The sequence below is a fragment of the Schistocerca serialis genome, chromosome 6 (genome assembly GCF_023864345.2).
Source record: "Schistocerca serialis cubense isolate TAMUIC-IGC-003099 chromosome 6, iqSchSeri2.2, whole genome shotgun sequence".
NCBI lineage: Eukaryota > Metazoa > Arthropoda > Insecta > Orthoptera > Acrididae > Schistocerca > Schistocerca serialis.
Window position 1 is genome coordinate 124,720,289 of NC_064643.1, and position 72,089 is coordinate 124,792,377.

A 72,089-nucleotide genomic window follows, 5' to 3' on the forward strand; every position below is an offset into this window, starting at 1 on the left:
TCCTCCATTGGCCCCCTTCTAACCAGCACGCGGTCATCTCTGGCACCGAGACAGAACCAGCTTTTCTCAGAAAACACAACAGACCTCCACCCTGTTCTCCAATGAGCTCTCGCTTGGCACCGCTGAAGTCGCAAATTGCGGTGGTCTGGGGTCAGTGCAATCCACGCTACGGGGCGTCTGATTGCGAGCTGTCCTCGAAGTAACTGATTTGTAACACTTGGTTGTGTCACTGTGGTTCCAGTTGCTGCTCAGATTGCTGCTGCAGATGCAGTACGATGCGCCAGAGCCATACGCTCCTCTCTCGCCAGTGCCACGTGCCCGGTCTTCTTGCGATCGTACATTCTCGTGCCGACAGCTGCCAGCAATCAGTCTTTCTGCAGTATCGCAGAAGGAACATCTTGCTTCTTGTAGCCCTATTACACGACCTCATTCAAATTCAGTGAGTTGTTGATAATGGCATATTTGTCGCCTTAAAAGCAATCCTGACTAACATCAACTTACCACGTTCAATCTCAAACTTAATTAACACTCACGCCCGTTACAGCGTGAATTTAAAGAAAACGGATTTGCATCTTCATAGTGGCGCTAACAGTGCCACTCTTACGCGACTGACACGAAATACGAATAGCCGGCCGGAGTGGCCGACCGGTTCTAGGCGCTACAGTCTGGAACCGCGTGACCGCTACGGTCGCAGGTTCGAATCATGCCTCGGGCATGGATGTGTCTGATGTCCGTAGGTTAGTTAGGTTTAATTAGTTCTAAGTTCTAGGGGACTGATGACCTCAGAAGTTGAGTGCCATAGTGCTCAGAGCCATTTCACCCATTTGAAATATGAATAGACATAACCTTCAGATGTAGAAACACACCTACCAGCTTCCTTTTAGCACAAGTCCTTCTTGGTGTTGCTGTTTCTTCCGCCACTGTAAAATACTTCAGTGTAATTTGGTAGGAAAACGTATTCTTCAGCAATATCTGCTTACATGAAGAACTCACATCACTTCGCAAATGCCGCTATTGTAGACTAAAGCGTTTTGTCTTTCTCTGCTCTGTGAAGTGGGTTTGCATCTCATACACCGTTTAATTGAAGGATCAGAAATGGCCTTTTCAAGAAAGCCGTTATGACGTTCTACGTATTACCATATCATGCCGTGCACTTCCCGATTCTTGCTGAAGCCGTCCCAGATGTAATCTTGCCTCGCTGGGGCTGTGTGTGTGTGTGTCGTGCTACACCGTCCTTCAGGCTAAAGTAATCATATTACGGTGCCAGCGCGAGATGCCTCCTTTCACTTGCGTCTAATGGGCTCCATAAACGAGGAATATTCAAACAAGCCTGTATTACGTAAATAGTCCACCACATATAAAAGGTAAGCAAGCTCAGATTAGACCTTCGAAAACTCCCAGTTATAAATTTACGTAAAACAAGCTACCAACCTAGCGGTGTGCAGTACCGCACGTATATTTCACGAAGATTTAATAGTTTTCTTGAGTGTGTCATTTATCTTGTTTTTTTATGTGGGAGCCTATAAACCTGCAAACCTGTTGTATGACACATCGTGCAAAATAATTTCTTCTTGTTGTGTTGCAGTGAAAGCTAAATTGACTTCTTGTGGTTTTTGCATGTTCATTCCATAATTCTCCCGAATGATATGCACAAGAAAGGTCGTCGAACAGACGAATGATTTCAAAAAAGAGCTTTATAGGTAATTTTTACGAATCGTACCACTCTTATTTACGAGTAATATTTCAGTTCTACTGTTCTGCAGTTACATTACACGAAACGCCAATGAATTTCTATTCATTGAATAAGAAAGACGTGTAGAAAGAAGCATCAAATTCTTTGAAAATCGTCCATGACGGTTAAGACCTATCCCTGACGAGAATGTGTTCTCTATCACTGGCACTAGTTTCCCACTTGTGCTAGCCATTCTACGAGACTGAACTAGCGCTTCATGCTCTTTTTCCCCTCCTAAACCCAACATACAGAAGTTGGCGAAAAGTATGGAAGAATCAAGAACACATTTCCATGCCTAATACCGCGTAGGAAAACTGTTAGTTTCCAGTCGTCTCGGAATGGATAAATATAGGTCGTGTATGGTTTTCGAGGGAACCTTATACCATTTACCCTGCAAATTACTGACAAGTTCAGCTACCGACGATAGCGGATACGCAACCGCGTCTCCGAAGTAGACCACAAGGACTCAGTAATATTGAGATGGTGACCGTGGCGGCCAGGGCAGATGTGAAAATTCATCCTCGTGCTCACAAAACCAGTCCGGACGATGCGGGCGGTGTAGACAGGGGAACTGTAGTATTGTAACACAGCGTCACCATTGGGGAACAAACACTGTATCATGGGATGGACCTGATCAGGCACAGTAGTCACATAATCTTTGGTAGTAATGTGAGCCTGCAGAACAACCATGAGGCCCGCGGAATACCATGATATGGTTGCCCAAATCATCACGGAACCCGCACCATGTTTCACCCCACGGACGTAAACTCGGCCAGAAGTTGGGAACAGCGTGAAACAGGACTCATCCCGCCAAATGACTCTCTTCCACTGCTCTACACTCCAGGTTTTATGGCTTCGTCACCATTAACATAAATTAATCATCATCAGTATATCCTGTAACATTATGTAAAACTGTATGACAATGCTCAGGTATCCAGAATGAGACTTTCACTCTGCAGCAGAGTGTGCGCTCATATGAAACTTGCTGGAGGATTAAAAATGTGTGCCGGACCGAGGCTCGAACCCGGGCCTTTGTCTTTCGCGGACAAGTGCTCTACCAACTTCCTTTTTCCATTTTGTTCGTTATTGTTCGATGTATTTGGTCGTAGCTGACGTCAAATGACATCCGTTGAAGTTCGTTGTTGGTCCCTTCACTCAGTTCTTTTATTACAGAAATTAACCATTTCTCTGACCGAACACACTGAGCTACCGTGCCGGCGACAAACTGAGCTACCCAAGCACGATTCACGCCCCGTCCTCACAGCTAAACTTCCGCCAGTACCTCGGCGTTTGCAAAGTAGGAGACTGAACCGTGATTTATTTTCAAAGAATATTCTTAAGAATTTATTTTATTTACTAGCGATTCATCAAGTACATGAACACTTTTACCACACTATATAAGCATGGAAGTAGTTGCCAGGGAGTAACTGATGAAATCATAACCAAATTCCTTTTAACAAATGGGAATTTTATTCACTTTAATAATGCCTAAAACCATTTTTTAAAAGCAACAGATTTAAAATTATAATCAGAAAACACCAACTAAATATCAAAGTTACAATTTATTCAGAGGCAGAAAGAAACAAGTTTTGTCTGTATGAGCTTTCGGGCAGAGAACCTTGCCGCTCCCTTTTGACACGGCCGTAGTTACGACCGCTCACAACAGCCTCTCAAAGAGTACACTGGTGCAAATCTGCAACACACCAGATAACTTTAAACTAAGAGTTTTAACAATTTACACAAGCACACAAACTATGCACCCCCCGTAGGAGGGATGGAAATGGTACAAAACACTAACAATTAAAATATTAACCTTGCCACCAAAGGTGCTACTTGATTTTAACTTCTAAGAAAGTCTTATGGTGAAAGGGTGCCAACTCTATATACTAAAATGATCATTTAAATAATAGCCCATGAAATGTATTCTTATATAAAATTCTACAAGGTTGGCCAAACAATAGTTAAGATGCTCTACAGTACACAGATACCGCCTCTCAAGAGCATAGGCAATAATATCAAAGTTTCCAAACATCAAAACATATTTCAGGTACTAGGCCGTTACACTCAAAGCAATAAATTCGTGAACACACCAAATCTGACAAACATGACAGAGGCAGCTTCTAACGTACGGTAGATTGATAGGGAGATTACCGAACAACCGAACCGTAGGTTGCTCTAACCCGCCCCTACTCAACAAGGGAAAAACGGACCACCCAATTTATAAACAACCTCCTTCCCGCAGGTGGGCAAACGGAGAAGAATGGTGGGACGACCCCAAAGCAAAACGTCTGGTGACCTGACCAAGAAAACAAGTAGAATTTAACAAGAGTAAATGAAACAACATATCTCCAATCACATAACTTCTAATAAACAGCGATTTCGCGAGAAGACCTGGCGCAGCACCCCCAAATCGCTCTCCCGAACCGTCCGCTGCCAGCCGCTTCAACGGACGCAGGAAGGCGCTCCGATCTCCCGTCTCACGATGTCGCAGCTCGCACCGGCCAGACCGATGTCGTGGGTTGACTCCTGTTGCTCTCGTGTCGACCGCGAAGTCACTAACCCTCGCTATATGCCGCGGCCTACTGGACTCACGTGGCGACCTCTCATGCGCCGACGCTCAAGACGGACAAGTCATCTTGTGTCTCAGTGCGCGACCGACCAACCGATCGATCCAACCGCCAATGACCATTGCCTGAGCAAATTGGCAGCCTAAAGCGCAGACTCAGATGCAGAAACTCAGCCCCGACCGGGCGACCACTTGCTGAGCTCTTACTGGCGGAGTGGAAAGACTCTCATTTCGCCGGCTTTAAAGGTTGATCCGAACGACAGACGTACTAGCACTCCGAACGACAGACAGACACTAACTGCCTAACAAGTGCGGACGAGAGACAGACTAGCAAGCTGGGGACGAGAGACTGACCCAGACTGACCGACTGGCGAGCTCATAGCGCCTCTTTCCCACCAGAGGGAGACACCAAAGCTGCGATTGCCACAGCTGCGCCACCGCCAGAAACGGAGGGCGACTGCTTCACACTACGCGCTGCGGCGCGCTCTTCAAAACAGCAATTTTTACCACGGCTCAGAGACGAAGTACTGAAGGAAGTAAAGCTGTGAAGACGGGGCGTGAGTCGTGCTTGGGGAGCTCAGCTGGTTGCCGGCGCTGTAGCTCAGTGTGTCCGGTCGGAAGGTTAGCTATCCTCTGTAACAAAAAACTGAGTGAATGTATCAACGAAAAACCCAAACGACTGTCATCGGACGTCCGCCCCGAACAAATTCAACTAACAATGTACAACAAAATCAGACCAACAAAAAGTAATAATAATAATTGGTAGAGCGATTGGCCACGACAGGCAAAGGTCCAGAGTTCGAGTCTCTGTCCATCACACAGTTTTAATCTGCCAGGAAGTTTTAACTCTCAAATAGTTTACCGATTCTATGCCTGTAGAAACCTACCAGTTTGGAGTTAAAGATGTTAAGAAAGCTTTAAAGTGCATTTTAGTCCGAAAAAGGAATTTTTTTGACGCTTGTTCCATAAGTAGCCGGAAGGATAGACATTTAACGGTCGCAGGTTCGAATCCTGCCCCGGGCATGGATGTGTGTGATGTCCTTAGGCTAGTTAGGTTTAACTAGTTCTAAGTTCTAGGGGATGACCTCAGAAGTTCAGTCCCATAGTGCTCAGAGCCATTTGAACCATTTTTTTTCTACGGAAACCTGTCAGTGAATAAAAGCACGCTGAGTAATTGGGCTAGGCGTCTGTCATCATCGCAACAAGGTCGGGCGAACATTTCCGATCTCCCGCGTGCTGGCCAGCCGCACACAGCTGTGACTGCTGCAGTCTTGGAATGTGCAGACATTCTAATTCGACATGATCGACGGATTACCATTAAACACCTCGCTGCACAACTGGATGTCTCTTTTGGTACAGATGACTCACTCGTCCACCAGTTCAGGTACTCAAAGGTGAGTAACCATTGGGTTGCTCACTGACTAACAGAAGACGATAAAGAGCATCGAAGGTCCATCAGTACAGAACTGCTTAGCGTTAGAAGGGTGATCCTAACAATTTTTTGTCGAACATCGTCACAGCTGATGAAACATGGGTTCATCACTTCGAACGGGAAACAGAACGGCAATCCGTGGAGCGGCGCCACACCATCCCTACCCCGAAGAATAAGTTGAAAGCCGCATCCTCAGCACGTGAAGTCATGGCGACCTTCTTGTGGGACTCTGAAGGCGTTACTCTGTTCCTCTATCATAGTGGAACGATCATCTCTGAGGTTTAAAGTGCTACCATCAAGAACTGGAAAAACGACTTCAGCATAATCATCGCCAAAAGAATCCAATCTGATATCTCCTTCTCTATGACTACGCTGGGTCTCATAGAAGTCTGTGCACAGAAGAAGAGCTCACAGAACTTCATTCGACTGTTCTTCCTCATCCACCATGCAACATGGACTTCGCACCTTCCAACTTCCATCTTCTGAGCCGAAAAAAAGGATGCGCTCAGCAGGAAGCAGTACGTGGATATTGGGGGTGTTATGGATGCAGCAAGAGGATGGCGCGGAAGCCGACCATTAGCGTGGTACCATGTAGGCGTACAGGCCCTCACAGTAAGGTGCGTAAAGCCGTCGCATTGAACTGAGATTATGTAGAAAAATAGGGTTTTGTAGCCAAAATATTGGAGAATGACATGCTGTCTTGCAATCCTAAATAAAACTAACCTGCTTTCAGGAAAGACATGAACTCCCCTCGTAATACGTAGGTCCCACAGAAATACAGGATCCATTACATAGTTACTGTTGCGCAGGCAATTTGGAAATTTGTGGTAAGGACTATGGGACCAAAGTGTTGAGGACATCGGTCCCTAGGCTTACGCACTACTTAATTTAACTTAAACTAACTTATGCTAAGGACACACCCATGCCCGAGGGAGGACTCGAACCCCCGACAGCGGGGAGAAGGGTGGGAGGGCGGGGGGGAGGAGGGGAGGCGCGACAAGACGCCTCTGACCTCACGGCTACCCCGCGCGGTTTATATGTGACATAGTGAGTAATGAAGCAATTTCTTACCCATCGTGCGATTTGCTTAAAATTCGGAGAAGGTATTTTCATGAGATATTTAAGCAAGTGTGACATATATGTTTCAATTCTATTCTTACAGATGCATCATAGAAAGTATGTGTGTAGTTAATAGATTATGGTAGGAAGCTGTTGTTCATCTATTCGTTTTACAACCTGTAGTCTTCACCACATAGTCACTCACATTTATGCTAAATGGCTATTAATGGTTGAATGGTTGTCTGGAGAGTGATTTGCAAACAGGAACTGGGGGGAAGTGGGCCAACGCGAAACTCTGCAGCCTACTGTAAGTTTCCAGTACTACAAAATTTTTCTGGATCGCCAATCAATTTAATTAAAATTGTAAACATTTAATATATGAACTGAATTAGTCACTGAATTCTTAACCACAACTAACGTGTTAATATTAATAAAAAGATTCGACTGAATACGTGTAAGAATCATATGGGAACAATTTAAACACAAATGATTAATCAGATAATTCAGAGCAAGCAGAAGGTAACCCTCAACAACGAAATAAGATAATCAGACAAAAGTCTACAGATATAAGGCCTGTCTTTTGTGCTTCAGAAACGCCAGGTGAGATGTATTAATAATAATTTTACAAAACGGAGGGGTTTTTCTGAGAAACAATTATGACCGCTTAACGTAGTTTATTAAAATAAAACACCATATCGAAAATTCAAAAAGTTGTCCTACACTATGATCTGTCGTTGCCTGTTCTTTAACTAATTAATTCACTTATATTATGATACTGATTGCTGTGATACATTGTGCTAATGAATTAAAAGCAAATTTTGGGTGCTTATGGGAAAAGTTCACACAAACAATCACAATTCATTCAACCAAGAATAGAGATACAAAGAATTTTGCCCATCACAGTAAGTCAAAGACTCAGTGGTTCCGCCCTATCGCTATGATTGGATTACTGTGCATAATAATACTGTGGAATGCTTTCCGAGTCGGCTGCTGCGGCCGAGCGGTTCTAGACACTTCAGTCCGGAATCACGCTGCTGCAACGGTCGCAGTTTCGAATCCTGCCTCGGGCATGGGCGTGTGTGATGTCCTTAGGTTAGTTAGGTTTAAGTAGTTCTAAGTCTAGGGGACTGATGACTTCAGATGTTAAGTCCCATAGTTCTCAGAGCCATCTGAACCATCTGAACGCTTTCCGACAAAGAAATTTATCTGCATCACCTTACAAATAGAAGTTAGGTATCCTGCCGTGAAACACTCGCAATTGACGTGAATATTCACGCACAAAGCAAAATTACTAAGACTCGTGAAAGCTTCAAGAACTCACATGTAAATCGTATAGACACAAATAGCGATGAAATATCACGTGGAGTTAAGAATAAAACTTATTCAAGACGGTATTGAAATTAACAAGGCGAAGACACCACGACGTGCTACGAAAATAGTATCACGATCTTAAAATTGAAACGAAATGAGAAGTAGAAGAAATAAAACACATAGACACGAGAAAAGATTACATATACCTTCCATTTAAAAGAGAAGTCTGGCAACTGAATTTTAAACCTGTTCTGGGGTAACCAGGTGTTCTGGTTACACAAAGCAAGGACCAGACAAACTAAATACAGAAAATTCACTCTTGACTGCACTCTGAAAAATATAAGGATTCGACTACCGAACTTTACAACTGACTAGCAAATCAAACGTGTACATCAGAATAGCTACACACGATCACGCATTAACACACTCATCAACGCAAAGTCGCTCTTAAGACTACCATCTTCGCTCAGCCAAGGTCCAGACCAGAGTACCGAGGGCACGCTCTTCCTGCAGCGAACGTCCCCCAGGTAGCCGGAAGAGAGAAAGGGTGCAAATCTCTCTGCCTCGACTGAGAAAGCTACGTTGGCTACACTGTCACTATACCACAGCAGGCAGCCAGATGCCTTATTGTTACCAAATATACCACAAATTGAACATACACACTGAGTCATTCATACAGAGGACAAAGAGAAAAAGGAAATTTGGGTGCACAAAATGTAGGTAATATACTAAGATTAGATGCTTACCGGAAAATTTATACTTTAATGTATCTGGGTACCATTGAATGGGAACAAACAGGACTACAAAACTAAGATACAAATAATTGAGCGTGGCAGCGCTAAATACAAGTTAAACAGTATGACACGAGTCTAACAGAGACGTTTCAATGCTAGTATTTGAAAGAAAAATGCATTAATGGTAACTACGTAATCAGGACTGTAGTCTTACGAAATGTTGACAATAGAACTGAGCTTTTAAAAATAATTTAGTTTCGTGACCAAAAAACAATTGAATACTTTTATGTTTTACTCCTCAGGGGGTAATTACACCAGCTTGGGAACCACTGGTCTACGAATCACTGGTCTACATCCTGCCGCCCTAACAAAGCCAGTCCACCGGATGCGAATCACCATCGTTCAGCAATTCTGCTTTTGGTGTGCATATTGTCGCAATAAATAGTAGATTAAGTTCCAGGACCGACTTTAACTTTTGTAGTCCTGTCTTCCTCAGTTGCGTGTAACATTACGTATATTGTTAATTTTTACTTGTTGACCGTCTAACTACAACTGAACGAAACACAATTTTCGTATCATACGAGTTTCGCCTTTATTCTCTGCAAGGCGTCTTCAGTGGCAGGTTCCGTGTTTTAGCTCCGTTTTTGGCACTGTTCTTCTTTGCTGCCGTTTCGGTTTTTGTTTTCCACAAAAACCAAAGTGGGCGCCTTTAAGTCAGCGCGGTAGAACGCACGTCTGCCCCATGGCGAGGCGCGAAGCGAGCGGTTGCGTAGGTGCAGGAAAAAAGGTTACATCGCGCTTTCGATTACATATCGAAAACACGCACGGGTCAGTTTTACAACAGTGTCAATATGGCCTCACTTCATGAGACGCTGCGGTGAGTTTTCAAGTTTAATACAAGACACTGGCGCAAAGACTGGTGATCGGGAACTTTCGGCCGCCACCTTTCTTCTCCTTACAGGCCAAATACCGATATCTAAAACTTCATCCACCACCAAGATATGATCGCATTCGGGAGGACGACGGTTCAATCCCGTCTCCGGCAATCCTGATTTAGGTTTTCCGTGATTTCCCTAAATCGTTTCAGGCAAATGCCGGGATGGTTACTTTGATAGGGCACGGCCGATTTCCTTCCCAGTCCTTCCCTAACCCGAGCTTGCGCTCCGTCTCTAATGACCTCGTTGTCGACGGGACGTTAAACACTAACCACCGCCACCACCAAGATATGAACCGGCGTACCTCCGAGTTAAGCGTTGTCCCACAGGCGTGCGTTAGCGACCTCGGCTACCTCTCTTCCCCATTCCCCACCTCAATCGCCAATCTGTTGCCGACCGGAGTGGCGGAGTGGTTCTAGGCGCGCCAGTCTGGAACCGCGCGACTGCTACGGTCGCAGGTTCGAATCCTGCCTCGGGCATGGATGTGTGTGATGTCCTTACGTTAGTTAGGTTTAAGTAGTTCTGAGTTCTAGGGGACTGATGACCTCAGATGTTAAGTCCCATAGTGCTCAGAGCCATTTGAACCATTTGAACCCAATCTGTTTCCTCGTCTTCTTTCTTCTTTAGGGAGATCGGTGCTGCGTGGACGTCTCTCAAAGACTATCGATGAAAACTTCACTCACGTTTTTAATACATTAGGTGTCCATCCCCCTTATCGAACGTGCTGATATGATGCACCGGAACATCTCTAAAAATACGTACTCCTAATGGAGGAACTGTAGCACAAAAGTCTTTCCATTTGCTTGGGAGATGTCCTCAAACTCCAGCAAACGCCCTTTTCTGCAAGCAATACAAATGTCACTACACAAATCGCACAAAAATGCTAAATCATAGTTTTATCTTTCAAAAATGACGTCGCAGTGTTACAAACTACCCGAAAACAGCTTAATTTGCTCCTTTGCAGCTGAGGTAGCGCACCGGTTAGCACACTGAACTCTCATTCGGGAGGACGACGGTTCAAACCCGGTTCCGGCCATTTAGATTTAGGTTTTTCGTGATTTCTCTAAATCACTTAGCGCAAATTACGGAGTGGTTGTTTTGAAAGGGCACGGCCGACTTCCTTCGGCATCCTTCCCTCGCCCGAACATGTTCTCTGTCTCTAAGGACGTCGTTGTCGACGGGACGTTAAACAAGAATCTCCTGTTCCACCTGCTCGCTTAGAACTAACTTAGAAACTCATTTTGCACACTTTACCGACAACGAATACTTAGGCGCATACTTTTTCGTTTTGACTTTATTCAAAAAATGTTCAAATGTGTGTGAAACCTTATGGGACTTAACTGCTAAGGTCATCAGTCCCTTAGCTTACACACTACTTAACCTAAATTATCCTAAGGAGAGACACACACACCCATGCCCGAGGGAGGACTCGAACCTCCGCCGGGACCATTGACTTTATTAGGCGATTATTCTAAACAGCTATGCGTAAGACTTTGATGGTTCAAATGGCTCTGAGCACTATGGGACTCAACTGCTGTGGTCATAAGTCCCCTAGAACTTAGAACTACTTAAACCTAACTAACCTAAGGACAGCACACAACACCCAGCCATCACGAGGCAGAGAAAATCCCTGACCCCGCCGGGAATCGAACCCGGGAACCCGGGCGTGGGAAGCGAGAACGCTACCGCACGACCACGAGATGCGGGCGAGACTTTGATCCCAGTCAACAACAACACAGCTAACACAACAGGTCATACCTTGGGTTGTTAGCAGTATTAAAATGAGTCGTCTGTCCAACATTCAAGATTTTACAATCATTTTAAGACTCACTATCTGGCGTTACTGGTCGAGCAATGGGCTGGTCACAAGTTTCGTAAGCAGCAGCTAAACAACATTCCGAAATGCCACGGTCGGTTCTTATGCGGAAATTTGTCAGATCGATGCATAATTCTTTGTTGCTGAAGACCTTGGCGTTATTTTTTTATCGTCCTCCATCTACTTACAGCATAATTGGCCACGTTTTTTAACGTTCGCGTGTACACGCCTCAGCAAAAAACCACCTTGTGGCTAACAGTTCATTAGACGGCCACTATATCCTCAATAATTCGATCTTCTGCATATGTTGTACAGTATAACGAGGTCGTTCGAGAATTGGGGCACCTAAAAAATGAAAGAAAAAGCAATTTATGTGTTGCCTTGAGTTCCAAAACACTGCTTGCAGCGACACAGTCATTCCTTATACGTTATTTTAGCCACTTTTTAAGGTTGATTACCACTCTTACCTACAACCAATTTAAATAATTAATACAAATGAATGTTTCTTTGTTTCGAATTAAATAATTTGTAATCAAAGTGTAGCAATGTTGGAATAGGGTAAAAATTTGTGCGTTTTTATATAAAAAAGGCATTCGTCCACAAAACGAACTCTGACCTTCACTTAAACCATAACTAGATTTAAACACCAGAATCGCTTACTTAAGCTTCCATGAGAGGCTTTACGACTTTGATTTTCTCTGCCATGAGAACCAGGTCGCCTACATTGGACAATGCAGAATGTTGAACAATGGTGCCACTGTTTCCACTTACGTAAAGTACTGCGAACGTTAAAAGTCACGGTACAAGACATGGAAAATCTAAAGTTCAATCGTTGGTCGACTGAAGAACATTTAGAATACTACTCCAACATTTAACAAATATTTTCTGTCTTTTCTGGTAAGTGTGTTCTTTCCCTTCCAGTTTTGCTCATCACTAACTACTTTTACGACTTTGCTTATACGTCGATTTTCTTACTGCTTGTTGCTATTCATTCGAAAGATAATATATAGAAAGAAAATAGCATGGGCCTAAATAATTTTTAAAAAAGCAGTAAATCTGCGTGTTCTCTCCTCTGGTCATTTAAACTTTTTGGCAAATACGGCGGCGTGCTGAAAAGTAATGACTTCGAATTTTTCTTTTTTTTTCTCAATATTGGTTCAGGTATTATATGTTCCTGACTTTCGTGCTTCGCTGACGCAAGTTGGAACCCTCTTCCGTTAGAGGGCTCCGAATTTTAAAGTGTAACATGGCGGCGTGTAACGTAACTGTCGGCGTAACACAAGACCCTCAGAAAACTGAAAGCAGAAATTTGAAAAAAAATCATCTATACATGGAACAGCCTCTCCATCAGCATGACCAAGGCGGACCACACAGCGCTGCCACATCTGCTACAATCCGACCCCTTAGCTTCGCCATCATAGGTCATCCTCCATACCGTCCCAACTTGGCACCATCCTATTTTCATTTGTTCCACAACTTACAGAACACCTTCCAGGACTTCACTTTGACAGTGATAAAGCGGTGCACACAGAGCTGACGTTATGGCTCCGTCAACAACGTCAAACATTCTGCAAAAGATGAAATGATCGTATGGCACTGACAGCCGGGAGGCCCCATCCAGGGGAGTTCGGCCGCCGAGCTGCAAGTCTTACTGCAGCTGACGCCACATTGGGCGACTTGCGTGCCGGTGATGATGATGGTGATGATGACAGCACAACACCCAGTCCCCCAGCCGAGAAATTCTCCAAACCCGCCGAGAATCGGACCCGGGTCCGCTGCATGCTAGGCAAACACGTTACCACTCAGCTAAGCAGGCAGACAACATTCTGCAGCGACGGTATCAGTGAAACTTGTGTCTCGTTTGGAAAAGTTTTATCGTTGCTACGGTGACTACGTTGGGAATAAATAGGTGCGCATGAAGAATAAAAACGTAGAATGTTAATAAAGTTTGCACTGTTTCAAGTTTTCGAGAGTTACCAAATTTAAAAAAATCTGAGGCATTACTGTTCACGATGCTCTCGTAGCAAGCTTAAATGTAGACTCACAGTCTCTCGTCAAATGTTCAGAGTTCCGGGGATTGACAATTTTCTGATAAAAGTTCAACTGAAATCACCGAAACTACGTGGTCCAGTCACATTGAAGCGGCCGCTGCGTATTTTCGGCGTCAACGTGCAATGACCATTCACAGATGACGGGCGACATCACTAGCAGTGTACAGTGTATAGAGAGTATAGAGGGGGGGCGGGGGGGGGGGGACGAGGACAAAGAGAGCATTCGTTGTCGTAAAGCGGAAACGGAGCGGTTTATCTCATGTCCAAAAGGGCACGATCATTGGCTTTCGCGCCAAGGGTGCCACCCTGTTCGCATTCCGCCGTGGTAAAAATATACCATGCATGGCAAAGTGGCGCTGTCCACAAATAGTGCCGAGGTAACTCTGGTGCATCATGGATCACATATGACAGGGGTCTACCATGGGTACAGAGATGTGTCCGCGTGAATAGGCGTGCAACTACTGCGCAACTCACCGCCCAGGTGAACCAAGACGCTACGGCAGCATCCACTCCTGTATGCATTTTGTTTCCTAGGCACGATGGCATCTACGAACAGCACAGTACAGCGTGTCACACAGTACGCAATGTGCGCGTGTGGTTCCAGGTCAATCAGTATGAGTTTCCTGTACTTCCTTGGCCACTGTTCCGCGACTGTCGCACAGATGACAAAATGGTAGATACCGAAATAGATGACACAGAGATAGAGAAACAATTAAAATCGCTCAAAAGAGGAAAGGTCGCTGGACTTGATGGGATACCAGTTCGATTTTACACAGAGTACGCGAAGGAACCTGCCCCCCTTCTTGCAGCGGTGTACCGTAGGTCTCTAGAAGAGTGTAGCGTTCCAAAGGATCGGAAAAGGGCACAGGTCATCCCCGTTTTCAAGAAGGGACGTCGAACAGATGTGCAGAACTATAGACCTATATCTCTAACGTCGATCAGTTGTAGAATTTTGGAACACGTATTATGTTCGAGTATAATGACTTTTCTGGAGAATAGAAATCTACTCTGTAGGAATCAGCATGGGTTTCGAAAAAGACGATCGTGTGAAACCCAGCTCGCGCTATTCGTCCACGAGACTCAGAGAGCCATAGACACGGGTTCACAGGTAGATGCCGTGTTTCTTGACTTCCGCAAGGCATTCATACAGTTCCCCACAGTCGTTTAATGAACAAAGTAAGAGCATATGGACTATCAGACCAATTGTGTGATTGGATTGAAGAGTTCCTAGATAACAGAACGCAGCATGTCATTCTCAATGGAGAGAAGTCTTCCGAAGTAAGAGTGATTTCAGGTGTGCCGCCGCAGAGGAGTGTCGTAGGACCGTTGCTATTCACAGTATACATAAATGACCTTGTGGATGACATCGGAAGTTCACTGAAGCTTTTTGCGGATGATGCTGTGGTATATCGAGAGGTTGTAACAATGGAAAATTGTACTGAAATGCAGGAGGATCTGCAGCGAACTGACGCATGGTGCAGGGAATGGCAATTGAATCTCAATGTAGACAAGTGTAATGTGCTGCGAATACATAGAAAGATATATCCCTTATCATTTAGCTACAAAATAGCAGGTAAGCAACTGGAAGCAGTTAATTCCATAAATTATCTGAGAGTACGCATTAGGAGTGATTTAAAATGGAATGATCATATAAAGTTGATCGTCGGTAAGGCAGATGCCAGACTGAGATTCATTGGAAGAATCCTAAGGAAACGCAATCCGAAAACAAAGGAAGTAGGTTACAGTACGCTTGTTCGCCCACTGCTTGAATACTGCTCAGCAGTGTGGGATCCGTACCAGATAGGGTTGATAGAAGAGATAGAGAAGATCCAACGGAGAGCAGCGCGCTTCGGTACAGGATCATTTAGTAATCGCGAAAGCGTTACGGAGATGATAGATAAACTCCAGTGGAAGACTCTGCAGGAGAGACGCTCAGTAGCTCGGTACGGGCTTTTGTTCAAGTTTCGAGAACATACCTTCACCGAAGAGTCAAGCAGTATATTGCTCCCTCCTACGTATATCTCGCGAAGAGACCATGAGGATAAAATCAGAGAGATTAGAGCCCACACAGAAGCATACCGACAATCCTTCTTTCCACGAACAATACGAGACTGGATTAGAAGGGAGAACCGATAGAGGTACTCATGGTGCCCTCCGCCACACACCGTCAGGTGGGTTGCGGAGTATGGATGTAGATGTAGATATAGATGTATAGGCGTCCATAGCAGATTCCTGGTTCATGCACCCATGCTAGCTGCTGTTCATGGACGACGAAGGCTGGAATCTGCAGGCCAGTACCGCAGCTGGATGTCCACTGAGTGGCGACAGGTGGCCTTTTCAGAGGATCTCGTTTCGTGCTCCGTCGGACATATGGTCGGTGCCGTATACGGCGTGAAACGCCTGAAAGCAAACACCCTGGCGTGAGGTCAGTCGCTTGACGGCGCGTTTCGGCCCGGGCCCGCCCGTGTCGGCGCGCCGTAAGGCACGGAGGCTCGCACTGGGGCGTATCGCTTCTCAGTCGGGTGTGCCGCGGCAGTCCTCACAGGGGAAGTGAAGCGTCTCTTATAGCCTCTCCTTCCCAAGTGGCTCTTTCCGCCTTCCCGTGGTGCCGGACGTTAAGCTTGGCATTCTGCCTTGCGACGAAAGGGAGAGCTGCGACCCAACCCGATGCGAAAGCGAAGGGTGCGTGGCACAAGGGGAGCTGTGTCAAGGGACCGAACACCAGTCCCTTTCTGTTCGCAGGGCACAGACCAGCAGGTGCTCTGCATGCCGGCGACCTCGTTTGTCGGCGTGGGATCGCGGCGCGAGTCGGCAAGGGTGCTTCGCCGCGCCCCTGGGTAACCGGGGCGTGTTCTGCCAAACCCAGGAGGTGGTGACATCGCCTGGGCTAGGTTAGATGGGCCCAGACCGCCGAACGACTGGGAGACCGACCCACCACCTGAGTAGGAGTGGGTCCCTGGCCTCCTGGTGGAAACTCGGGCTAGTAGGCGGCGAAGGGCGAGGGGTGCATCCGCCTCTCCGGAGTGCGGGGTGCACTTGCCGAGGAGCGTCGAGTGAAATCGTCGACGACGAGGCCTTCGACGGGGACCAGTGCGCTGGCAACGGCGCGCTGAACCCTGCAGCTCTGGAGTGCCCTTGACCTAGGGGCGAGGTCGGTGGGCGAGCTGCAAGAGTCCCCCCCCCCCCCCCCCCCCCCCATGCCAGAGGAGCCGGTCCGGGGCAAGAGACGGGCTCCCATCCTTTTATCACTCGTCTACAAACATGGCTGAAACAGAGACGAGTGACTCTAGTGCGACCTCGAGGGCGTCGATCGCTACTGTTCCTGCCTCACAGGAGGAAGCGGAACAGAACGAGCAAAACACACTCGAAAGACATACTAAAATTAATCAAATCCTTGACTCGAGTGGGGAAAACGGCAAAATCAGCCAGGCTGCAGTCCTGGCAATCAAAAACGAGCTCGCCGCTTGGGCTATTGCAAGTGCTAAGCTTGAGGGGCGACTCGAAGAACTCGAGAAGGAAAATAACAGGTTAAGACAGCAGCCAACCAAAACTTGGGCTGCAGTGGCTGCACAAGCAGTCACAAAACCTCAAACCACAAAAGAGACAATTGCTAAGGTTACCAAAAGGCCGGACACGGCGGTTTTTTTAAGACCCCTGCCCGGGCAAACAATCAAAAAAGTACAGGAAATATTTACCACTACAATTGACCCTGCTAAGGATAAAATTAAAATAAATAAAGTCAAAGCGACAAAAAACGTGGTAGTAGTAGACGCAGCAACTGAAGAAGACAGGGATAAAATTCTAAAAAATACCAAATTAAACACAGCAGTCAAATGTGAGCCACCCAAAAAACGAAATCCGCTGGTGATCCTTTATGACATACCAACGGCATTAACAGAATCAGATATATATGAGACACTTTATAATCAAAATTTTGACGACATGGAATGGGAAAGTTTCAGAAATGACTTTAAATTACGTTTCAAAACAGGGCCCCGGGAGCGGGATGTAGTACATCACGTTGCCGAGGTCTCTGGAAAGATGTGGCGCAGAATCACCACTATGGGGAGAGTCTATATAGGCTTCCACGCAATAAATGTGCGAGATTACTTAGTGGTTCCAAGATGCCACAACTGTGGCGACTTAGATCACATACATAAGCATTGTGAGAGGAGGCCGGCTTGCTCCAAGTGCGGGTCAGAGGAACATACAAGGAGAAACTGCAGCAAAACCGGAATTTGCATACCTCGCACAAAGAGAGGCAAAAAGCCATGTAACACTACCGGTAGAAATTGCCCTACCTACAGGATGCTTGAGCAGAGACTCATAGCCAGAATCGACTATGGCTGAGCACCTAAATGAGAACAGGAAGCCCAAAAGAAAGTCACCCAGTAAGAGGTTGAGGGATGCATTAAGGGCCAACAAATTCAAAGAATTTATACAGAAGATCACTAGGTCACAACACCTTGTTATCACAATGAAAGATGTCTGCATTCAAACAGACCCTTGTGATCAGAAATAAGCACCCTCCCCTCTAAACTGGGGACAAAGGTCGTCTAAAGATCAAGCACGACCACTCGGGCATCCTGTGGTAGGGAGACTGTCAATGACAGAATTTCCGAATATAAAAAGTCAGGAAGAGCAAGTGCAAGTAAACAATATAAGCAGCACTAGTGAACAAACCAACATAGCTACACCAATACGCCCACCTATAGTACGAGGGCCGGGAATAGATCCTGCCAGGATTTATCCCAACCTGGAGCACGCCTTACAGCTGTCCAGACTTGAGGAGCCGGCCACCCTCACAACAGCCTTGAGGCATGTGGTGCGTGTCGGCCATGAATACGGCAGAGACATTACTTTCCCAGTGATGGAGGCTGTAGACAGAATACAGCTCAAGACAATGAATCTCCCCACAGACTTCGGAGCCCTGCGAGACCTGGTTAAGAAAGTATTTGAAAGGCGCAATGAAAAGTTTGATCTCAATGAACTATATAACCAATCTGTCATCACCAACGGCAGAGTAGCACACGATTGGCGCAAAAACTGGCCAGAGTCTCACATTCATACATACTTCCCACGTGAGCCAGTTAAGAGTGGGACAGATAAACGCGCATAATAGCAAACTGGTCCTGCAGGAACTCCGGAGGGTGGTGGAGGAGAAGAGTCTAGATGTAGTCTGCATACAGGAGCCATACTCCCTGGCTGGACGGATCCCGTTCACTGCAGCCAACTGGCAGCAAATATATAATGCAGGGGAACCAAAAGCCGCAGTCATAATCACAAATAAAGCATTGAGAGCCACTGTATTGGCACAATTTTTGGATGACCACTGCAACGTCGTGGAGCTTCATTCACCCACAGGAATACTATACATGGTCAATATGTACTTTCAGTACGGAAGACCAATAGATGAATTCCTAGATAAGCTTGTGCAAATAGCCACGGCGTTGTGGGGGCAAAAAATTCTTGTGACTGCGGACATCAATGCAAAATCCCCCCTATGGTTCAGTGGCACTCAAGACGACCGAGGAGAAAAAGCTGTTGACACCATCATGTCACTACAACTCATGGTCGCTAATAAACAGGGGAATCCTCCCACCTACACCGGGGGGGGGGGGGGGGAGGACACGGTACAAACATTGACGTTACCCTGGTAACGCCAAACCTTGTTACAAAAATATCAAATTGGACAGTTTGGGACCAGATTACCACAAGTGACCATAACCTCATAACATTCACTATTGGAGACAGAGAGTGCCACTGGGACATAGGGTGGGAGACGCAACTTAATTACAACAAAACCGACTGGGATCGGCTGGCTAGGGAGTGTGACATCCCTGCATTGCTGGAGGGTGATGTCAACGTAGAAGAATACGCCCGAGATCTCACAAGTGCGATAACCAGAGCAGTTAAGGCAGCCGTACCAACCAGGAGGAGGGCTGTCGCGGCCTCCCCTTCACCATGGTCAGCCGAACTGGGGCAAATGCGCCAAGCAGTACGGAGGGCGAGGAAGTATTACCAGCGGTGTGTCGTCTGGCACGAGAAGCAGCGATGGCTGCAGATATACAGAGAAGCCAAGGAACAGTTCCAAAAGGAACTTAAGGCTGTTAGGATGAGGAGCTGGGAGAAGTATGTGCATAGCCAATTGGCTACAGACCCTTGGGGACTACCTTACAAAATAGTAAGGGAGAAAATTAAATCACCCATGGTGCTATCTACCGTAAGGAGTGGGGACCGGATGACGGAGACCTGGCAGGAAACTGCGGGTGTCCTACTCCATGCCCTATTGCCGGACGATAGAGAGGAAGATGATACAGAAGAACAACAGAGAATAAGAAGAGAGAACCAACGGGTCTAAGAAAACAATCGTGCGGTCTACCCCTTCTCTGAAGAAGAGGTAAACTCCCAAATAAAAGCGCTCAAAAAAGACAAAGCTCCCGGCCCAGACGGTATTACTGCGGAGGTGATACAGTACCTCGCCCCCCAGCTGGTGGCACCTCTCACTCAGCTGTATAATGAGTGCTTACGGCTTCGAACCTTCCCCTCCATATGGAAGCGGGCGAACGTTGTCATAATCAAGAAAGGCCCGGATAAAGACCCCAAAGAAGCCAAGTCATATAGACCCATATGTCTGCTGGACTTGCTGGGCAAGCTCTTTGAGAGGCTGCTAGCAGACAGGTTGGCTGCACACCGAGTCCTGTGCGGGATGAGTGACAGGCAGTTCGGTTTTCGGGCGGGGCGATCGGCGTCTGACGCAATCGCCCTGGCTGCGGATGTCTGTGGCTCTGCCCCGCACAAGTACATAGTCGGCATCATGGTGGACATTAGTGGCGCCTTTGACAACCTGTGGTGGCCTTCGCTCTTCTCCTGCTTGCGGGAGAAAGAATGCCCAGGGCCGCTATATGGCTGTCTGAGGAGCTATTGTGATGACAGGGAGGTCTGGCTATCGGCCCCTAGCGGTAAAGTCAGTAAGAAAATCACCAAGGGGTGTCCTCAGGGATCTGTCCTGGGGCCACTCTTTTGGGATATAAACATGGAACCACTCTTGGAAGAACTAAAGAACAGTGAAGATGTGCTAGAGGTCATAGCCTACGCAGATGACCTCCTCCTGCTGGTCGGCGGCCGCAGCCGCGAAGATCTGGAACCAAAAATAGAAAGAGCTATTACAATACTGACCACATGGTGTCACAAAACTAAAATGACTATCGCACCCAGTAAGTCAACTTACCTGCTGCTCAAAGGCCAACTCACAAGAAATCCAACAGTAAGAATAAATGGTCTACCAGTCCTTAGGCGCCGTGAAGCCCGGTACCTTGGTGTCATCGTCGACGAGAGGTGGAACTATGCATCGCACATAGATACAGCAACACAAAGATCTCTCACAGTATTACACAACCTAATAGGAATAGGACATAAAAGATTCCACCTCCCACCTGATCTTATTAAATTATACCATAATAGCATCCTCACATCCATAGTAGGTTACGGGTCAGCGGTCTGGGCACACAGGCTCACGAGGGTCATGCCTGCCGTGGCCGTAAGAAGAGTGCAGCGTAACATGCTCCTACGTTCAGTGGGCGCATATAGAACAACTCCAGGAGGGGCACTTTCAGTACTGATGGGGCTATGTCCACTGGACATAAAAATCAGCGAACAGGCCGCCTGGTATTGGATAAAGAAAAATCGAAGGGAAAAAATAGAAGAAATTATGGGGATATATGTGGGGGACAAACAAAGTATCAAAAGAAGAGGCATGGAATTATGGCAAAATCTCTGGGACAGTGACGAAACTGGCCGAAGAACACATGAATTGCTACCCATCATAAAGGAACGGCTAGAACTCACCTACTTCAAACCAACAAGGGGATTGCTGCATTTTCTTACTGGGCACGGACCCTACCCGACATATCTTTGTCGGTTCGGGAAAAGGGCAACACCAGCGTGTGACTGTGGAGCAGTGCTGGGCACTCCAGACCATGTGGTGTACGAGTGTCCTCTCTTCGACGATGATGCACAACAACTTAGGGAACAATTGCCGAACAACGACACGTACCACTTGCTCAGGCACGAAAATACATTTAACGTCCTGAACCACTTGACAAACAAAATCTCGAGCAAAGTCCTCAGAGAATATCTTGGTAATAATAGATAAATAAACACACACCGGATTTGTCGCGTACGCCCCCCTGTTCCGCCGGGACGTGGACTTGGCCAGCCGCCTCACGGCTGGAATCCGCCAGGTTTTCGGAATAGGTTGGGGGGTAGTACATCTAAATCGGACTTGACTATGCACCGAACATGACATTAGACATAAGGTTAGTTATAAGATCAAACTAGGGTAATAGAAATAGTATAGAACTGCAGCGAACATGTCACCGGCCAGCCCAGTGCCAGGGGCACTCCCACTGGGATTAGCTCAGTGGGAAAGGCCAACAAGTAGGTTTGTATCTATTCTGGCACACTTGTTACGCTGCAGGTAGAGTAGTCGTAATAAACAACAACTATTAGCAAGTAGTAACATAACAAATTAGGAAAACAAGCTAAAATCTAGGAATATTAGACTAACAGTAACATAGAATAGTGAGTAGGTAGATTAACCCCATAGTGGTGATGGAGTGTAGTAAATAAACCTGTAGTGTTAAATATTATAGCTGCAGATAGAACTTAGAAATAGTAAAATATAGGACCTACTAATGTATTAGGTAGTAGGTTACATTGTAACATGATAATGATGAAATAAAGATTTAAAAAAAAAAAAAAAAAAAAAAAAAAAAAAAAAAAAAAAAAAAAAAAAACCTGCAAAGTCATCTCGACATTCTTGAAGACACAATGTCCTCTGGAGGAAACGTTTGACGAGGTGGGCACGTTGTGCTTGTACATTGTCGTTTTCAGAGACGAACCCGTCATCGACATGTTGATTTTTAGACTTGACAGTAGGTGGGAGCACCCTGTCGCGATATTGCGCAGTCCTCGACTTACCCTCGATAGTGGTGCGAGGCGTGCGATCCGTACATAAAACAGGCCCAAAACATGAATGACCCACCTCCGTGGCGAATCTATGTGACTGCACTCCCGAGAAGTGGCTTGACACCTGGGTGCCTCGATAGTCTTTTACGGCGCTCATCTGACGATAGGCAAATCCTGCACTCGTCGGTGACAAAAACATAGCATCAGCGATCCAGTTTTCATTGAGTGGTGCAAAGTCGGTGTACCGTTGTTTGTGATGGACGCCTAGAGGATAAAATCATCGTGTGGAACAGGTTGCGTCCTGTCTAGGTCGACATAGCACTCCCAGTGGCCTCCAGAATGGCAGTGCGCAGTACTGCCTTAGCTGTCATACATACAAGAGGCAATCTATAGCAAGGACCAGAGATTATCTGTATTATTCAAAGCGCTAAAACTGCCAACTAGTTAACTGCTCATCCAGAGCCAGTAGCGGGTTCCTTATATTACAGCTTCTAAGGGCAACAGAAAGCCCATTTTCAGTGTTTCATACAATTATTGGCTAATCTGAAATATTGTAATCTGCCCGTTAAGAGGAATAATCTTGCGTTAAAGGCTGAAATGTTCCCTGCCAGCTGTTGGCTGGATCGTTTCATTGGAATCAATGCATCACCCTGCTTATTGTTTGATTTCCGCCCCCCACCAGTAGTAGGATGGGAGTAAGCAAGGCATTAAGCCATCGCTAAAACGATAGCAGAAGATTAACAAATAAGAACTCATTTATCCCAACTTACGAGTTTACGTCAACAACGTATATACACTCCTGGAAATTGAAATAAGAACACCATGAATTCATTGTCCCAGGAAGGGGAAACTTTATTGACACATTCCTGGGGTCAGATACATCACATGATTACACTGACAGAACCACAGGCACATAGACACAGGCAACAGAGCATGCACAATGTCGGCACTAGTACAGTGTATATCCACCTTTCGCAGCAATGCAGGCTGCTATTCTCCCATGGAGACGATCGTAGAGATGCTGGATGTAGTCCTGTGGAACGGCTTGCCATGCCATTTCCACCTGGCGCCTCAGTTGGACCAGCGTTCGTGCTGGACGTGCAGACCGCGTGAGACGACGCTTCATCCAGTCCCAAACATGCTCAATGGGGGACAGATCCGGAGATCTTGCTGGCCAGGGTAGTTGACTTACACCTTCTAGAGCACGTTGGGTGGCTCGGGATACATGCGGACGTGCATTGTCCTGTTGGAACAGCAAGTTCCCTTGCCGGTCTAGGAATAGTAGAACGATGGGTTCGATGACGGTTTGGATGTACCCTGCACTATTCAGTGTCCCCTCGACGATCACCAGTGGTGTACGGCCAGTGTAGGAGATCGCTCCCCACACCATGATGCCGTGTGTTGGCCCTGTGTGCCTCGGTCGTATGCAGTCCTGATTGTGGCGCTCACCTGCACGGCGCCAAACACGCATACGACCATCATTGGCACCAAGGCAGAAGCGACTCTCATCGCTGAAGACGACACGTCTCCATTCGTCCCTCCATTCACGCCTGTCGCGACACCATTGGAGGCGGGCTGCACGATGTTGGGGCGTGAGCGGAAGACGGCCTAACGGTGTGCGGGACCGTAGCCCAGCTTCATGGAGACGGTTGCGAATGGTCCTCGCCGATACCCCAGGAGCAACAGTGTCCCTAATTTGCTGGGAAGTGGCGGTGCGGTCCCCTACGGCACTGCGTAGGATCCTACGGTCATGGCGTGCATCCGTGCGTCGCTGCGGTCCGGTCCCAGGTCGACGGGCACGTGCACCTTCCGCCGACCACTGGTGACAACATCGATGTACTGTGGAGACCTCACGCACCACGTATTGAGCAATTCGGCGGTACGTCCACCCGGCCTCCCGCATGCCCACTATACGCCCTCGCTCAAAGTCCGTCAACTGCACATACGGTTCACGTCCACGCTGTCGCGGCATGCTACCAGTGTTAAAGACTGCGATGGAGCTCCGTATGCCACGGCAGACTGGCTGACACTGACGGCGGCGGTGCACAAATGCTGCGCAGCTAGCGCCATTCGACGGCCAACACCGCGGTTCCTGGTGTGTCCGCTGCGCCGTGCGTGTGATCATTGTTTGTACAGCCCTCTCGCAGTGTCCGGAGCAAGTATGGTGGGTCTGACACACCGGTGTCAATGTGTTCTTTTTTCCATTTCCAGGAGTGTATATAGATATATTGTAATATAAATACCGTACGACAGTAATCAATTGGTAATCCCAAAGAGATAAACGAAAAGTAAAGTAACTGAACCATCGAAAATGATCTTTGTTTTTGGTGTATAAAACTGACAACATTATCAATGTTGAGCACTCTCTGACTCTGACTGTGAAGCTGATTAGACTACTGTTTTGTCTTTGGTGTCATCTTTTGTATAAGTTATTAATATTATTGAAATAATAATCGATTTATTTTAAATGTCTCGTGTTACTGATTTAAAGTTACCCTCCTCGTCAGTACAATGATTTTCCGAATAAAATTATGTGTGGCCATCTTCCATGAACAGTTTCGATTCGTAATTTTGACGAAGTCGTTGCTGAGCGCTATTTTGTTCAATTTTCATTTTCAACATCTACATATACGTTATTACTTTGATATTCACAATAAAGTACCTGACATAGGGTTCAATGAACCACCTTCAAGCTGTCTCTCAACCGTTCCACTCTCGAACGGCGAGCGGGAAAAACGAACACTTACATTTTTATGTGGGAGCCTCGATTTCTCTTATTTTATGGTGATGTTCATTTCTCCCTATGTAGGCGGGTACCAACAGAATGTTTTAGCAATCGGAGGAGAAAACTGGTGATTGAAATTCCATGAGAAGATCCAGTTGCTACAAAAAACGCCTTTGTTTTAATGACTGCCACTCTACTTCACGCATCATTTCTGTGGCACTATCTCCCCTACTTCGCGATAATACAAAACGAGCTGCCCTTCTTTGTACTTCTACGATGTGATCCCTCAGTCCCATCCGATGCGGATCCCGCACCGCACAGTAATACTCCAGAATAGGGCGGACAAGGGTGGTGTAACTCTTTAGTAGACCTGTTGCACCTTCTAAGTGTTCTGCGAATGAATCGCAGTCTTTGGTTTGCTCTACCCACAACGTTATCTATGTGATCATTCCAATTTACGTTATTTGTAATTGTAATCCCTAAGTATTTAGTTCAATTTACAGCCTTAAGATTTGTGTGACTTGTCACGTAATCGAAATTTAGCGGATTTCTTTTAGTACTCACGTGAATAACTTCAAAAATGGTTCAAATGGCTCTGAGCACTATGGGACTTAACATCTATGGTCATCAGTCCCCTAAAGATAGAACTACTTACACCTAACTAACCTAAGGACATCACACACATCCATGCCCGAGGCAGGATTCGAACCTGCGGCCGTAGCAGTCGCGCGGCTCCGTAATGAGCGCCTAGAACCGCTAGACCACCGCGGCCGGCGAATAACTTCACACTTTTCTTTATTCAGGGTCAATTGTCACTTTTCGCACCCCACGGATATCGTATCTAAATCATTTTGCAATTCGTTTTCGTCATCTGATGGTTTTAAAAGACGGTAAATGACACATCATCTGCAAACAATCTAAGACGGCTACTCAGATTGTCTCCCATGTCGTTAATGTAGATCAGGAACAATAGAGGGCCTATAACACTTCCTTGGGGAACGCCGGATATTGCTTCTGTTTTACTCGATGACTTTCCGTCTGTTACTATGAACGGTGACCTTTCTGACAGGAAATCACGAATCCAGTAGCACAACTGAGGCGATATTCCATAGGCACGCAGTTTGGTTAGTAGACGCTTGTGAGGAACGGTGTCGAAAACCTTCTGGATATCTAAAAATATGGAATCAATTTGACATCCCTTCTCGATAGCACTCATTACTTCATGAGTATAAAGAGCTGGTTGTGTTTCACAAGGATGATGGTTTCTGAATCCGTGCTGACTACGTCTCAATAAATCGTTTTCTTCGAGGTAACTCATAATGTTAGAACATAGTATATGTTCCAAAACCCTATTGCAAATCGACGTTAGTGATATGGGCCTGTAAATCAGAGGATTACTCCTATTTCCCCTTTTGGGTATTGGTGTGACGCGAACAATTTTCCAGTCTTTAGGTACGAATCTTTCTGTGAGCGAGCGGTTGTATATAATAACTAAATATGGAGCTATTGTATGAGTATACTCTGAAAGGAACCTGACTGGTATACAATCAGGACCGAAGGCCTTGCCTTTATTAAGAGATTTAAGCTGTTTTGCTACACCGAGGAAATCTACCTCTTTGTTTCTCGTCTTGGCAATTGTTCTTGATAGGAATTCAGGAATATTTACTTCATCTTCTTTGGTGAAGAAGTGTCGGAAAACCGTGCTTAATAACTCTGCTTTAGTGGCACTGTCATCAGTGACTTCACCGTTGTTATCGTGCAGTGAACGTATTCATTGCTTCTTGACACTTGTGTGCTTTATGTATAACCAGAAGCTCCTTGGTTTTTCTGCCAGAAACTATTTGGGTTTTCATAGTATTTCCGGAATAGAATCATTTCCACACAGATCGTGGCTTTGTAATCGCTCGTATACGCAGTTTCAAAACGAATCGATGTCAAACAGATGAGGAGCCTAGCCTTGAATATGTGCAATCACAAGGCTTTATTACAGTAATTACATGCATGTACAAGCCATTGCACATCGGCTTGTAGCAAAATCAGAGACGAACTTTTTTTTATCTATTGTTGATTAACCACCTCCACGTGAATTTCAGGGTGGAAACTACAGCTTTTGTAGCGTATGAGCCAAACAACACAACATCTTATAGTACTGCAGAATAGGAGCAGTTCTGATCACCAGTTATAACCGCTTATGTCCTTAACCAGTAGAGTAATTTCCGTCCCTGGCCTCGCTTTGAGTTAAGAAATGTGTGGCGAACCCCTCAGCCCCACACGCACGCTCTGTCAAGCCATTCCAGCTGCGGCGCTCCAAGAAGCAGTCGATACTTGCACGTCTTGTGTGGCTGATCTAAAGCGAGTTGAAAGGAGAAATCCTCTAGCGGTTGACTGGGTGACTGGGTGGCTGGGTGGCTTGTGTCACTGCATCGAGACTCCAGACTGCTGCTAAGCACCGCGCTATTCTCTAGCAATGCGTTCTTCTCGCACGGCCTGGTCCGGTGGCATCTGTGGAACGGGTGCAGAATGAATGACTCTTCTTAGAGCACGCTCGGAATTGTCTGGCGCCAAAAAGAAATAGGGGAACAGTTCTTTGTAAGTTCCGACGCAAGCCTAACAAATGGATATGTTCTGAAAGGTTCTAAAATTCTCAGCCAAGCTGGCGCCAGGTAGCTGGTTGTGCAAACACGCTCTGTCACTCTCGTACCATGTCTTTTGCTCTCTCTAGTCTTACGTGGAAATTTTCCACTCGAGATTACCAGGAGGGTATTACCGAAAGTCGGCTTTTCCATTGACCAGTCCCCGTAATTCCACATAGAGACGATACGTCCTGCAAACTGTGGCCCACCTGATCGGTGGATAAATCGTTGCTACATCGTGATTGGCTAAAAGCAAGTCTGCGTGTTCTTGTACGTAGAGGCAAGTGTCACTCAGAAGCCAAGTTCATTGGGATTCAAGGAGCAGCATCGGAGGGAAGCAGACATGGGTTTCAGTACCAGACTGGGAAACAAGTAGGCCTGAGTATTCTGATGTTATAAATCACCAAACTTCCAGCGTTGGACTTGGAGGAAATCACTATCTGACGGGGAGACGATATTGGTTTGAGATATGGCTCCAACTCTTCAGGGGTAAGCGCTGCCTTGCAAGGTGAGGTGACACGTTCCGTTAGGTTTTTTTTACCTTATTGAAACAACAGCCACGAGATACGAGTTTTATTTAGTTTTACTTCAACTAAATTCATTAAACTCCGTGCTCTGAGTTCGTGAACGTACCAAGGTTCACTGATCTTGCCCTCATGCATATTTTGAATGAAATGTTCACGCAATCCGACTGGATGATATTGGCTCCTTTTACATGGATGATTATCCATTTCTCAATATTAATATGCTGGTCGATGCAAAGGTGTTTCGTCCTGCAGATCTATATAAGCCTCGTGATTCCAGTTATTAGAAGTGATGCCATTAAATTCTTTTTCCATGGTTGTTCCCCATTGCTGCCCCACAACCATCTTGACGTGTTGTGGCAGTAATCCCACAAGGATACTGGATTAATTATGGTGTTTTCCTTCATTAATGGACCAACCCTATGTAATCTTGTACAATTTCATGTTGAACTTTAAGAATATACATACTAATATTTTACCTTCAGTAGACAGTGTAGCTCCCCCTACCTTTCCTTTCAACGATGCCAGCACTAGAAATTGGAGGTGTCTCATCAGATAATTCAGCCCTCCCAAGAGATGTTATTAGGTTTAAAACAATACATCAAAGATTCGAATTAGACACTGCCTTCATATATGTCTTGAGGCTATGTAATTCATGGGGCGCAGATTACCAGACTACGTTCATCCAGTGTTGCGTAACGCGAGCATTTAACGACTACCAACAAACTTTACACATAATAGCAAATACTTTGTAATTTTTTTCGCATCAGCCTCACGAAATAATTAAAGGAAAAGAGTTTATAGTTTACTAAATTTTTTGGTTTTGACTTTTTCATTATTCTATGGATGAATAATCCAAAACTAATAAAACCGACATAATTTGGGTTTTCTCGTCTTCAGCCACAAAGGTTTTACATACTTAACGTCAAGTGTTTAACACAGTAACTCATTCGTAAAAGAATTACACATCTGAAGTGCTCTTTTGCATCGGAGTTCTATTATTTAACTGAGCGGATTACTGAATGGTGACTAATGGGTCTAAAACGAATTGCCAAAACAACTCAAAGTGCTTGCTGTATGCTGTGGCCGAATCTGGTAATCTGGAGTAAGGGCTAGAGACGTTCTGGTGAAGTTAGATATTATCAAAGCACCATAAAGTTAAACATAATATTGCAAGAAGTCTTGTCTGGAGGAAACTCTTACCAGAGAAGTGAGAAAGGATACATCAATGAAAATGTCAAAATTTGAGACTAAGGACAATCATTTTACACATTGAACTCATTGGTAGGAAGACTTCAGCTTTTAAACAATTACAAAGTTACTTACAACTCGCGGAACCAGATGGGAGGGCCATTCGACAGTCATCTTGGATGTAGGAGGCGAAGAGCGAATCACGGGCGATCTGGAGCGGAGGTGATATTCGAAGGTTTCACATGTCGATGCAGTCGTAAGTTAGCTATAGCCAGTAATGGGGCACATTTTATTTATGTAGATGAACTTTTTGGAGCGCAGGTGTCGAATTCTGATAGTGTTTGTTTTTTGTAGGAGCCGTGTTGCTGAATAAAGCGTGGTCACCTGATTAGCCAGTAGAGGCCCTGCCCTGGTTGCATAAGCTATATGGAGGCGTGTTGATGAAAGAGACGGATATGACACTATATAATTAAAGTAAATAGTTTGTAGTTGTGTAGAAGCTTTAATGTTTTAATAGTGGTGTAACTGTTGTCCATCATAAAGTTCTAAAGTTTTATCCGACGTTGTCATTGTGGAGAATTCTGCAGAAGTTTTGTGGGACGAGTGACAGGTGGCGACATTACTGTCAGTGTAAGCTCTTGCAGGTTTCTTAGATGCAATTGTAGTGCAAGAACATGTGTACAATTGGTACAAGGATGGTAGCTAATTCAACCTCGTTTTGTGGGCCAAAGTGAGGCTTCAGCCCTTTAGCAAGACTGTTTCACAAGTGTATAACCGCAGATATTGATTTTGATCATTTAATAAATGTTTCCTTAAGTAATTGGCCGTGAAATACTAAGTATGATTTGGCTCACACGCCGTAGTCGTTAAGAGAGCTGAGATTTCTCCGTGACGTCACGGAGGCCGTGGAGGGACACCATTTTAGTGTCTTCAGGAATCAGAGCCAATTTTACTGTTGGTGCATTTGGGAACGTAACAGCAAACCGTGAAGGTAACTTCTGCGATCTCTGACTGACGATGAAATCCATTATACCTTACTCATTTAAAAAAATTCATTGACAAACTCCTGCATAAAATGTGATCTGAAATCTATCAAGTCTGGTAGAAGCCGACTTGGGTGATAAATGTAGGAACACCCTGAACAATACGTGGACCTACGAGTTATCGTACAATATAGACTGAAGGAAGGCATTCGTCCGTTTATAGCATTTTCAGATGTCTAGGAAGACTTTGGCAATACTGATTGGCTTTTTAAGCTTTCTGCAATACTCAGCAACAAACTTTAAAATTTTGAAGGTAGCAGCTATAAAACAAATGGAGTGTAAGGTTATCTACAACTTGTGTATTTGAGCCAATCCATATCACAAACATGGTTGAATCGAGGTACTCGTACAAGAAAATTATTTCCAATTATGAAACTGGTAATCAGAGACTACTACATTTCTAAGCTTTGGAAAAATGGAAACTTGTGGTAAGGTCTTATGGGACCAAACTGCTGAGGTCATCGGTCCCTAAGTCTACACACTACTTAATCTAACTTAAACTAATTTACGCTAAGAACAACACACACACCCATGCCCGAAGGTTGACTCGAACCTCCGACGGGGAGAGCGGCATGGACCGTGACAAGGCGCTTGAGACCGCGCGGCTATCCCGCGCGGCCTTTTAAGCTTTCTGTAACACTCAGTAACAGACTTGCTACACCAAAAACTAGTTACTAGTATTTGCTTTAAACTGATATTTTGTCAACATTAGACAGAGTAATACTACAATATTTATCGAGTAACACTTGTCTCTCAAAGATAACCGCTTCTGCAGTCATTAGTGATTCGGCTGCATTGGTGTAACCCTCCGTCTCCTTACACCTTATACTAATTTTTTAAGCTCTACATACCCGCTTCGCCAGTGACTGTGGACGAAGCCATGAACAGAAGGTAGTGTGTTAGCGTCCAATCCAGAAGCTGCCGGCTCAGATCTTAGCAACACTGGAAGTAAGAAACATTTTGAACATCACTCCTGGGCCAGCGAGGACTGGAGACACGATGTTGTTGAAACGTGCCATTCTTGTTTACTGAAATATTTCAAAGAAAAGTTTATCAATAAGCGACGATAAAAGATATTGCTAATGATAAAAGAGTTCGCATAAGTTAATTATCACAACAAGAAAGCACGTTCCAATGAAGATGGACAAAATTCTTCTTTTGAATTACTAGCAAACATGAAGTACTAGTAAACTGATAATTCTGGAAAACAAATGTCATTAACATTAACATGTACCATAGTCAGAAAAATGAAAGTGGGGCTGCATCCGGTCAGTGAGTATACTGATCGACGCCGGTTTTCAGTGATGCTTGACCGATGAGCTGAGAACAGCGCTTACGCAGAAAAATATGTAGGGTAAGGAAAAAAATTCGACATATTAATCTCAGTAAGAATTAACACAGAACACAAATACTGTTCACTCGTTTCATCAACGAATAATCCACTACCAACTTCTCGTCGTAGGCTATTGCAGTTCATAAAAATACAATGAAAATTGTATTCATGACCAAGTAATTGAGGAAGGTAATTAAGAAATAATTAATCATGACTAACTATAACAAATAGGATTATTGCCAGAAAACATGAATGCACTTACATCTGATCTCTCCGAGCTCACACAAGAAAAATCTGCAGGACAGTTGAGGAATGTACATTCGTTTGTAATAAACAACATAGGATAGAAGTTCTATAGGATGACAGAAGACCGGCTTCTTCAATAAATGTTTATTTCGATTATGAAGGAAAAAATAACTCTTTGCTTTAGACAGCACGTACAAATGTACAACTGCACAAGAAATCCAGAGATTCTTTCGCGTCCTTCGTAGAGTAAAAGAGCTCAAATTTAGGTTTGAAGGTATACGGTACCTACACTCCACACCTTTGCAGACTGATGTTCCTGCTAGTTGGGCGGTCATGTCGCACCAGGTGTGTACTTTGTTGCTGAATGTTATCGCGGAAGCAAGTTGGAATTAGAAGGAGGAGTCCTTGGGAAATAGCGGAAAAAGCCTGTAAAAGATGTCCATGGCCTTTGCCCTCCTCAATTCAGGTTCTGAAATTTCCGAACCGGTTGGTCCGCTCATATTTGCATCCGAACGAAAATGTTATCAACAAGGCATTCAATTAGTACACGATATTGCAGATTTAACAACTGTCACATATATCCTAACGTATGTCCGTGTCCACTTGGTTCAGTTTTTTGGCGACCAGTCCGGAACGGTAGGTTCCCTGTGAAGGAAATACGTTTCTTTTATAACTTTTAACGAAAAACAAAATTACATTATTTAAAAGGCAAATGGAAAAGATCATGGACGGTCCGCGGGTAGTTCCACACTCCTCTGAAGCCTCACGAAAAGTTAGATGAGAAGGTAATTTGATGCTTAAGTATGAGGCACATGTCAACTACTGGTACCTGCCTGTGAGAAGTAATTTACAGACGGCTTCATCGTTCAACTCAAAGAGATAGTGAATACGCAGAGACGCTGTGGCACATTAATCAGCGCTCCCTACGGCGTCATATTTTATGTGGACATTCTGCGGTTGTTCTGAAACCGGGAGAATTGCTGTATGGTTTAGTTAACTACACAGTTGCTGAATTTCTTTTCGGAATCGTGGCTGCAATGTCGTCAGGATATAAATGCACCTATATATCTGGCAAAAGCATTGAAGATGGGTGTACGTATATCTACAGTGACAGGTGACTATGCTGTGTCATGTTTCATTCAAGTTCCAAGTTCTCCTTGCCATATTGCTCAAACCATACGATATTCAGAGAATTTTGTGACTGTAGAGAATCTTGACAAAGGCTTACATTATACTCTGTAACATTCCCAAAACGTCAGGACTGCAAGATAGAACGTTTTTGTTGTGATTCAAAAATTAATTACTGGGTGGAAGGTATAGTAAGATGAGCTTTTTTGTGTGACTGTTATTAAGTAATTCATTCAGTTACTGACAATGGCAATAGGCACTAATCCAGTAACTGGTTTTGTTGCTTTCCGGAAATTTTAAATGAAATATTCTTTCCAATTAGAAAATATTCATTGCAGACAGATATACCTGTAATTTTCTATGAGCAGGTAGTTACTTATTTTAAGCTATAACTTCAAACTATAATGGCAGCCCTTTGCGTCCAAAGTAAAAAGTGCAAATCACTCTACGAAAAAAATTTTGGTATCCTTTCCTTCACAGGTATTCATTATGGAAAGTTTGGATCCATGTTATGAGCAGATGAATTAATTTACGAGAAAGTTTTGTTATGTAGTGTCTTAAATACTAATTTCATAAAATTACAATCATCCTACAAGTTCGTTGTGTATTCGACTGGCTGAGCAGGTTAGGTGTAATCTACCTGATATGTGAATTGGAGTTTCCGTATTTGAACGACGTAATACACAGTTTATTTCATTTACTTCAAATTCAAATAGAAATTTCACCATAAGCGACATACAATTTACATAACAGAAAACTTTTTCTAGATAATTCCTCTCTTATCTCTGTTCTCCGAAACTTGTGAGCTATACGTACCTCCAACTTATTTTGGAATTTTTCTGTATTGTTCAGGGAGTATTAAACCACACGAAGACCGATCCTAAACTCAATGTTCTAGACCGTGCCCTCTTATTCTGAACGTCTCGCAATTGATCGTCTGGAACTAGAGTGTCTATGTGCATGTGTTACAGTCATTGCTGAAAGACGATGTATATCAAGTGTTCGTCGGTAATAATCAGTGGTACTTGCGCTTATGGTAGATTTTCTGAACATTAACCGTTGGACATTATTTCGAAGGTACATGATACGTGTTCTACCACTATCCTGTACAACACACAATTGTTTTGACAACGTAAAACACGGCGAAGGACTGTTCGGTTTGCTTCACTTTTGCCACGGTTTTGACTTTCTATCATATTCTTTGTCTTTAGTTCAACCTCCCTCACCATTTTCTCATATATTTCTAAAATACTTTTCATACTATTAAACCAACTGTTTCCGTAACAATTCCGCAAAATTAGACGAACTTGGCGAGGTTATCAGCCAGACACCTGCGTCGATTTTCGTTGCTACACCTTACTTCAGCGGAAGTCACGAGAAGAACACGGCGACGGCCATAATCCGACTTCCCAGTAACTTTGCTCAATGGAAGAGGAGCCCAAATAAGCGAACACGTGCCTCGGTTTACCTGTAGATACTACTAGCATCGTGGCATATCACATTTTCGTCTCTTGTTCGATACCTGGTTATTGTTTCTATTTTATTTATCTATTTATTTATTTTTCATTTGTCTATAGATGTCCATAGACGGTTACTCCGCGAATGTTTCTTATCAAGTTAGAGGGTAGAAGTTCGTTATATTAATTGTAAAATTACAACTGGGCTTCACGAAAAGTGCCACACATTTATTTATATGTGTTACGGTATTTTCATGGGTTTAAATCTTTTTAAACTCTCATATTCTCAGATTTCATTCATATACCAGTTCTTAATTCTTACATCTTACTCTCGTGTTACAGAACACTCGAAACATACAAATTGTGAGCAATACCAGCAGCGTGGAAAGAGAGGTTGCCACAGCGACGTATCTTCGTATGATTCTCACTCGGCACTGAAACGTTGTTAACATTACTGAAGATTTCATTTCGCGGCAAACCACGCATAACAGATCCCTTCTCAGAAAACTAGCACTTGCAACTGATTATGATTCAAGATACACCCTAGGAATTTCACCGAAAACAATTTCAAATATTTTTTTCATTTATTATCTTTTTAGTTAATGAAAAACAAAAATTGAAAAAAAAATTATAGTCGGGTTTCAAACATGGGGCGAAAAATTTCGAAGCCGTGACGGTAGCCATGTTGAACTGCATACTCGCATAAAGGCACACGAAGTACCTCAACAACTTTGAGCGTCGTTTTTTAGGAAACGCTCGAGTATCTACGGACAAGCCGAGACTCGTTTTCGCTTATTTCGGCCGCTCTCCCACAGAGCGAATTTCCTGGGAAATCGGATTATGGCACTTGCCGTGTTCTCTTCGTCAGTGCGGTACGAGGAGTCCGCTGTTAGTGCGAACGCCAAACGGCATAAAGCGCAGGACAGGCACACCATTACTTGTACTCTCTTCCTTAGATACCGTACGAACGTCAGCTAACGGTCTCACTATATTCGGCATACAACCGCTTTTTTCACTTCCCCCTGTAATTAGGAACGCTAGAATTGCGTGGTAAACACTTTTGTTCAGCTGTGGAATGTGGACTGCAAGTGAAAGAAAGATGACTTTATTAGTTGTTTCGCAAATCTGTTACATGTTGAGCAGCGAGGCGTGAGCGTTGACAGCAACTTAACAATATCCCGGACAGAACGGAAAATATATGATGTTACCGAACAAAACAATTCCATGATTGTGGATTGGTGTTCATTTCCTTTTGTTCTAGGCCTAATGGCTAATATGAACAGTGTTTAACTTTCATTGAAGAATCAACTATTACGTGGCACAGTGAGTGTAGCTCCGCTTTCGGAATATAAACAACATTTATTTGTTCAGCAACTCACAGTTTTTGGCGAACAGTCAGGATCTGAGTCACTGTGTGAACTTTTATCCCACTTGTGAGCGGTAAAATATCCATTTTTATTTAATGAATATTTCGTGTGTAAGGTTCAAATGGCTCTAAGCACTATGGGACTTAATATCTGAGGTCATCAGTCCCCTAGACTTAGAACTACTTAAACCTAACTGACCTAAGGACATCACACACATCCATGCCCGAGGCAGGATTCGAAGCTGCGACTGTAGCAGCAGCGCGGTTCCGGACTGAAGCGCCTAGAACCGCTCAGCCACATCGTCCGGCTCGTGTGTAAGGGGAGATAATTATTCCTCTACTGTGATGGATTCTCTCTGCATTGTTACACGCCGGGAGCGGCAGAACTTCTGTTATTGTACAAAGTTGGTCAGAATATGCAGCCAGATACTAATGTAGGGCCCCAGTAGGACTTCATGTACAAGTATTGGATCCGTTGCTACAATTTTTGTGGTAGGCCCCCTTCTATGGACGCATAACCTGAGTCAGATTAAGTGAACTCTCGGGAACAGGAGGTGGAACAATTTATATTTTGGGCCATAAACGAGAAGAAACGCGACAACCGTTCCCAAACAATGTCATTTCAAAGTTACGGAGGTAACTGTGAAACTCACTGCACATATTATTCTTCAGTACAAAAGAGACTATTCTCGTAAACACGAAAACGTCAACTGTGTTACCGATTTCGACAACGGGTTTGATAAAAAAAAATGAGCAGACTGTCACAGTCTATACAATTTCCGTCCTAAGATTATGAACTAGCACGTCAGAAGGTAGTAACGCTTACCTATACAGAAAGTGCCGCCCAGCGAAATGACATTCATACTTCTCCAGCTGAAGTTACTCTGGAACCTGGAGCTCTTCTAGCCTGAGACAGATACGGACTGACATGTAGACTGTGCACAGGCTGCAGGCGCATTGTGTTATAGAAACAGCTAATGATTGTATAATCTTTTCGGAATTCTGCTATTCTGAAACGGAAATTCAACACTATATGTTGTTGCAATAAGATCAAAATGCTTTCGTAATCCATAGAATTTTTGGTGGAAGATAGCAAATTAGCAATTGTCACTAAGATAACCACGTTACAGCAGTTCACTGTCATATACTAACTATACGGACGATCAAAAAGTTTCAATTCGAGGGCGTTGCTGCAGCGGGTATGCAACGTAGCGTTACAAACATGTGAATATACAGGGTCTTCTTAAAAGTTTGTACGGTGTGCTGAGAAATAATTGTTAAGAAATAAATTCGATATGTTATGCCGTGCTTTTTATTTACTTATTTGTGCGATGACAAAGGCTCTACCTCCTGCGGACGGTGGTCCCTCAAGTGTGTGGGAGGACAGTTCCTTACGGGAGACACCATTTACTCTCATAAACTGGAGCACCGATGTTAGCTTTGAGGGCCTTTGCGAACTGATTTAGGTCCTTCAGGCACTTACTCTTGATATGACTAAGAGTGTTCTCTTGCTGTTGGTTTTTCTTAAACATGGTTTTGTCGCTCCTTAATACTGTATCTGAGTTATTTGGTATTGACCTTCGCCAATAAGGTCACCACCCGTCCAAATTTAAGCAGACTGCCAAAGTCAGTGTCGCCAAACGAGTTTTGCGTTTTGTTTTCTTCAAACTGAACAAACGTACCTTTTGCTCACCTAGCTGTAATTTATCAGTTCCGAAGGAGGCCCGTTTTAACTGATAATGAGCAGTTTTCTTAACGATTATTACTCAGCACAACGTCACTGAAACACTCAAGCTTTGCAGGCTGTTTCTGACCAACCTGTATAAGCGCCGACATGTAGGGAAAAGATTAATATGGCTGAGACGTGGGACTTAGGGAAAGCAGAAAAGGTGTGGACGGTGACTAATCAGTTACCGTTTGTTGCACAGAAAACATATACACTTTATTAAAAAAAGCTCAACAATCATTTTTAAAAGATTTTGCTAGACCAGCGGCTGAAAGCATTATTAGAAGAATTGCAAGTTATTGTCGACTGAAGGCCACAAGCAATATTAGACACAATCAGCGACTGAAGGCCTGATTAAGAAGGTTCAAAATTATTCATCGGCTGAGGGCCAGAAGCAATTTCAAATATACAAAACGGCTGAAGGCCTGGATTACCAATAAGGTGGACAGTTACACGTTAAAAATACCAAAAACCCTTTTAACAATCTTAATAACTGTAACAAATTTTTGGGACGGCTGAAGGTTCAAAATGGCTCTGAGCACTATTGGACTTAGCCGGTGTGGCCGAGTAGTTCTAGGCGCTTCAGTCCGGAACCGCGCGACCGCTACGGTCGCAGGTTCGAATCCTGCTTCGGGCATGGATGTGTGTGACGTTTTTAGGTTAGTTAGGTTTAAGTAGTTCTAAGTTGTAGGGGACTGATGACCTTAGATGTTAAGTCCCATAGTGCTCAGAGCCATTTGAACCATTTGAACCACTATTGGACTTAATTGCTGAGGTCATCAGTCCCCTAGAACTTTGAACTACTTAAACCTAACTAACCTACGGACATCACACACATCCATGCCCGAGGCAGGATTCGAACCTGCGACCGTAGCAGTCGCGCAGTTCCAGACTGTAGCGCCTAGAACCGCTCGGCCACTCCGGCCGTCGATGGCTGAAGGCCTTATCAAGACAGAACTGAAACTATTTGTCTGACTTACAAGTGAGAAAGGCAGTTACAAATTAACAAATACTAAGATATTTTCTTCTTAACAATCAAAACGGTAACAAGCTATAGTAACAGCTGAAGGCTTTATTAGAAACAAATTGCAGATTATTGGTCAGCTGAAGACCACAAACAATGTTCAATCAACTGCTGAAGGCCTGATTAAGAAGGTTGAAAATTATTCGTGAGCTAAAGACCACAAGCAAATTCAGAATACTCAACGGCTGAAGGCCTGAATTAAAAGTAAGGAAGGCAGTTGCATGTTAAAATACTAAAACCTTTTTAAAACAATCTTAACGAACTGTAGCAGGCTATAGTGAGGGCTGCAGGCCTTATTAAGAGAAAATTGAAAAATTTGTCGGCTGAAGGCCACAAGCAGTGTTACAAGCAATCAACGGCTGAAGGCCGGAATTACAAGTAGGGAAGACAATAACATGTTAAAACATTAGCATAAATTATGACATTATACAATATACAATTATACAGCATTATACAATTATGACAACTTGTCCAAATAAGACGGAGTGATGCACAGACAGTGCTCCCTGAATCGACCTGAGGAAGGTGACTATGGCTGTGTAAGCGGTGAGACAGGCGGCCAAGAATTGTACTCACGTAACAGGATGGCAACTCACGCTAGGGGTAGCTTAAGCGCCGACCGACCGACTAACCAATCCGCCTAACGTCCGATCACCGGTACAACGATGGAATATTTTTAGACAAGGGCGAAGAGACAGACAGCTCTACGTCTTCAGAAAACACCCAAGGCGGAAGGAAACACTAGAACCAAGGCAGACCTCCCAATAAATATCCACACTACAAGAGGCTGTCGACTACACGCCGTGTCGGACAGCATCAACACAATGAGGAAAGGTACACTGCCGGAAAAGTACGCTAACCTCGAGGGCAGGTAACTGGGGCGTTAGCGGCCACAAGGCAGAAAATACCGATGGTTGCACATCACTAATACGAATAATACCAAATTCAATGATGAATAACAGATAGAGAAAGACGGCTGCAATATTTCAGCGCCTCGAAACACTTCACTCGTTGCCGCCAGGCTCAGCGGCCCTGGGAGTAACAACCCGCCGACCAAAGGCGAGATCTCAGAAGAGTCGAGGTCGCATTAGCAGTTAGCTCTTCACTCAGCTCTAACGTCCAGCGTTCGGTGTGCTGCGAAGTCGCCGCTCTCGCAGCTACCCCTCCACGCTCCGGCAGTGGCAGCACGGCGCCAGCAACCTCGGCTTGCTCTAGCGCTGCACGGACCTGCCCGCTGCTGCGCCCCCAACCGACTTGAAGTCCGTTCGCAACTCTCCCCAAATCCAGTATGCAGACAGCATTAAAATAACTGCTCATTCAAAACCACAAGATGCACACGGATTCGGGAAAACAATTCCAAAACAATTACACCAATAACTCACAATACTAAAACCAGTCACTGTGAAATAACACGGACGAATGATAAGTCGGCAGAAACACAGAGAAGCCAGAAGCGGTCGGAAGACCAAACGCACATCGTCCGCTGCGACGACCGACCGAACGACCAATCAACGGTCGCCCCCACTCAAGTCAGGCACGGGAAAGATACCAGTATAAATCGTCGACTGACAACTTGTTGGGTCAGGGATTTTCTCTGCCTCGTGATGACTGGGTGTTGTGTGCTGTCCTTAGGTTAGTTAGGTTTAAGTAGTTCTAAGTTCTAGGGGACTGATGACCTTAGATGTTAAGTCCCATAGTGCTCAGAGCAATTTGACAACTTGTTGCCATGACGTCACTTCGATGGGCGGACACACACACACGCACACACACACACACACACACACACACACACACGCACACGCACACACACACACACATACACACAGACAAGTGAAAGTTGCGCTACTCGAATATCACGATCCATTCAACTGAAACTCGCTGAATCCGGTCTTCGATGTGGTCGTGCACTCTCGCGACCACATCCTTCCGTCGGACCGTACATGTGTGTCGCCAGCGGTCGGCCGAGTACTGGCTATCCGGACCTTACTGCTACTCCGTCCCAACACTCGAACTCAACAAACGACGCCCCGGAAATACTAGAGGCTGCTCCAAAGATGGTACCACAGCATGCGCTATCGGTAAGCGCTGCTGCTGCCACTCACGGACAGACAAGGCGAGCAAACGTAATGGCACCAGTGAACACAGTAAGAAAACGAGAGACCACTATCGCTATTACAAGATGCTAATCTATGAACGTCACCAACGTGAGCTGCACATGGCTCAATGGCATTCGCGTCTTTCCGACATGCGTGCGGCAAATGCACAAACGTGAACCATGGTGACATTATTACGAAATGTTTCCAAACGGGACCAGTGTGCTGTTATTCTTTTCTTGCTGTCGAATGGCAAACACCGGTATACATCCATCGGAGAAGGAAGAATCTGTGTGAGGAAACATGTCTGTCTAAAAGCGCCATTGTGGAATGGTACAAGGTCCTGCTGCCTCATGTTGACGCACGTTCCCATATCGCAAATGTTGTAATGCAGAAGTTATGTCAACTCAAGCTGGAGACACTCGAACACCCGTCCTATAGTCCTGATCTCTCCCCGTGCGATTTTCACGCCAACGCTGCCCTAAAAAAGGTGTTTGAGGGTAGACGACTGTCGTCGGATCAAGACGTGTAGCAGGCAGTTACGAACTTCTTCACACAGCAGGACACGGTGTCTTACCTAACGGGTATCTTGAACCTGGTGCGTCGGTGGGACGATTGTCTCAGTGTTCAAGGCGATTTTACCTGATTGGCATACGGATTCTAGACTGCACGGCCAACGAACGGAAACTTTTCGATCGCTCGTTATAGTTAGCGTTCAATCCACGCACCGGCGTAAATGGTGCGGAAGTTCAGGAATTCGACATAATTAGGAAGAAGCTGTGATACCACAATTCAGTATGAAGTTAGGCACAGTCGGGTATGGCCAGTAGTTGGATGGGTGACCGTACAGGTATGCCGCGCGCTGTTGGAATTTTCTCCTCTGCCTTTATGGTAGATGGGACACAAGAGGCGGCGGCGTGGAGCCCCTGATCGCCAATCTTCGCTCCAGATGTCCCGGATTCAGTTCCAAACCTGTCCGCAGTATCATGAAGTGCGGGAATGTGACATTGTTGACGGTGACCTGTCCACTGGATGGGTATGCTGCGCCCGGCGGCTCCCTCGGTGCTCTTCGAGAGGCCATGTGCCAGCACCGGGTTGCATCCATTCTGTCATCATCTCCGACACGAACGTGACACTACACGACGCACACACCCATCACAGCTACACTTGATACATAGATTAGCGTACGCGCCTCTCATACTTAGCGATGGAAAGGTGCCTGCAGGCGCGAAGGATGTGGATAACCTTTCCCATTAGACAGCTGGACCTGTCCTTCATGGTCCGAGTGGTTCATGCCACCCGAGTTTACTTTACTTTACAATTCAGAAAGAACTTCTTTTCCTTCTCTCATCGACAGTGGTGTTGAACGCCTTTAAACAACAAACTGATTGCTGTGGAGCACTGTAGCCAGGTCAGAGATGAAGTGTGTGTGTGTGCCCGTCGGTTGGATGGAATCGACGTAGCAGGTGGGGCGACGTGGCAACGTGACAACACGTCAGATAATAGCTACCGTGTTTACACCTGCCCATGACCACACCGTCATTGAAGTTGTTCAGTCTATTGGTATATGAAAAAATACTGTAGAGCCTTTCTACAAAAAAATGTTGAACCATTAGGAGCTGTGTACCAACAGCGACCGGAACGAGTATCACGCCTTATCAGTGGCAGTCGGTTTCAAATTCGACCACAGCTGGCACTGTCTGCAGATCGAATGTACTTCTACAAGTATCTGAGCGAATATTGGGATGTAAACTACAGGGAGTCGGGTATCTCACAAAAAGTCATTGCTCACAGCACATAGGTTTTTTTGCTCTAATATTGACCTATTCGTTCTCTTTGCAGTCCATGGGACTCCAAAAAGTTCCTTCAATACCACAACTCAGAGGTGTCTATCCTTCGCCGTTCCGGCTTTCTAATGGTCCAGGTCTCACATCCATAAATCACAAGTGGAAAAACCATAGCCCCTATAATACGGATCTTTGTTGCTTAGGTTATATGTCTACTCCTTAAAAACCTTGTCAAGATTTGAGACTGACTTTCTACCAAGCAGCAAGCGTCTCCTGATTTCGTGGCTGTGAAATCTGTGAACCTCCATTGGTTCTACGCCCTATATACCTTGAAATGATAGGTGTAGTTGCCATAATTGTCGTTTTCTTAACATTCAGCCGAAGACCAGGTTTTTCACTTCTTTCTTTCACCTTCAGTTGGACAGTGTTTAACTCTTCTTCATTTTCTGCGTATCCCAGCTGCTTTAATTCCGGTTTCTTTGTCTACCATAGCATTCCTCATAACGTGCTCTGCATACAAATTGATTAAGTATGATGATAATGTGCAGCCTTGCCGTATTCCGTTCTCAATCTTAGTCCATTTAATTGTGCCACCAAACTCCCCAGACATGAACATTATTGAGCATATCTCGGATGCCTTGCAGCGTGCTGTTCAAATGAGATCTCCACCCTCTCGTACTCTTAAGGATTTATTGACAGCTCTACAGGATTGATGCTGTCAATTCCCTCCAGCACTACTTGAAGCATTAGTCCATGCCACGCCGTGTTGCGGCACTTCTGCGAGCTCGCGGGGGCCCTACACGATGTGAGGCAAATGTACCAGTTTCTTTGGCTCTTGGCTATTGGATGGGAGAAGTAGGAGGCGTGCTGGAATCGGCTACGTCGATCGCGGAGCTAGGCGGCCGCAATGACAAGGGTGACTCCGCTCGCGTCTGACAGTGAGCGTCCCCGTAAACGTCTCGTGCCTCACGTCGCCGCCGGCGTCTTTACGGCACGGCGTCTGCGGCAGGCCGGCCATTACGCCGGCTCGCAGACGCTCTGCCTACTAGGCACTGCCCGCCGCCGCCGGCGCCCGCATGCCGCCGTCCACGCGCCGAGCCACGCGACCGCTCGGCCGCTCCCGCTGCCTGCGCTCGCTTAATTACAGGCGGCAGCCGGAGCAGCAGCTCAGGCTGCGCTATTAACGGTGCCGCCGCCGCTTCCAACCACCGGCCAGCAAGGCCGCGCCGAGCCGAGCCGGAACGAGCCGAGCAGCGCATAACTCAGCGCCCGCCGCCGCGCTCGTTAACGTCACTCCGGTGCTTTAATCCGGCCTCTCGGAAATTGAATCACTGCCCAGAGTTATTATAATCTCTCAACGGATGACCGCGAGCCAAATCATATCAAAGCGTCCACCGACCGCACATTCATAATTTTGTCGACAAATGTGCTCGCGACGTGTAAGATGACTCGTTGCTCCGCCTTCTGCTTCGGTTACTGAACGTTTTCCGTTACTGGAACATCGCCAATTTGTTGCTGATTGTAACGGTAAAGGCCCTCCCGAATATTTACACTAATGGCCATACAACGAGCTTCAAATTGCTCAAATGGCTTTGAGCACTATGCGACTTAACTTCTGAGGTCATCAGTCGTCTAGAACTTAGAACTAATTAAATCTAACTAACCTAAGGACATCACATACATCCATGCCCGAGGCAGGATTCGAACCTGCGACCGTAGCGGTCGCTCTGCTCCAGACCGTAGCGCCTAGAACCGCACGGCCACTATGACCGGCAACAAGCTTCAGATTGGAATGAAACGTACGTGTGACGTGCGTGGACATGCTAATGATTACCATTAAGTAACAACATCGATCTGTTGTAGAATTTTAGAACATGGTTTTTGCTCGCCTATCATGTCGTTTCTGGAAACCCAGAATCTACTCTGTAGGAATCAACATGAATTCCGGAAACAGCGATCGTGTGAGACCCAACTAGCTTTATTTGTTCACGAGACCCAGAAAATATTAGATACGGGCTCCCAGGTAGATGCCATTTTCTTTGACTTCCGGAAGGCTTTCGATACAGTTCCTCACTGTCGCCTGATAAACAAAGTAAGAGCCTACGGAATATCAGACAGGCTGTGTGGCTGGATTGAAGAGTTTTTAGCAAACAGAACACAGCGTGTTGTTCACAATGGAGAGGCGTCTACAGACGTTAAAGTAACCTCTGGCGTGCCTCAGGGGAGTGTTATGGGACCATTGCTTTTCACAATATATATAAATGACCTAGTAGATAGTGTCGGAAGTCCCATGCGGCATTAGAAAATTGCAGCGAAATGCAGGAAGTCTGCAGCGGATAGGCACTTGGTGCAGGCAGTAGCAACTGACCCTTAACATAGACAAATGTAATGTATAGCGAATACACAGAAAGAAGGATCCTTTATTGTACGATTATATGATAGCGGCACAAACACTGGTAGCAGTTACTTCTGCAAAATATGTGGGAGTATGCGTGCGGAACGATTTGAAGTGGAATGATCATATAAAATTAATTGTTGGTAAGGCGGGTACCAGGTTGAGATTCATTGGGAGAGTCCTTAGAAAATGTAGTCCGTCTACAAAGGAGGTGGCTTACAAAACACTCGTTCGACCTATACTTGAGTATTGCTCATCAGTGTGGGATCCGTACCAGATCGGGTTGACGGAGGAGATAGAGAAGATCCAAAGAAGAGCGGCGCGTTTCGTCACAGGGTTATTTGGTAAGCGTGATAGCGTTACGGAGATGTTTAGCAAACTCAAGTGGCAGACTCTGCAAGAGAGGCGCTCTGCATCGCGGTGTAGCTTGCTGTCCAGGTTTCGAGAGGGTCCGTTTCTGGATGAGGTATCGAATATATTGCTTCCCCATACTTATACCTCCCGAGGAGATCACGAATGTAAAATTAGAAAGATTCGAGCGCGCACAGAGGCTTTCCGGCAGTCGTTCTTCCCGCGAACCATACGCGACTGGAACACGAAAGGGAGGTAATGACAGTGGCACGTAAAGTTCCCTCCGCCACACACCGTTGGGTAGCTTGCCGAGTATAAATGTAGATGTAGATGTAGAACTGCAGCTGCATGCCAAGAAACGTTACATAGTAGGTTTCCTCATTCAGAAATCATGCTTGAATATGGTTTGTTTATGAATGATCGTCTTAAACTTCGTGTAAGAAGAAGAAATGTCTTCCAGAACATGACATAATTTCACAGTGGCCTCACTTTGGTCAAGAGCCTACGGTAAGCATGGCAGTGTGTAATCAGAGTGAACAACACAGCCATACTCCATGTAGGATCTCGATACCCCACGAGACTAGCGCCCGAGTGGACGGACATATTGTTCTCTCGATCATACGGGACAGTAGAGCCCCGTTGCACCCCTTGAGTCTCAAAATGGGTTTTTTGCATTAAGACGTCTCGAGAATCATGGATTGTCCGTACGGTGGCCATTGTTGCGGTATCTCTTAAAGGGACCAGACCGTGGTTCGCGCCGAAAAAAATCGATTTTTGGTTTTCATCACATTTCGATAGATTAAGGTCTTATTTAAGTACTCTGAAAAGGATTTTGCAGAAAAAAATTTTTTTTCGAGCGTTTACAGAGCAATTTCCTACCACGTGTGTTTATGTGCCACGACCACTTCTCTGTCACCCACTTTTCTCCATATACTTTAGATCTTTACATCCCCTACATTGCACGTTTCGGATTTTTTTTCACTCCCAAGTGTGTTGGCTATCCTTGGAATGCAACAGTCGGTATTCTTTTGTTTCTGCTGTTTGTAAACAACACGCTTTCAAACACGCGGTTAGTTTTGTTCAAGTGTGATTGCGAGTAGTTGTTATAGAAAAGTTGCAGGTGTACTATGGGCAGGCAATTAGGAGAATTAAGAAAATCTGGAGGCAATGAAGAGAGATGTTTGGGCCATATTCTTCCATAAGTCCTCTACTGATGATAAGCCATGTCATGGATTGTGTCCATCAGGAGAAAATTCGTGGTGCAAATACAATAGGGCTCAGGCAACTGGAGAATCTTATTCTCACCAGCATTCTCTTACTGCTGTTATTACAGCAATTAAACCTGTTTCCAGAGACTTGGCTCATCCTGACCCTCTAAGGAAATGTCTGCTGGGGCAAACACAGAACCCAAATGAATGTCTCAACGGCATAATTTGGAACCGCCTTCCTGAAACTGTATTTGGAGGCATGCATGCAATGAAACTAGGAGTTCATTATGCTGTTATTACATTCAATTGTTGTAATATTGGAGAGTGTTGGGTACTGAAAAAGCTGGAATTAATCCTGGTGAAAATATGATCACTGGGCTCCAACATGGCTATAAAATGAGGATAGCCGATGCAGACAGGTCTGCATCTAAAATGGCCAACAAAGTAAGACAAACATCCAGGAAGGTGAAAAAGAAGCTGGAAGACCTGCTAGGGGCCAAAGATGGGCCATCATATGCAGCAGTACAGTTTTAGTTAACTGTAAGTAACAAATTTCAAAAGTTTTTTCTTTAAAGTCAATTTCCCGCAAACTAAAATTTTCAGTACATTTGCCCCATTATATCAGAAACTACCATGGATAAATGAATGAAATTTTCAGAGACACTGCATGTCCTAAAAAGCCACCTCTAGTACTACATTCATTAATATTCCCCCATTAGGAAGTTCACAAAAAATATTTTCTGCAGAAAAAACTTAGTAGTTTTTGTTAATAAATTTAAAAAAGTATTTCTTAAAAACTATAAAATGGATAAAGTAGATTTTAGTACAGTCGACTCTATTAGCATCATGTAACATACAGTAAAAATATTAAGGTCCTGCATCAAATAGATATTTCAGAAATGGGTCAAATAATTGCCTAAATGAGCATGGATTGGATAGGCAGGGTGTGGTCCCCTTAACAGGGTAACAGACAGTCACCCGAAGAGTGATGCACCCAGCGTCAACTCTGTGCACAAGACTGGTCCTGCATCGTCTTTTCACACGAGTCCTTGTTTGTGCATGCACCTTGGTGAGATATATTGCGGTTTACGGACGCTTCTAGCCTAAATAAGTGGGAGAGGGAAAGGGGAGGGGGAAGGGAGAGCAGTATTCGTTTACACAAGGAGATCTGGCAACAATGCAGACTGCACTTGTATGCAGTCTGCCTCCATATTGCACTGTACCATATGCCAATCGCTGGAAGAGAGTGGGTTCGGCAAATGCCATTATGTGTAGTATCAACAGTGAAGTACAGAGGAGGTGATGTGGCAGTATGGAGGCTGTTTTTCATCTTAGGGTGTATTTCCAATGTTGCACTTAAGAGAACGCTAAATCTAGAGGGATATGAATACATTTGAGACCACTGAGCACTGCATACAGCAGAGGAACGATCCGCAGGCGATGATCGCTTGTATCACTACGATAATGCCCATCGTAGTGGGAGGTTAGCCGGCTGTGTAAAGCAGGACAGACAGCGATCTGTTGCAGATCTGACTACAGAGTACATACTCGTGAGGGCACAAGTGTTCCAGAGCATAATGTTCAGCACATGTTGTTGAACACGGGACTGTGCAGCAGACGACCACTACCTGTGAAACGTCCCCTTAGAAAAATTATAAATTACTGTGCTGGTAAACTTCTACGTTACTTGATTTTCAAACAGCTGCGCAAAACTCACCATAGTCAAAGAGTTTTCTCTTTACATATTCTGATCAACGCTAAACTGACACACAATATTTTTAGCGCAACGCAATCTGACTTTCAATAATCGCTACAAAAGAATGGCCCTGACTAACAATAACCTATACCTTTCATGAACGACTTACCTCACAAAAAATCTTCGTTCCTCGAACTACTGCAATACAGCGAGCGACAATACTGCCAGCTAAATAAAAGATTCTAACTACTGAAGGCACTAACTACTGATAGGCATAGTTAGCAAACGAAAGATTTTGATTAGGACAAACAATGTATTTACCTTAATAATGTTCAAAAGTCATCATATATATCCATCAGGTCATGACATCCATCTTTACAAATTTCCATTTTCTTGCGGACACACGTCCACGTCGTCCGCTTAAAACTCTGGCATCTCTCTCTCTCCACATACACCACTGCTGGCGGCTCACCTCCGAATGCACAAAGCTACGCGCTGTTCACATACAACTGCCCAACACTACACTAGCGAATATTCCAACAATGCCAACCAGCCACAGACTGCACACAGCACAGTCAGTGATTTTCATACAGAGCGCTACGTGGCGTTACCAACATAAAAACCTAAACAGCCTACTTACACCTGCTTCCATGTTGATCCAGTGACTGACCAGTTGCGATTGCTGTGGGTCCAGGATTATAAATACTGGACCGTGAAATAATATAAAAAAATCTACACGTCGGATGAATCAAGTTTCATGTTACACATCAGGTTGATTAAAGTGTCCGAGTATGCCATCATCCAGGCGATGGGATACTTGAAACATGTACTTCATCAGTCGAGCAGTTATCTGGGAAGCTATCCAAGGGCCAACACTGTGACCAAAGCCAGCAGCCAGAAAATTATAGTAATTGCTTGATCTGTGCATAGAATCTGATGCCACATACCTCAGGAAACATTCCAAGGACTTGTCAAATGCATACCACACAGATGCTCTGCTGTATTTCGTTCCAAGTGGACCAACAAGCCATTAAGCAGATATTTTGTCTCATCATTGTAGATGTACAAGTAATTCAGTAGTGATTTTAAACCAAATCCATCTCAAAGAATCACTGTTTGTTGTCAGCAGAAGGCAAGACAAAATTAGTGTGGGAAAGTACAACATATTGTTACTCATATTGATACTCATATTGATGCATGCCAATGGGTGTCATCTTACTGTGCACATTAATTTCAGTTTTACTACGTCCACAGAGTAAAATAATGACTAAGATAAGACAGCAGGGGGAAACCTACGTAGATGGAAATAAATTTTTATTAAAGTGAGGTTGGAGAAAACTGCATCATGATCCGAGTCTGGGATCATGAGGTATTTGAACTTTAATTAAACGTAGTAATCAAACTGACGGTATCTGGCATTGGCCATGGGAAGCCATTGCCGCACAGTATGGAGAAGGTGCACAAAATGCGCAAGTCATCATGGCGTGGGTTCCGAGTGCGGCGATGGGAAGCTAGGATGCATGACATAAGAATACCAGCAGGACAAACATAAAAATATGACGTAAGTTGCAAGGGCAGACATCCCCCGAGCTATGACCTGGGGGAACAGCCCAAGGCACTATGGCACAGAAAGGAAAAATAAGCTGTCATAAAATCAGGTATTGTCATAGTTAGGAGACAGGTGACACAGTTTTAAATATTATTCTGAGAAATCGAGTCGGGCCATTATACTAGGACAAGGAATAACATTCCTAAAGCAGATTTTCTGTTTAAAAGTGGGAGTGATGAGCCATTGATCAGGCAGAATGCACCGGATCTTGGATGAGGATGGGAACGCGTCAGATGTCAGCTCTACCTCTATGGTACAACAAGCTTTGTTTTTCAATACATCACGTTAACAATGTGATAGTCCACTACCTTAACACAAGTCGGTAAGCGGGATGATAAGGCCTATGTTTACTAGTTCAGTTCTATGAATATATCGCCACTGATGACCTCTTCGCTGCAAAGGTGATTTTGAATCATTTTGTGTCTTTGAGAATCTCACTTACTTATTGCCAGCAGATTACAAACTATTCTGACGTTGTGATCTTGAGTCTCACGTACCATAGAGGATAAAACATGTACCTCACAGTATACACATTGAGGCAGCTTAGAGTTGTGAATTCATATGGACGTAAGTGTTTCATTCATGGAGCTAATGTCGTGTTGATTGGAAGTAGCTGGTGTCATGTGAGCTCCATGTATTCTGATAAATCCTCTCGAAACTTTGCAGAACTGCTGTAACGAGTGTACGGATACAAAAGTGGAGGACACTGGGCGTCACTGATATGTTAAGATTTTACCAGATTTGTATGCTCTTGACTTGCTGATGTACGAATCACGCCTCAGAGTTTCATGTTAGAGTTCAAAATGGTTCAAATGGCTCTGAGCACTATGGGACTTAACAGCTGTGGTCATCAGTCCCCTAGAACTTAGAACTACTTAAACCTAACTAACCGAAGGACAACACACACACCCATTCCCGAAGCAGGATTCGAACCTGCGACCGTAGCGGTCGCGCGGTGCCAGGCTGAAGCGCCTAGAACCGCTCGGCCACTCCGGTATGTTAGAGTAATTTGTCATCATCACTCATACACTCCTGGAAATTGAAATAAGAACACCGTGAATTCATTGTCCCAGGAAGGGGAAACTTTATTGACACATTCCTTGGGTCAGATACATCACATGATCACACTGACAGAACCACAGGCACATAGACACAGTCAACAGAGCATGCACAATGTCGGCACTAGTACAGTGTATATCCACCTTTCGCAGCAATGCAGGCTGCTATTCTCCCATGGAGACGATCGTAGAGATGCTCAATGCAGTCCTGTGGAACGGCTTGCCATGCCATTTCCATCTGGCGCCTCAGTTGGACCAATGTTCGTGCTGGACGTGCAGACCGCGTGAGACGACGCTTCATCCAGTCCCAAACATACTCAATGGGGGACAGATCCGGAGATCTTGCTGGCCAGGGTAGTTGACTTACACCTTCTAGAGCACGTTGGGTGGCACGGGATACATGCGGACGTGCATTGTCCTGTTGGAACAGCAAGTTCTCTTGCCGGTCTAGGAATGGTAGAACGATGGGTTCGATGACGGTTTGGATGTACCGTGCACTATTCAGTGTCCCCTCGACGATCACCAGTGGTGTACGGCCAGTGTAGGAGATCGCTCCCCACACCATGATGCCGGGTGTTGGCCCTGTGTGCCTCGGTCGTATGCAGTCCTGATTGTGGCGCTCACCTGCACGGCGCCAAACACGCATACGACCATCATTGGCACCAAGGCAGAAGCGACTCTCATCGCTGAAGACGACACGTCTCCATTCGTCCCTCCATTCACGCCTGGCGCGACACCACTGGAGGCGGGCTGCACGATGTTGGGCCGCGAGCGGAAGACGGCCTAACGGTGTGCGGGACCGTAGCCCAGCTTCATGGAGACGGTTGCGAATGGTCCTCGCCGATACCCCAGGAGCAACAGTGTCCCTAATTTGCTGGGAAGTGGCGGTGCGGTCCCCTACGGCACTGCGTAGGATCCTACGGTCTTGGCGTGCATCCGTGCGTCGCTGCGGTCCGGTGCCAGGTCGACGGGCACGTGCACCTTCCGCCGACCACTGGCGACAACATCGATGTACTGTGGAGACCTCACGCCCCACGTGTTGAGCAATTCGGCGGTACGTCCACCCGGCCTCCCGCATGCCCACTATACGCCCTCGCTCAAAGTCCTTCAACTGCACATACGGTTCACGTCCACGCTTTCGCGGCATGCTACCAGTGTTAAAGACTGCGATGGAGCTCCGTATGCCACGGCAAACTGGCTGACACTGACGGCGGCGGTGCACAAATGCTGCGCAGCTAGCGCCATTCGACGGCCAACACCGCGGTTCCTGGTGTGTCCGCTGTGCCGTGCGTGTGATCATTGCTTGTACAGCCCTCTCGCAGTGTCCGGAGCAAGTATGGTGGGTCTGACACACCGGTGTCAATGTGTTCTTTTTTCCATTTCCAGGAGTGTATGTAGGAGCACAGCCTATGAACAACTGCACTACAGTTAAGGCCAAGTAAGGTTAACAGGTTGAGTATTTGCAGATGGACTTCAAAGTTCGAGTAGCAATCCATAGGTCTGTGCATTGCCACTGTCACACATCCCTGATAGGCTTGCTGACAAAGGCAGTTCGGTCTATAGTATGTTGTTGATTAGGGTTTGGTAGTTTTTTGCTTCCAAATTTAACTGATGTATTTTGTTCTCATTACCAACCAAAAGGCTAACTCTAATTAACTTCAAACACAAGATAATTTAACGTGCTCCATTATCTTACACGTGGCTGTCGTCTCCTGGGATTACTGAAATCTTGTCCTAAATACACATAAAACCACACTTGACAAAACCTGGTCATACCACATCACGCAGATATTGTGTCACACCAGCTGTACTTATGATAACGGCCTCAATGCAGCAAGGAAAGGGTCCACGTGGTTCTTTAGTTTCATCACATACTGTTCAAGACACTCGTTATTGATTAGATCCCATACTATTAGAAACGGTGGGTATGCTGACTGCCGCATTTCAACCGCTGTTTCAGATAGATTCAGAGATTTCTGTGGGATGGTGGCTGGTTGATTTACTGGACAGTCCGCGGTGACTTGACTCGAGTCAAGTGTCACAGCCATGCCCTTCTGCCAGATGGCTTTATAATCCAGCCATTCTCCAGTCAGTCGGCATCGAGAATCCACAGTTCACGATTCTCTGGTATTAACGGTAACCATTGAGCAGTTCGTCAATCAAAGATCCATTTGCTAAGCGTGCAGTACACTCCAGGCTTTACACTGGCCACACTCATGTCCTACCAGACGGACTCTGGTGTCTCGTGACTGCATTCAGACCGCCAAGTCATCGTGAGTGCACCAACCATGGACCATGTGCATGCACAAACATTTCCCTGCTGTGCCAGTGATACCCTATTAGATAGATCAGTCCAGTCGTCAGTGATATCCTGTTCAGACATACTTGGTAATATCACTGAGTATGCTAGCATAACTAGAAATGGCACATACCTTTTATGAATCTGTTGCTCTATTTGTGCAAAAGAGTAATAAAGTTGATTAGTCTTCGGCTACTAGGATAGATCCATTCCTTAGTGGCTTGCACTACCGATTCAGAACGCAACAGTTTGTGATGAGGAGCCTCCTCAGACTGCGACGCACCAGACTCTGATGCCCCCTCAGGTTTTGATGCCTCAGCACCTCCAGTGCTTCATCTGGCTCCAGTGCCTCCTCGTTCTCCGCTTCTCCCTCCAGCCATAATGTCCCCTGTGACAGCAGCCACACCACGGGCTCCGCTGGTTCCTGCACCACAGGCCCTCGCGCCACCAGCCCCTGTGCGAGCACCCTGTGTCACTGATCGCAGGGCCCCTGACACCAATGCCGCCAACACCAGTGCCAGCAGCTTCTGCCACCTCACTGTCAGATATCACACCACTGTCTGGCTTCCCAATGGCCCTGACTGTGTGGGTTTTATTTTGTCAAGTTGTGCAATGGATTGATCCAACAAGTACCCTTTGGCTCCTGCAAGAAATAATTTCCACCTCACACTACTACAGAAGTCAGACAGACGCTCCTTATGTACCAACAAGAACTGCTTGAAAAACATTCAGCAACAAATATCTTCTGGAATCATCTGCTGTAAGGAAAAGACACAAAAATATTCTATATCCCTACGTAACTAGTGGATTACTTGGGTACTGGAGTATTGCTAGTTAGTGTAAGAAAATCACTAAACGAACGAAAAATATTATTTATTGCAAAACAATTCTGAGGAATCAAGTGAAACTTTTTCTTATAAATTAATAAATTTCCGGGTTCTTTTTGGATCAGTAGATTGCCTCTTATGGACAGAAATGCTATTCATTTTCAAAGTATGGAATGGTTATTTTCTCCCTTTTCTTTAAGAATGTTATTTACTGGGCAGAATGGCTGAGAGCCGCACCTACACAACTTGAATAACTTTTCTAGGTACGGTCAAGGCTGTCGTGTGAGAAAAGTAATGGAGTGTACTGTTGTAGAGGACAGATGGGGCTTGCATATGCTGTAGTGCACAATACCGTGAGCTGCGGCGACTGCTGCCTGTGTTGCTTGCTGCTGACAAATAACACAACTATCTCTTTCTATCTGGATTGACCTTCGCCAATCAAACTCTCCCTACGCTTTGATGCAGTCATGAACTCCTATCTCTCCCTAGTCTAACTATTGGCGTGGTACACCAGTCAGATAACCAGTCCACCACGATGCCACTCAGTATTCGCTCGCAGGCGTTTAACGAGTATTCTGTTAAGTGTTCACACCGACAGAGTGTGGCGGCCGACACTGTGAACAACGCTTAATCACAAGCAACTCAATATAGAGTATCACTCCGATTCGCAAACGACAGAGGTGCTCTCCCAGTGAATTACTGAGGAGAGACTTTGTTCCTCGCTCTTTGCATACATGTACGAGCACACTCACTCTCGTTACGTGTTCCCACTCCAAGAGCGACAACGGAATGGCCCCTTTTTCTGGAAAAGTTGCAATGGTATATAATTCGCTGTCTTCCCTCACTCCTCTGGCTCTTTGCGTTAGAAATATTCCGCCAATAAGCGTTGCTCTTTTAAACGAGAGAGTGACGTTTATTTTAGGTCGACCAATGCAGAAATCTGTAGGATCTCCGTTAGTTGTATACTGTCCTTCAGTCAGAACTCCGTAACTATGCAGTCTCTCCATCAAAAAATGCGCTTTCTGGGTGCTCCCACACAATGTAGCGGAATCTGCTTTTAAGTTGAACATGGGGCTCGTCATCCCTTCGCTCTGGCAAAATCTGTCCTCTCTCTGGGCGGTCGCTCCGGCCGAAGTAGGTGTGCACTGACCCACCCCTCTGAAGGGACGGGCCTCCCAGCAGGCCGGCTGCCTCCCTAGAACGAAAATTCCTGTGGCCGTCATATTGTGTACGCCAGCCTCGACTTTTTCAACCTCGGTTATTAGATTTGCATATCACTTACATGAATTCATACAAAACTGGCTCTACCTTATCGAGTCTGGGTTCGAATGAAGCGTCTTGATGTGCAGAATACGATTGTGAGGAAGGAATATGTAAGAAATGAAGGTCAGGAGACCACGCCACCTTACTGGCCCTCTCCATCAAACTTTCACCTGTTCCTTCAGATATATCTACTTCGTGGGCTCTCCCTCTGTGTCTTCTAGGGGCATCATGTCATTCTTTTCCGACTCCACTGACAACGGTTTTTCCCCTGATTAAAAGTTCCGTTCCACCTGCCACCAACGCTCAGCCCACATCCTCAGTGTTCCGGCGTATCGACAAGTGCCGGCACAAAGACGAAGAACGCAAGAGCAGAGAGGGCTGTGAGACGATGTCAGCTAATAGCATGCTGACTAAGACGTCACCCCGACAGGGACGGCCTCTACCTGAAGTGAACGTAAGAGCCACTCCTGCCAGCCCCGGCCTGACAATAGTACGCCGGCATTGGCAGACCTGGACTTGAAACCATGCAGTAGAAGAGAGGCACTACAACAGATGTTATTAGTTATCTGTAGGCACTTGTGTGATAGCTTGTATGGACGTTGTATGTACCGAAGAACATTGATTATTTGCATGTCGGCCATCGCTTGCGACAACTCGTTGTAATCAAAGTTAAATATTGTCACCCTGCTTTATTGTAATAAAAACCATTAATGTGATTTGCTTGAATTGTTGTATTGCTGTCCGAGAAAGCAGCATCTTTTTAGGCAGCCTGTAAGAGACGAGTTAGCATGACCCCACACTCGGTGCCCTCCTTCCTCTCCTATATCTTTTCCTTCCAGAGTGGGGTCACATACACCTCATGCTTTTGCTTTCTTCTCCAACAAGTGGCTTCATAGTGTACATGGTGCCTTCTGCAGGACTCCACCCCATGCTATCCCAGACTGGTCACCAATCGCTAGTCATTTCTGGCCAAGTTTCGATGCAATGCCTGCATATGCCACATTGCGTGACTTTAAGCAACCTAGTTACTTTTCCTTAAAGGTGACCATGCACGCCTTTTATCTCCAGGTTTGCTCCTCCCCATTTGCAACCAAGTGTGTCTCTCGTTCTTCAGAGATATCTCAGCAATGCCACCTTTCGGCCTCCACTTCCAGGTCCATGTCTCTGCCGCCATCAGCATCCATTCTTGGACCCAACGTTCCATTCCAGGACACATCCTGCAGTTGGGAAGCACTTCTTCCTCATAACAATTTCACCATCTCTTCCTTACAGAACAATGGATGCTACACTCTTGGCTGTTACCTATTGCAGAACCACCACCCAGACACCAGTGTACCATGTGTTTCTGTCCTTCCAATGTGCCAGCTACACAGCCATGGAGATCACACCCCACGAGTTGCCAAGGTATAATGTGGCGCAACACTCGCCATATGCAGCCCTACAATCAGCGGCACCATCTCGCCTCCGTGAGTCATATTCCACCACCACGCATTCCCGGTGTTCTTCTGTCGGATGGCTATGTAGGACGCTGCCAGGCACTCTCCAGTCAGTCACCATCTGGTGTTCACACTTGATGGTTCTCTGGGCTTAAGGATGACTGTTACATGGTCCATCAATCACAATTCCATTCGCAGAACACTCAGCACAATCCAGGATTTACATTGCCCATGTCAGTGGTCCAGCAGTCAAAGCCTGTTGCCTCGCAACCATTTCCAGACCGCCTAGAGAGAACACCGAAAACATACTAAATCAAAGTACAAACATTCCTAGCTATATCAGTGATATTCTATTACGAAGAACCAGAGCAATAGTCAGTGATACCCTGTTGGAACAGACAGTGATTATGCTAATATTAACGAATGCAACACATTCCGTCTAAGAAACTGTTATTATATTTGTTTAGAAGTTTAACAAAGTTTCAGTGTTCAGGACACTTCCATTTGTTAGTACAGTGTATCGCCCCATCAGAACACTAAAGGCACTGTCCACAGAATACTCATCATGAAGAGCTAGAAGAAAGAACAACACCTCGTCATCGAGAATTTTGAAATAAAGTACCTGGTTCGTTTCCATGGTAACCTGAATAAGAGGACTCAAGTCATGATAGGGTAAACACTCCTGAAACATCACAGAACCTCCTTGCCCTTGAAGCACACCCTCCACAGACTCTATGTTGACAGTTCATTGTGCCACTGGTGCACTCCTCGCCTTGTGTTACTTGAAAAGAAGCAAAATCGCTACTTGTCGGACCACACTACATGCCTCCAGTCAGCTACTGCACAGTGTCTGTGTTATTTGATCCACTGAAGACGTACGGCTGTGATCCATGGCCTTTTGCGATCTAGTCTACTTCAAATGTCCATTGTATGTAGTTTCCCTCGCAACGTTCACTTCGAAACTGGCTGCGTTGGACTTGGGTTTACGGACAGCAGCAATTACTGTTTGTTTTGAAATCGGTTGTTATTAACAAAGCGATCCATTCGTCTCCAGTCCTTGCTTGTTTGATCTTTTCATAACTACTGTTCTTATGGTGTGTTACGTGGCTGCAAGAGTTGCAATGTCCCTCGTGGACCTTTTGGACAGTCCGCGATGATACACCAACAAATGGGCAATTTCAATCGCGGTGTCGTGACAGGCACGTCCAAACACGATAGCGCGTTTCTGTGATACTCTCACACTTTCACGTCGCCACATATTATTGCTCTGATTCCGAACAACTGTTTCACTCCCATGACTTACGTCAGCGATGGAGACCGGTTTGGACCAGCTGTACTCCAACTAGCTCGATCGAAAATGTCCACTGTATTTTTTTTAACTTTATTAAACCATAGCCGGCCGAAGTGGCCGTGCGGTTAAAGGCGCTGCAGTCTGGAACCGCAAGACCGCTACGGTCGCAGGTTCGAATCCTGCCTCGGGCATGGATGTTTGTGATGTCCTTAGGTTAGTTAGGTTTAACTAGTTCTAAGTTCTAGGGGACTAATGACCTCAGCAGTTGAGTCCCATAGTGCTCAGAGCCATATTAAACCATATCTTGTGCGTTTCAGATTGATTATATAATGGTAAGACAGAGAGGTTTTAAATAGTAAGACATTTCCAGGATCAGATGTGGACTGTGTACAAAATTTATTGCTTATGAACTGCAGATTAAAACTGAAGAAACTGCAAAAAGGCTGGAATTTCAGGAGTGCGACCTGGATAAACTGAAAGAAAAGCTACAGAGAGTTTCAGAAGGCGCATTAGGGAACGACTGACAAGAACAGGAGAAAAGAATACAGTAGAAGAAGAATGGGTAGCTTTGAGAGATGAAATAGTGTGTGGGGGGGGGGGAGGGGGGGAGACAGAGGATCAAGTAGGTAAAAAGACGAGGACTAGTAGGAATACTTGGGTAACACGAGAGGTACTGAATTTAATCGATGAAAGGAGAAAATATAAAAACACAAAAAATTAGGCAGGTGAAACGGGATACAAGCAACTAAAAAATGAGATCGACAGGAAGTGCAAAATTGGTAAGCAGGAATGGCTAGAGGACAAATGTAATGGAAAAATAATGCTGCCTACAGGAAAATTAGAGAGAGCTTTGAAGGAAAGTGCACCATCTGCACGAATATCAAGACCTGAGATGGAAAAACCATTCCTGAGCAAAGAAGGTAAAGCATAAAAATGGAAGGAGTATATAGAGGGCGTATACAAGGGAAATGTTACTCAGGGCACATTATGGAAGTGGAAGAGAACGTAGATGAAGATGGGAAGGGAGATATAATACTACGTGAAGAATTTGACAAACCACTGAAATAATTTAATCGAAACAATACCCCAGCAGTAGACAACATTCCGTTAGAGCTACTGATGGCCTTGGGAGAGCCAGCCATGACAAAACTCTTCCATTTGGTGAGCCTGATGTGTGACACAGGTGAAATACCTGCAAACTTCAGGAAGAATGTAGTAATTCCAATTCCGAAGAAAGAAGATGCCGACAGATGTGAAAATTACAGAACTATCAGTTTAATAAGACAAGGTTGCAAAATATTAACACAAATCCTTAAGAGAAGAATGGAAAAAACTGGTAGAAACTAGGTGGGTATAAGTTTGGATTCCTGAGAAATGTAGAAACATCCGAGGCAGTACTGACCCCAGGACTTCTCACAGATGATAGGTTAAGGAAAGATAAATCTACGTTTATAGCATTTGTAGACATAGAGAAACGTTTTGAAATTGTCACTGGAATACTCTCTTTGAAATTCTAAAGGCGGCAGGGGTGAAATACAAGGAGCGAAAGACTATTTAAAATTTGAACAGAAACCAGATGGTACGTATAAGAGTTGAGGGGCACGAAAGGGAAGCAGTGGTTGAGAAGGGAGTGAGGCAGGGTTGTAGGCTAGTCCCGATGTTATTCAATCTGTATATTGAGTAAGCAGTAAAGGAAACAAAAGAAAAATTTCGAGTGGGAATTAAAGTCTACGGAGAAGAAATAAAAGCTTTGAGATTTCCCGATGACATTGTAATTCCGTCAGAGGCAGCAAAGGACTTGGAAGAGCAGTTGAAAGGACTGGACAGTGTTTCGAAAGGAGATGTAAGATGAACATCAACAAAAGCAAAATTATTTTAATGGAACGTTGTTGAATTAAACCAGATGACGCTCAGTGAATTAGATTAGGGAATGAGACTTTAAAGTGGTAAATGAGTTTTGCTATTTAGGAAGCAAAATAACTGCTGATGGTAGAGGTAGGGAAAATATAAAATGTATACTCGCAATAGCAATAAAAGCGTTTCTGAAAAAGAGAATTTTGTTAACGTCGTGAATAAATTTAAGCGTCAAGACGACCTTTTTGAAAGTATTTGTTTGGAGTGTAGTCATGTACGGAATTTAATCACGGACGATAGATTTAAGTATCAGGAAGCCCTTTCTGAAAGTATTTGTATCGAGTGAAGCTATGTATGGAAATGAAGCATGGACGATAAACAGTTTAGACAAGAACAGAATAGAAGATTTTGAGATGTAGTGCAACAGAAGAATGCTGAAGATTAGATGGGTAGGTCACGTAACTATTGAGGTGGTACTGAATAGAACCTTAAATTTGTGGTACAACCTGACTAGAAAAAGGAATCGGTTGGTAGGACACATTCTGAGACATCAAGGGATCACCAATTTAGTACGGGAGGGAAGCGTGAAGGGTAAAAATCGTAGAGGGGGACCAAGAGATGAATGCAATAAACAGATTCAGAAGGATTTAGGTTGCAGTAGGTACTGGCAGATGAAGGAGCTTGCACAGGATAGATTAGCATGGAGAGCTGCATCAAATATTATAACACCTATTTTAGACCTTTTTTTTAAAAATCTGTATCGATATTTCCATGTTAATTTGCAGGTTTGCTTATGTAGGGTGTTGTATCTATATGGAAATTCTTTGACTTTGTATACATATTTCAGTTACGTGAATTTTTGGACGATATTGTGTAAATTATGCTTGTGAATTTAAGTAACTGTTTTGATTGTAATATAATACATTGTAAATGACTTGGTCCATAGCAAGGGAACGTAAGGTTGCATGTAAAAGATGTGAGGAAAACCCGCAGTTACGGAAGTAGCCTGGCGCAGTGGAAAAGGCGTGGTTGGCGCGCAAGCGGCAGCTCGTCCTTTGTGACGCGGCGGGCTGAGCAGCTTGCTAGCAGTAGCGGATCATTGTGGCTCATATTTTTGGAACTTTGTGGCCATAAGAGCTTAAGAGCAGTATTTATTGGCCTCGGATGCTGCATTTGGTGATAATATTATCATGGCATGGTTTTTGGGCCTATAAAAGTATAATTCCGACGCCAAGAAGATCAGTAATAGGGCGAGGCCAACAGTACTGCCGTGACAGCATCACCGCCACGGCAACAGCCGCAGCAAATTACCCCGCCAGTACCACCAGCCTTCCACTAAATCGTTTATATTTGGCACTCTGTATATGGACCAGGTATTTGTGAAATTAGATTGATTTTTAACAATAATCGTGGTGTTGCTAAAAACTCTATCTTACACCCGTGATTATCCCAAACCACAAACCTGGACAGGAATCCTGTCCTAGTGAATTTAATTCTAAGTGTCCTAACTTATTATCGAAAGACTTATTCTACAGCTGTAAAAAAAGTTGTGACTGCTTTCTAATGTGTGGAATTATGGTGTTTAATGTTCATTTTTATAGTTTGAGAAACACTCCACTTCTAGTACATTTTTAAATCAACCTGCAGCCATTTCCTTGAATAATTTGTCTTACTTGAAAAGCTGCCTGATAATAGTAAATTTAATTTGAAATGAAAAAGATTATTAATTCTTGCATTTATGCACTTTGATCACAAGTACAAAGTTTTATTACTGTTCGTTTCATGAGGAAGTGTTTGAACTTAAATTTAATGTTGTGTTGGCATCTGCACAGCCACATGTACAGGTTGTTACAAAAAGGTACGCCCAAACTTTCAGGAAACGTTCCTCACACACAAATAAAGAAAAGATGTTATGTGGACATGTGTCCGGAAACGCTTAATTTCCATGTTAGAGCTCATTTTAGTTTGTTCTTCCACCTACGCTCAATGGAGCACGTTATCATGATTTCATACGGGATACTCTACCTGTACCGCTAGAACATGTGCCTTTACAAGTACGACACAACATGTGGTTCATGCACGATGGAGCTCCTGCACATTTCAGTCGAAGTGTTCGTAAGCTTCTCAACAACAGATTCGGTGACCGATGGATTGGTAGAGGCGGACCAATTCCATGGCCTCCACGCTCTCCTGACCTCAACCCTCTTGACTTTCATTTATGGGGGCATTTGAAAGCTCATGTCTACGCAGCCCCGGTACCAAATGTAGAAACTCTTCGTGCTCGTATTGTGGACGGCTGTGATACAATAGGCCATTCTCCAGGGCTGCATCAGCGCATCAGGGATTCCATGCGACGGAGGGTGGATGCATGAATCCTCGCTAACGGAGGACATTTTGAACATTTCCTGTAACCAAGTGGTACGTTCTGTTGCTGTGTGTTTCCATTCCATGATTAGTGTGATTTGAAGAGAAGTAATAAAATGAGCTCTAACATGGAAAGTAAGCGTTTCCGGACACATGTCCACATAACATATTTTCTTTCTTTGTGTGTGAGGAATGTTTCCTGAAAATTTGGCCGTACCTTTTTGTAACACCCTGTATAACTCTTATTTTGAGTAAGCTAAAAGACTGCTTATCAATGCACATTTGTTATTTAAAGAGTTATAGTTTGTTGTGCTTTACTTAATTAATAATTATTGATACATACTAGTGAAGTATTATTAATGAGCATAGTTCTTCAAACCACGAAAGTTTAAGAGCCCTCGTGTGCTAGGCTAGTTAGTTAACGAAGCAATGCAAAGGCTCCTTCAGAACAGGTGTAGTTTGATTTGCATCCTGTTTAATTGCTTCAAATCGAGTTCAGGGAAGAAATATTTTCTGTGTTAGCTATTCTAATGCAAGTTGGTTAATGCACAGCCATAGCGAGCCTGTACTAAGCAGTGAAGTTATAGAGTATGGTCATTAACAGACCCCCCTGATTTAAAACAGATTCTTCTCTGATTAGTATTGCTACTAGTTTCATGTGTGTTGGTGATTGGTTCTATAAACTGCTGCATCTAGTTCATTCAAGGTACGTGTTGTTGAGAGGCATATGTTACTGTTTGCTATCTAATTGGCCATTTGTTTATCTAACTTACTAGTCAGTAGTGCAATTATCCGTAAGGTTAGGTTATTGTATTGTATTATGAACAGATACAAGGAAAGAGTTTAGTGTGTGTATGAAGTAACGTTAGGTTAGCCTTAGCACTGCTTTCTACTTTATTATATTGCTTAACACAAGAATGCCTAATTAGACTGGCGATCGATATTAATACCTAATGTTACAACTTGCTTTTGTGCTGAGAGAACGTCTGTTCCTGACCCACTTGTTTACTGTTAATTGTACTTTTCTGGAGTGTTTCGGAAACGAATCCCAGTTTGATTGTACTGTTTGCATTAGGTTATCTCACGGTCACAACTTCTTAAAAATTCCTCGCAGAGGTATAACGTTAGCATCGATTACCATTTAAGGTGGGTGGTGTTACGGTTACAATGTAAGTTGCAGTAGTTACTCTAAGATGAAGAGGCTTGTACAGGATAGAGTAGCATCGAGAGCTCCATAAAACCAGTCTTCGGACTCCAGATCACAACATCAATATCTTGGGCGTATCTCAATAATTTCTTAGACATTACTTTTCGAAAGGCACGAAGAAGTGCGTTTTGATAATCTATCCCATCTGTTGTGGTCAAATATTGCCAGGAAAGAGCTGGTTTTTCCAATTGCCATAACCGCGTATGATGCACTTATCGTAAATAATGCGCACATTTAATTAATAATAATTTACTGGCCTGATACATACCTTCCTTTACCAAAACCAGACGGTGTTTAATAGCCCTCAAGACCATAAAAACAAACTTCAAAGAGCAAAAAACACAATTTATCGCGTGTGTCTATAGAGTCCTGCCAGTCTCCAACGATTCGCTTCTGAGATGGGGAGGGCAGTCTACTACCTCTGTCTCTTTCTATTGGATACTTTCTCTCCATTCTCTCCGTTTCATACTTGGAGATCGACTTCAGGGACTATTTGCTGTCGAGTGAACCCACCCTTCCGAAACATAGACCAGAGGTGGTTTACCTCTTCTTCCAAATACCGTAGCTCCGAAATAAGTAAAGCTCTTTGTACGAATGCCGTCTGTATTTCGCTGAGGCGAGGTGGATGATGACGGCTTTTTGCCCCAAGGAAAAAGTGGTTTGCATGTATTTACGGTAGAGGCTACGACCAAGGACTCTATCTTACATTCTACGTGCTAGTACACCCAGGAATCGTACCACAGCGTCTTCCCATATCTTAGTTTTTAACCTAAAGTAGAAATTAAGGGAATGACAATGTACAAATAAATGAAACGTAGTAGTTTAGTATGACCAGACGAATCTACATATCGCCAGAAAACGAAACAATATATTTGCGATTTGTCTTACATGCAATGTTTCTGTTCGTCAAGTTATGATGGCTTCGGGTGGCTCTTCGACTCCCGCGGAAGTATCCTGTATAATAGCGCCCGACGTAACGAAAGGTGGAGAGCCGAACTCCTGCTCTCAGTTGTATACAGTCGCTTGAAGATATAGGAAGTGTCTCTAGGCGTATAGACGCAACGTGAAAGTTACGAAAGATACTGCCATCTCAGAAACAGCAAAATGTAAGCAACAGATAGCGGTCGAGTAATGTGATCGGTGATCGGGAGCTTGTCACAACTACCGTAGCTGACGTAGTACAGTCACATCGAGTGAGCCGCAAGCATTCGGCACCGTGAGTCCGTCACCAGTAATGTAGTAAGCTCTAAAGTGCAGCCCCTCTTTCTGCTTATGTATGTCATTTCCATTACTTGAATTTTTCATTTTCGAGGTTCAGCTCTTGACATTATTTCTCGCTCTCTCTATAGCTATTAGTTTTCGATTTAATTGTTTCATTAAACTTTTGATGTGTTGGACACGTATATTATCTGGCCTACGGCAGGAAGATAGTTCGCCAAATTGACAGTGAATGCTAGTAAACAAGTTCAATTGTACCAATGCCAGGATTTGAACACGGTTCTCCTGGTCATTAGGCACATGCGTTATGTACTACGCCATCCAGTCACAGTGGCTTTGCACTTCTAAGCGGACTACCATAGCATGCCTCCCTTCTCACTCCAAATTCCCATTCACACCTCAGCCCGCTTGGCATTCCCCCTAAATTCGAACAGCATTGCAGAGGTTCTGCAACTGTATTGGGTCAAAGCACCTATGCCTGGGTTTCAGTCGGAGTCCCCCATTTCATTCGTTGCTGGGTGCTATTCCAATACAGGTGGAGAGCCTCTGGAATACTGTTCGAATTTTGGGGGAATACCAGTTGAACTGAGGCACGAATGGGAATTTGGACTGAGGAGGGAGGCATGTTAAGATAGTACGTGCCGTTGTGCAAAGCCACTGCGTCAGGGTGAATTATCGGTAAGCGCATCTGTGTAGTGAGTAGGAGACCAAGATTGTAACCCCAGGGTTAATACAAATTTACGTTCGTCGCTTCAGACTGCATGTATACATCATAGTTGTTTGAGACTTGTAAAGGTCTCTCGAACCATATACTTCCATTTGATTAGAGTATAACTGTATGACAGGGCTATTTCGATTTGCGTTTCTTTCGAGTTTACAATATAATCTCCATCCCGTCTTATGTCCTACCTGCAGTGCGAAGCAATGGTGTGTATGCTCTGTCGGTACCACCCCTTGTCCTGGTGGCGGAGCCAGTGCTTCACTGTGAGAATCACCTCCTGAACGTCCTGAAAATGTCTTATACAAATGCGTCTGTCGTTGCGAATTACAACATCAGCTCGCTGCAACATGTCAGGTGTGACAGCCGTGGATGGTCTCCCCGATCGCTGCAAATCGTGGAGCTCCACCGGACCGCCTTCTGATGACCTTACCGTGTCCAGAGACTAGCTGTACTACTGTCGACAGCAGATGCTCCATAGACTTTGCACAATCGCTTGTAAATATTCCCCACAGTTTCTTTCTCTGCAGTGAGAAATTCAATGACGGCACGAAGCTTGTAACGTGCGTCACCTAGAGACGCCGTTTTGAAGCTGTCCTTCAGCTACGCTATCTGTCGGAAGTGACGGAAACTTGGCGCGCTCACTCAGGAGACTTCAAGTAATACATACTTAACACTTTGCATTCGTAGCATTGTTTTCGGCTGAGAAAAAAATGCAGTGCATTAGTTTCTGGGCAACCCTCGTATATTCAAACTGAACTTCTCCGACGGCCTTTCACTTGCTGTAACTTCACCCTGTCCTCCTCTGTTATGAACTATATCGATGACTGGACAACTAACCCTTGCCAGCAGGCGACAAAGACGGATGCCTACGGCGTCAAGGGACAGAAGATGGGCAGGTGAGTGACTCTCCCGCAGTCTGATAGTGAAAAGATATTAGGCCATGTTTCATTCTTTTCCCCTGAGTCGCCACTGACGTGGCGATTGCTACAATCACTGCAACATAAAGTGAAGACCAAGTGACAATGCTCCAGGCTCTGCAGTATTCAGTGCTTCACAAGTCTTTCAGAGTTCTGTGAATGGAAAATTTACATCCAAACTCCGCAAGCCACCTTGCTGTGTGTGGCGATGGTCACTTTTGGTATCAGTATCATCTCCATCCTTTCGTGTAGGCCCTACCACTCGAGAATGGTGCGTGGGGAAAAAAAACTGGTTTCGGCAGCCTCCGTCTAACCTCTCACTTCTGAGATTTTTCTCATCGCCGTCAATTCTTGAGAGGTTGAAGTATATTTCAAGACTCATCTTGGAACGAATGCTCTCGGAATTTTAACAGCAAACCTCTCCGTGAGGCACAATTCTTCTCCTGTAGCGTCTGCACCGGGTTTGTTGAACATCTCCGTGGCGCTCTGGCGCGTACTAATCGTACCCGCTGGATCTTCTCTGTCTCTTCTGTTAGGGGAGGTAGCCTTCTTGAAAGCATGAGAAATATATAATTTTCGTGATTTTGTTTTCAAATAAAATAAAAAGTAATTCTAAATCTGATGATATAGTTTTATTACTTACAATTGTGTCTTTAAGAAATAATTTTTGTGTCCACATCAGGCGCCCCTGTAACCGCTGCACTAGGTGGAAGGACCCCTTGCAACACGAGTACTGCTCACAGGCGGCAATTCCGAAGTCCATCTATTGGGCTTATTAGAAAACAATTTTATATAAGTCATTTTCAATAGTTTTCATATTGTTCTAATAAAATGGTGAGGCGTTGAAACACATGTAATTTCCTTCGCCTACAAAATCGAGACAAAAGCGTGAACCAAAAATAGACGTTTGAAGATATCGCGGAACTGCTACGTAGACTGATAGATAACTCAACTTCGAATTCCGGAATGAAATTCCGATCAAAATCTTGCGCACCGTTCTCAAGCTGTGTTTCCTGCCAATCTGAAATACACGATTTTCAGCAAAACGTGTGTAAAATTTTGGGTTACATTATTTGTACGGGGGCGTGCTGAAAAGCAAGGCCTTCGAATGTTTTTGTGTGAAAAGTTTTAAAGATTTATAAATAACAAACGTTATTAACATTCTACATCTTTATTTTTCATATCTACTTATTTACGTAGATACGTGACTGGCGAAGAACACATTTCTCCCGACGGGAGACCAATTTGTTGATACCGTCACTACAAAATGTGTCACTTTGTTGACGGAGTCACAACCTCACCTCTGCTTGCAACGCTTCGTCAGTATCAAAGTGAAGTCCTTGAAGGTGTTTTGAAAACAGATGAAAATGTGGCACTGCCACACTAAAAGGTGAGGGTACTCCGTGTGCGGACGAATTCTTGCAATTCGAAGCTCGATAACAGCACGCTGCTTCTACGCACCGACGCAGTAGTTGCGTTACACACCGCCATGTTACACGCTACAGTTCGGAGGTCTCTGGCGGCAGAGGGCTGAAAATATGTAAACACGAAGAATAAAAATTCAGAATGTTGGTAAAGTTTGTTTTATTTAAAAAGATCTAAGAGTGTTCACATAAAAAATTCTGAGACATTACTTTTCAGCACGCCCTCGTAGTTGCGATAACATACCTCTAATCGGCGACCCCTGGATCGTACAGCAATCCTTCCAGATCCAAAAGGAGGTCGTCCTCCATCTTCCTCGTGGCCACGGTGGCCTTGCGGTCCTCTATGGCAGCTTCTGTTATCCGCTGCTCTGCTCGCTCGATACGCTTGTCGTCCGCTTTTGTGCAGAAGTTGTAACAGACTGGCCCCACCTGAAGGTCGAGCACGTTCATAATGCCTGTTAGGCCGTCGTCAAAATTACGTCCACCACACTGGCCACGATTTCGACTACTTTTCCCCGCTGTGAATGGTTTTCGGAGACACGTCTCACATATCACATTGTAATTCTGAAAAAGAGTCCCAGGCGAACTTGGGATGAACACTACAGTAAAGTAGACATCCCAGACGACATTTCAAACCATAAAATCTAGTTTTTTAGATATTCAAATATTACCCTCTTAGGCCAAGTTGGTGAGTATCTCAGACTGATGACCAATATTCAAGAATAAGTTGAAAGGATGTTGTCTGAACCACTTCTTTCTTGGATGAATTACATTTCCTTTAGATTCTTAGAATTAATCTAAGTCTTCCACCTGTTTTCCCAATTTTATATTGTCATTCCACTTTAGATGGCAGCGGCAGATACTCATAAACAATCTGCGGTCACTGTTTCCAACGATTTGTCAACAACAGCTTAATCTAACATTAATAGTTTTCCTCGCCTAGTTACACACAATGCAATAGATTTGTTTACGTTCGTGGTCGACTGCCAGTTTCGCTCGATTCGTCGTTCCTCTGCAGGTCTTCCTGTATTTCGCTGGTGTTGCAACCTTCCGATAGACAACGGCATCGTTCACAGTCAGCCTCACGATTCTTCTGAAATGATTCACTACATGATTTATAAATATAGATACATTATGTCCCCTATAACCCTCCCTTGGAGTACTTACGAAATTAACTTTCCACCTGTCGACTTACGTTAAGAACGACATTCTATCTGCAAGGAAGTCCTGAATCCAATCACAAATCTCGTTCGAGACGCGATAAGATCGCATTTTTTTCATTAAATGAACAGTGTCTAATGCCTTCCGAAAGTCGAGAAACACGGTATTAACCTAGGTGCCGTTGTTTAAGGAGCTCTGGATATGATGCACAAACAGAGCAAAGTTTCGCAAAATCTCTGTTAGCAGAATCCATGTTCGTTTCTCCCTCTAAGTAGGAAGTACTTGCCAGTATGGGCTTATTTGTAAATGAAAATATTTCCATATAAACAGTCACTCAAGAAACAGTAAATACAGCAAGCGTGATAAAAAAGTAACTACTTCGTAGTAAATGCTGAATGTCTCTTAGTGTGCTGATACGCTTAACCAAAAATAGGATTTTTGTGGTTTTTTGCTTTTCTTGCTCAATTTTAAATTAAAAATTTTAATGAAAATTTAAACTGCATATATTTTTGCTTTTCAAACGTGTTCATATGTTTTTCTGTGGAAGTGTTCTCAAGTTGTGACAGAAGTAAGAAAACTAATTTGATTTGCTTACTGTATTCAGAACATCGACAGATTCTTGTCCAAGTGATTGCTCATAGGTAAAGTGAATTGCACCTTCCAGTTTTCATACTTGAAGATTTCTAAAATAGTTGTTCAATATCGGCGTTATTCAGCTTCTCAGGATTTCGTGTTTTCGATATTTCCTTTTTTTGCTTTTTTCCTTCTTATCTGCTAGTGATATCGGTATATCCTATCACGTAGATGAAGTGCCCTCCAGATAAGTCTGTGTGACGTCACTTGAGGAACTGATGTCAAGATATCTGTGTCGCTGTTCTTTCTTTTCAGTTCGGAAGTAATTAAGGCTCTTAGATATTCTCGCCTACCACTTTCCGGTTGCCTGTCGGAGTCTTTATACCTCGTATATGACAAAACAGTTTTCCATTGCGTAGAGATGAAACGACTTGGCATGGGTTCCCAGTTAGCAAAGTGTAGCAAGACTGTCTATCTCCATGGCGTGTTTTCTATATTATCTGAATCTGAGGTGAGCATACTGGATCATCTGCAGCCCTGCTCAACCACAGATTCGATTACATTGGCAAAGAGAAGGCATGTTAAATCAAACCGGAGGAGACTGGAAATCAAGCTAAATCGACTTCTTTCAAATCAAGCAACTGTTTCACTACAAAGACGTAACCTTTTCTTCTCCCTGCTATTTAACGTTTTGTACCTGAGAGAGGTAACCAGAGTGTATAATGAAGCTATTTTTGTGATAAAACGTTGAATCATCGACTCAGCTACAGACTCGAAAACGCATCATTGTTCAATCACACAAAAAAAGAAAAATTTAACTGGGGTGCAGTCTGCTAATTTTAAGGATGTGATAGCTTAGTAAGAACTAAAAAGAAATTTTTTTAAACTTCGAGACTATATGTGCTGTTGCCCTTAACTACCATGCTTGTGTAAGTGATGATTCATCTGTTAATTCGAAACACAAGCACTGTAAAAATGTTCATGCAGTGTCGTTGCGCTATGTATTTCGACGTGGAAGCAGCCAGTTCATTTAAGAATTTGCCGGGAGAGGGGGGGGGGGGGGAGGGGGGGGGGGAGGCTCAGATCAACTTTTAAAGCGGAGGAAAATTACTCCTGTGATCTGACATAAATTAATCAAACATTCTCCAAAATAATGAATTAGATATTCAATAGCTATTAAATGAAACAACAATTAAAATTAATTCGGTTGATTCTGTTAAACTGACTCATAAAATATTTGACAAGCAATAATATGTTGGAGTAAAACTTGATAACAAGATATGGGATGAAATATTCTAACAACCGCGTAAATAAAGCAACTTCACTCACGAAGTTGTACCATGATGGTCGTGATGTTCGTAAAAAAGACAGATTGGAATGCAGAAGGGAATGCATTGCATCTGTGCGCACGGTTGAAAGCAAACTGGTCATTTGAATTTGAAAGTACGTCTTCACAGTGAAGCTTGAAGTTATTGAAATCCTACATAAATGACTTTACTGTCCCACCCATCATCTTGCAGTCACGGTTCGATCTCACGATAGGAAACTGCAGATGGAAGCAGAATCAGTTGCAGAATCAGTCCATCGTGCACATCAAATCCTCGTCAGTGACTAAGTCAGATCAGCTCATCTGTTCTGAATGCGTCGCGAGCTGGCGGCAATGAAGAAGTTCGACAGTGGAAGCTGCCAGCAAGGAAGTAACTTTGTACTGAATGCTTACTAAAAGAAAAACTTGTAGTTCTGTGTTCTGAGTTTTTTAGTCTAATCGGGTTAGGTGGGCTACAGATCTTCCGAGTGCCACTTGTGAAAATATTCTTTAGAAAATGCTGGTCCCGTTACCTGAGTTTTTCTTCAGGTGGTTAACCAGTAACTCGCCTCCTACCATTTAATGAGGAAAAAAAGCGTTTCACTCTTTCTCTCTCTCTCTCTCTCTCTCTCTCTCTCTGTGTGTGTGTGTGTGTGTGTGTGTGTGTGTGTGTGTGTGTGTGTGTGTGATCAATGAAATGGTCAAGTTTCTCTCTCTGACCTCCAGTTTACTTGATTTAGCAGGTCCTGGCAATTCTTATGTTGCCTAAACAGATTTCGTGAAGTCAACAATCGGCAGGATCTAACGCTTTCAGAGGTTCCTCACACTGTGAGCTCTCACTACATTTCCAAGACGTCATTCACAGCATCCGGTGTGTTCCAAAGAACCACAACTTTCTATGTTTTGTGCGCAGTAGTGACTCACTATACCTTGCTAAAACCAGAGTTCCTTCTCTTTTCTACTTCTGGTCCACAAAAGGTCATTACTGCGGGCTTTACGCCACAGCGGATCGTACCTGTGTTGCCTGCT